The sequence below is a fragment of the Molossus molossus genome, unplaced genomic scaffold, assembly GCF_014108415.1.
Source record: "Molossus molossus isolate mMolMol1 unplaced genomic scaffold, mMolMol1.p scaffold_m16_p_5, whole genome shotgun sequence".
NCBI lineage: Eukaryota > Metazoa > Chordata > Mammalia > Chiroptera > Molossidae > Molossus > Molossus molossus.
In genome coordinates, this window is record NW_023425388.1 from 57,961,084 (window position 1) to 58,032,384 (window position 71,301).

A 71,301-nucleotide genomic window follows, 5' to 3' on the forward strand; every position below is an offset into this window, starting at 1 on the left:
GTGGTGTGGGCTCATAGACGGTGCTGCCACTTTCCCAACAAAATAAACACAACCTCACTTGTACCCTGGCTGGTTTGGCTCAGCGGTAGAGCATCGGCCACAGACCAATGATTCAGCCAAGGGCACGTACCTTGGTTGTGGTTCGTCCCGGCCCTGGTCCGGGTCGTGCGGGAGACAGCCAGTCGTTGCGTCTCTCTCACGTCAATGTTTCTCTCGCTCTCCCTTGCTCTCTCTCCCACTCTGTCTGAAGATAAATAGAAAAATATCCTCAGGTGAGGATTAAAAAAAAAACCAACCTCAGTTGTGACTTGTGCTTTCTGAGGATGGTGAGCTTCTCCAAAAGGTGAGGCAGGCCCCAGGTGCTGGCCCAGGCTTCTAGGAGACAGCCCGGTCCTCCTCCTGAGTCTTTGCACACAGACACAGAGCATGACTCTCACACAGGAGTATTCCCATTGTCTAGATAGAACCTTTCTGTCCTCCCAAGGTTGAACACAAACTTATGGAGAAGGTAGTCCAACCTTGGCCAGTTTGGCTCAGCGGTTAGAGTGTCGGCCCACAGACTGAAGGATTTGGAGTTCAATTCCTGGTCAAGGGCATGTACCTAGGTTGCAAGTTGGATCCCCGGCCCTGTATCTCTCACATCGAAGTTTCTCTGTCTCTCAGCCTCTCAGCTCTGTGGCCTGTGTGTCCGGGACCGACACTCTGGCTGCGCGGAATCCTCCCTGCCACTCTGCACCACTGGTTTCGCAGGAAGCCCATGTGGTATACCTTGCAGATGCTGAGGCCAACTTTAGCTCCCACCACTTGTCCCACCCCCTCCTCCCCAAACCTTTCTGACCCTTGGACCTCCAAGCAGTTTGAAATGTTAACTGCTTGAACATGATGTCTACTTTTGTAGAGTTTAGACTTCAAGATTATGGCCCAGTTAAAGGTCACTTAGCACAGGTTAATTTGATGTTTTTTTACTGGAATTTTTTGTTTAGAGCACGTACTGTCTACTTCATTGCCACTGGAAGATATTCCGGAAATTTGAGCCAAAGAGGAATTAACCTTGGTTTATTTATAAAAAATATCCTCTGAGGATATTTTTTTCCATTTATCTTCAGATAGAGTGTGAGGGAGGGAGGGAGAAAGAAAGAGAGAGAGAGATATCAGCATATCAATTGGTTGCCTCCTGCAGGAGGCCAACCAGGGCCAGGGACTGAACCAAAACCCAGGTATGTGCCCTTGACTGGAATTGAACCCACGACCCTTTGGTCCTCAGGCTGAGGCTCTAAATACTAAGCAAAACCGGCCAGGGCATAACCTTGGTTTAAATGGTTTATAATCCTAACTAACTCATTCCAACACCATGCCTGGTACCCCTCCATTAACCCATCAATGAGGCTGAGAAGAAAGATATCACATCTCTGGTCTAATGACAGCCTGGGGCCAATTGGCCATGAAAAACAAAACAAAACATTCCTTCCCTCAAAGACTAGGAGGGCCCAAAAAGCATGCTCAAGAGACTTTCTTCTTCGATCAGGAAATTTTCTTCTTTCATTGTTTCAGTCATTAAACTCCATCCTAGTCTGATATGTGATATTGCATTTTCATGTTCTGTAAGTTTGCTGTCCTCTGTACCCAGAAGTCCTTTAATTCTGACCTGCTTGAAGAATCCTGTTCCTTCTTCACACAATGAACCTTTTCTTACAGTTCTGGGTCTTTCTCAAGGCATTTAGTCCACTCTGTCTTGTTCATATACGTATCTCATTCATTAATTTAACAATTAAGCAGTGCCTATTTGTACCAGGCACCAAAGATACAAGGTGCTCTCTTAGAACCCACAAACCCCAAGTTGAGTGGACTTGACATCGTTCATTGGACTGGGAGCTTCTTGGAGACAGGAACTGGGTCTACAAGGGACTAGGTCAGGGACTGGCACCAAAAGGTATTCAGAAGTTAATTAATGCCAATGACTCTGAGAAAGCTGAGTAAGAGTTTTTTAAAAAAGTTAAAAGTTAGCAAAGGTAGAAGGCCAGAGAATTTCCAGAAGGGGCTACAGTGGTTCTGAAATCTGGCATGGAAGCCGGAGACATCCACGATGCCCCAGTGGAGTGGGCCTGTGGAGTGGACGTTGCACTGTCATCTCTAGAACAAACTTGGAAGTTTGATGCAGGATCATCTAGGTGTTTATCGCACATTCCAGCTAGAAGTTTTTTTTTTGCTTTGAGAAGCAAGCAGGTTGTTTCAAAGGCCCAGAAATGAGTTACTAGCCAAAGGTCAAACTGGTCAGATGATTAAAGCTACATTGTTTAGTTGGCACATAAGAAAAGCATGATTCATGTGATTATCATTCCCAGTGGAGGGTGGCCTGGCATTATTTGACACGCAAATAAAAAATGTCACTTGAATTTTTACTAGGAATTCTCATCCAAAATGTGTCAATGATGTAATAAAACTGAATGACTGGCCTGTCAAAGTAAACTGAGTTCTGGTCACACATTAGCTTTACTTGGAAACTGGAGATATCTCAGAAAATTGGGATACGTAATACTCTGAAACTTGACAGCAGCAGGGGGCGCTGCTGGGAGTTAGCAGCAGGTAGCTTCTTATTTATAGACTATATACCTACTATATTGTTCACTCCAATCTCACTATTACCAAGAAAGGCTCCAAGATAGTGAAAAACAAGTCTTGGTATTTTCTTTGCTCCTCTCTATTTTCTGTAGTAGAATAAAGTTCTGTAAAAAATAATATTAAACAGTACTCAGCCATTCTCAGAGTGCTGCCACGTAATGAAAGAACCACTATTTTCCTCAACCTTTTTGCATAGTAAATTATAGTATTAAAAATCCCACCTTCTACCACCTCCTCAAGTTTCGATGGAGACATTTATTCAGCGAGTTGCAATTCATCCTGGAGGTGGAGTGTCAGAATTCAATTTGCTTTTCCTAAGGGGTAACCTCGGTCTTGGTGATATCTGTAGATAAAAGAGATGCTGGTAAATTAGGGATGTAATTGCTGGATTAGACCTGTATCCCTCTTCCCTTGACCAATGGCTGTAACCAGGTCCCTTTAAGACACCAGGAACCTGCCGGGCGTCCAAACCCGAAATGGATAATCTCTGCTCCTCCCCTGTCCCGGCGCGGCGAATGGTTCGCGCCGGCCTATATTTACCCGAGATCTTGCTCGGGGACAGCAAGGATGTGAAGCTGGCGAGCTGGCGAGCTGACGAGCGCTCGCAGCATCGGAGGGGTCGCGCTGCAAAGGCGGGTAACGGACCGAGGGGAGCCCGGGAGCGGAGTTGGACATCCCCGGAGGGAAGAAATGAGGTAGCGACCATCCCCGGAGCCGACCATGCGCACGCCCTGCCTTTGGAGCCCCGCGCTGCCCTGGCCGAGCCAGCCGGGACTGTGAGCCGGCCGAGCCCAAGTCCCCTGCGTCCGGTCGGAGCCAAGATGCAGTGAGCTACGGCGGGACTGCTGCGCGGGGCCCGCCGCGGCCAGCCGGACCCACCATCTGACCGCACTTGGGGCAAGCAGCTGATTCTGGGACCAGCTCAGCGGAGTGGCAGTCTGCCTCCAGCACCCCTTGACGGTGGGGAGCACTGGTCCCGGGGCTCACTCCCTGTTGAGTTTCCGAGGTTTCCGGCCCCAGCCCTGGGAATTGTGTGTGTATGAGAGGGGCCCTTTACACATTCGCCGAGGAGTTCCTGCTATTTTCGCACTATCTCGGCTGTTTTTGCTTGGGGTCCTTCTATTTATTTGCAGACGTGCATCTTTTTTAAAAGATATTTTTCGCTCCACTCTCGTTCTTTTCCTCGTTTTGCTTGCCTAAGATCTTTGCCTCCGTGCTTGCCCAGGCTGGGGTAAATCCTGTGTGCGCTTTTTCCACACTCGTAAGTGATTATTTTCTTCCCTTAAAAAAAAAAATTCTACCCCTAACCCCCGCAGGGTTCCAGAGCACTACACCCCTCTCCCACCTCCCACTCCCTGCAACTGGGCCAGTCCCAGAGACTTTTATTTTTTGGTCTTGCCCGGACCGAGCCTGGCCTAGGCGGGTGGCTCAGCGGGGCTCGCACTCCGCGCTCCGCCACCACCGCCGCCGCCCAACTGCGCGGGGGCGCCCTCCGGAGATGCTGCCGTGGAAGAAACACAAGTTTGAGCTGCTGGCCGAGGCGCCGCCAAGGCAGGCGTCCAAGCCCAAGGGCTACGCGGTGAGCCTGCACTACTCAGCGCTCAGCTCGCTGGCGCGGGCGTGCCCCGAAGGTGCGCTTAGCCGGGTGGGCAGCATGTTCCGTTCCAAGCGCAAGAAGCTGCACATCACCAGCGAGGACCCCACTTACACCGTGCTGTACCTGGGCAATGCCACCACCATCCAAGCGCGCGGCGACGGCTGCACTGACCTAGCGGTGGGCAAGATCTGGAGCAAGAGCGAGGCGGGCCGTCAGGGTACCAAGATGAAGCTGACTGTGAGTGCGCAGGGTATCCGCATGGTGCACGCCGAAGAGCGCGCGTTGCGCCGGCCGGGCCACCTCTACCTGCTGCACCGCGTCACCTACTGCGTGGCGGACGCGCGGCTGCCCAAGGTCTTCGCCTGGGTGTACCGGCACGAGCTCAAGCACAAGGCGGTAATGCTGCGCTGTCACGCGGTGCTGGTGTCCAAGCCCGAGAAGGCGCAGGCTATGGCCCTACTGCTCTACCAAACGTCGGCCAACGCACTGGCGGAATTTAAACGGCTCAAGCGGCGGGACGACGCGCGTCACCAGCAGCAGGAGCTGGTGGGCGCACACACCATCCCGCTAGTGCCGCTGCGCAAGCTGCTCCTGCACGGACCTTGCTGCTACAAGCCGCCGGTGGAGCGCAGCCGCAGCGCTCCCAAGCTCGGCTCCATCACTGAGGACCTGGTCGGCGAACAGCAGGAGCAGGAGCTGCAGGAAGAGGAAGACGAGCACACCGAGGGCTACCTGGAGGAGGAGGTGGAGGAGGAGGAGGAGGAGGATCGTGCCCGGGAGGGGGACCCGGCAGAGGAAGAGGCCGAGGCTCAGCGGGCGCTGGTGGTGGCCATGCACTTCGAATGTGGAGACTTACTGGACACGTTGGAGAGTGGCCGGGAGGAGGCGCTGGGGGACAGTGGGGTCTCGCTGGGCCCCGGGGCTGGGCCGCCGCCTTTGCTGCTGGGCAGCTCCTCCGACGTAAAGGCCGAGCTGTCGCAGCTTATTAACGACCTGGGCGAGCTCAGCTTCGGCAACGACGTTCGAAGCCTGCAGGCCGACATGAGGGTGACGCGCCTGCTGTCTGGTGAGAGCACCGGCAGCGAGAGCTCCATAGAAGGCGGGGGCCCAGACGCCACCTCCACCACCGCCGGGGACCCGTCCGGCCCTACGGACCGCGCCAGCCCTGACGAGCCGCGCTCGGGCTGAGCTCCACTCAACCTGCGTCCGCCTTGGTGCCCCACCGTGACTCCCCACCAGTCTTCTCGACTGCTTCCTTACCTAACCCTGACCTCCGCTCGCACCCAGGAAAGGGCCAGTGGGACACGTGAAGCCCAGAGTTCCCCCTGCCCCTCTCCCTCGACACATTTGGCTGTGTTTTAAGTGGAGCTCAGGTTGCAGGTCGAGATGTGGGGGTGGGGTGGGGAAAGCCTACAAGGAGGAGAGACGCAGCCCCTTGGGGTCAGGGGTGAGGGAAATGCCGGCTGAAGTTAGTAAAGTCCCGCAGGCGTCAGGTGCCTGCCGGCCAGTTTCCTGTTTGTGGGGCAGCTGGGGCCTCAGAAGGAGGGGTTAACTTCCTCCCCACCCCTCTAACTGGGAGCAGCCTAGCATTGTCATTGGCAAGTCATTTAAAAGAAAAAGGAATTTACTCTCACAATGTTTGAGGCTTTGTGCCGCCTCCTTGCCCCCAAGTGTTTTGGTGTGAGAGCTCGGGTTGTTTACCTCAGACTAAGACCCTTGAAATTCTGCCAAATTCTTCGAATAATTGTTTGGAGGAGGGGGAAAGGGAAATGAAAGAAAGTTGCATTTTGTTTACAGTTAAAGACATGTAATATCTAAAAATAAAAAAACAGTTTTCTTTAGAAACACACACACACCTTCATCCTGCTCAAAAGATCTCACTCCATGATACTGTGTAAAATATTTTTGCACTGTTGTGAAGTATTTTTGACATCTTTTTTTGTACATAACTGTTCTCAGAGCTGGATGTTTATATCTTTTGCTGTGCAAAAGGGACATGTAAAATGTTGTCAAGTTGTATATACAGAAATATGTATAAAACATTTTGTTATTTTTGAAGAGGAGCACTGCTCTGGTTTTGTCTGCTGCCCAGTGGGGAGAAAATAAAGAGGAAAATTGAACAGAACAGGTGAGCGTCTGGAACCACTGTTGAGCATGCTTGGCGGTGGGGGTGGGAGAAGGTGTGTCCATGCCGGGATGGTGTGGTTAGACAGCAATGGCCTTTGCCTTGTTTGAAGGTGATTGAGGAAGGGAAACCCACTTTATGCGAAGTCTGGGGCCTCCCTGGCCTTTTGCCACTCTGGATACTGTGGCTGGGACATCCTTCTCAAGTATATCCCATATTCTTCATTAATTAACTTATGGGAATGTGGGTTTTCTCTGGTCTCTGAGTTAATTCTTGGAGATGCAGGGTGAGTTCTGTTCCTCACTCTCAGATCTGTGAGGTTATTTAGGGAGAAGTGACTTTCAACATCTTGTGAGGTTTTACCACCTCCTTCTGTGGTTCATGTTAATGATCAAATGTAAGAATACGATACAATCTTTTCCTTTACATAAACAGCTCAGGGAGCTTTAAAGACCAACTAGAAACCTAAAGAAAGTCTCCTTGGGGCTCTCTGAGGAGTGGGACCATCTTTGTTTTTTTCCTGGGAGGAAAATCAAGGCTAGAGGAAAATTGGTAAGTTCCAATGATGGCATGAGTGAGTAGAGATGCAGGGGGGCTGGGTGGGGAGGCAGGTGGAATACCCTTCCACAATCCAGCATGACCCAGAGGAGTCATGACCTAGAGACAAGCTGTTAGAGCTTGGTGTGTGTATGTGTGTTTTAGGGCTTGCATGCTTTCTGTGTGTTTGTTTCTGTTCTAAATTCCAAACAGATGTCTGTAATTTGGCTACACCCGGTCAGCTAGAAGTTATAATAAGATGCTGCCAAAATTGTGCCTTCTGCAAATTACTTTTTCCCCTTTCACCCTTTGGGCCCCCTTTTCTGTATTGCAGAAACGGATCGCACGCCTGGCCTTCCCTGGTGTCTGAGGCCACTTTGCTTTCTTTTCATCATAAATATGTTCTGAGCAGCTAGACCTGAGATTTTAAGGAATCTGGAATTCACTGGACCACAGAGGAATGGAGGACGAAAGGTTTTTCTTCCTAATTAACAGGAGTGGTTCGGGCATAAGACTATCTTTAGAAAAGCAAAGCAAAGGGTTGGGTGGGTGGGAAATAATTTTAAAATAATCACTTCTTGAAGGGCGTTAAGACAAGGTCCAGGCCTTTGAACCTATCATCTTTTGGTTTGGTTGAGAGTCCCTTTCCCTGAATACCTCAGATACACATTACTGAATGACATTTTAAAACCCCCAGCTAGAGAGGTCAGGAAAGTCAAATCCCATCCTACCTAGACACCCACATCGTGTACCTTCCACGTTGTTCTCACCTGGCTGGCAGACACCTGTGTGGGTCATCACTATCTTGCGGGACTAGATTTCACATTTCAAATTATTTCCACACATTGCCAAGTTCCTTTGCTATTTGAAACTGATGAGAACATTAAACAGGGTGACGATCATATGGCTAATACTTGGAGGTAGGGCCAGGTCTGCATGTCTTCATTCTTATCCAGTTTATGTGTCTAGTGAGAATACTGAGGTTGGTTTTTCATCTGTGACTGATGGGGGTATGGTGACTGATCAAAAAGTTCAGACAAATGACGTTTAAACCAACACCATCAATAAATATAAGGCAACTGTCTCTTTAAAGTCTGTTAATCTGATTTATAAATAAGGAAGGGGGCTTAGGGGTTGAAGAAGGAAGAAGAAAATAAACAGATTGCAAAAGAACCAGCTCCTTTCCTCCCCCCACCTGGTGCCCTCCTCGTCCCTCCTTTCTCCCCTTTGCTTTTGGCTTTTATCCTCACTGCACCCTAGGGCTCTGGCTGATGTAATTCTAGAAGAGATGTGAAGGTGATACATGATTCAGTCTTCTAATGTCTCAGTCCTCCAGGGATGATATCACTAGCGTAAGAAGATATGTTTTAAATGAAAGAAAACACACACACACACACACAAACTAAAAACCAATTTGCTCCTGACACTCGGAGGAAAAAGAGTGGCAGTACAAAAGCAAAACTCAGTGCAAGTGGACGAAATACCTGTGCCAGAAAGCACCTGAGTTCTGTCTGGTTCACTCATCAAATGTAGCTTTTCCTTCTTGCAAGGTGAGACTTGTGTTTCTCCTTTATGTAACCCGATGGTGCTTTAAATGCAGTGAGACACTCTCCATGTTTTCCCAGCCTAAGCGATCCTCCACGTCCAACAGTGCGGCACCGACGGCCTGAAAAACGGCGTGACTTCTGCAGCAAGAGACACTGTTGCAGGGTGGCTGTGTGAGTCCATCCATCAGCTTCTCTTGTTTGTTTGTACAATTTGTGGTGTGTTGAGGGGGAAGGAGGGAGGAGTAGGACAGTGTAAAATAAACGATAGTATTACCCTGCTCCACACACGCATGCTCCCCTTAAAAAAAAAAAATCTCTCTTACTGCCCTACAGTCAGCAGAACAGTAGATTTAAAACAAATTAGAAAGGCTCTGTTATACTAAGAAAGCATGGTTCCCTCCAAGGGACAGAGTTGCTTTGAAGGGTTCTGCTTGTGAAAGAGAGAACTGGCTGCGGAATCCATCCCTGGCACCACACTGGAGTTGAAAAAACCTCATGGGAGTCACCAAGGATCACGAGAAACATAAAAATTCTATTAGGAGCAAGTTGCCCTGTTTCTAACAGGATTTAGTAATTTAATAAGCAGAACTCTTTCCTCTGTGTGGTATGCATCAGTAGCCCCAGCATCTGCTAGTAAGTGATGCATGACAGAGCTAGAATGTGCGCCGACTGCTGGGGCCAGGAGCCATGTCTGACATGTGGGAAACTACTCAGGGCTCCGGGCGGCCGGCAGGCCAGAGCGGCTGTGCACTGTAGGTACCAGGTTTTTCTGCAACATGGCCATATCTGGATCTGGTTTTACTCTTAGCTGGGGCCTTTCCTGCTCCTGCTGGCTTATCCATCTTCACAGGCCACAGTGTGCTTTGGACCAACCCCCCGCCTCCCTCCAGCTTTTTAAGTGACCCAATTTGAGCAGTCTTGCCTCACCACCATTTTATTTTGGTGTTTTGAATGGCTAGGTGGCCCTGCAGGTTGGCACTCATTCCTTCCCCTCTCTAGGGCTGTTCAGTGGGTCCAGCAAAGGTCCTTGTTTCTAACCTCCACGGAGAGTGGCCCCTCTGACAGCTTCTACTGCATCTCCTCTTCATCTCTCTCCCAGCCCACTCCCTCCTGTAACACATCCTGCTTCTCTGGCTTTAATTCCCCAGCTTCCCACCCGATGCCGGCTTCACTTCTCTTCCCACAAACCTAGTCAGACCTTAGATCACCGAAAAGGAAAGAAAACCCAAACTTTAAGGGCAAAACAAACCGAGCACACGTTGATCAGGCAGCACCACTCTGGCAAGTCCACGGCGTGCTCGGGCCCCGCCCCAGCTTAGAGATGAACAAACCGGAGCAAAGAAGGATGTCTTGCCCAAGGTTACACCAAAGGGGTCAAAACCCTGAGGCCCAAACTCAAACCCATTCTCTTTTCATAGTCCTTCTGTTTTTATGGCTTACAACCAGATTTTTAGCTTTATGCTGGCCGAAACTGACACGGCACTGTGATGCCATTCATCAGCCTGCCACTCCCATCCCCAAGTGTGAATGAGTATCTACTAGCTGCACCATGCTAGAGTAGAGAAGTCAGGTGTCTGTCTTTCTGGGGAGAATGCTCTAGGTGGGTGGGTGGCAGCCCCCAGAGGAACACGGTCTTCTCTGGCTCCCACCCCTGAGATCTAGTCTGGCAGCTCCTCTCCCTAGAAGAGCAGGTCTAGTTTAAGGGTGGGGGAGCACTCCCCATTGCATCATGAATATTATTAGTCATCTCTGTCTTTCCTGGTTGGCTGAGATATCCAAGGACAGGCATGTGTTTTTAGGCATCTATGATTCACCCAACTTAGCACAGAGCCTGGCACTCAGCAGGTGCTCAGGAAATGCTAAGGAAGGAGTAAAGAAGTGATTCCACTTCAGGCTAAGAGAATAGGTTTGATAAAGCTCAAGGTCGTCACCCAGATGGAGGAGCCAAGATTTTAAGGGTCTGTGTTCAGAAAGCAGGGAAGATTAGGATTCAACTGATTCCCTAACTCCACATTAGGTAGATTCAGTTCCCAGAAATTTCCTTGACCTTCTGAGGGAGGGATGGTTTTGGTTTGGAGAAAAAAGGTTTATTTGGAATTGGCTTTGAACGGTATTGGAGTCCCATCCCTGCTCATTTCAGTTCCAAGATTATTGCCAAAACTGCCTAATTTGAGTCCATTGAAGGGAGCAAGCCTGCCGGAGAGCCTTGGTTCAAGGTCTCATAGTGACCTGGACTCCCTCTGCATTGACTCAGTCAAGCCACTTCCCTTCTCTAGCCTCAGGATTCTCATAGGTAAAATGTGTGGGTTGGATTAGCTAATAGTGAGACTTTCAGCACAAATGTTTTGAATCGAAGGAGTAAAGGTTAAGGTCAAGTATGTTTATGTCTTCTTCCATCTCTAGTGGGACAGAATAGAAGAAACCTCTGACCGTGCGCTAGAAACTGTCCAGGGCTCTGGGAACAGAGTTCATCTTTAGGACCCACTGTGGCCAGGACCCTCCCCAGAGTCTAATGTAGAGGTGACATTCCTTTGGCCAAGCCAGAGCAGTAGTTGCCTGTAAGGACCCCTTTCATTACCTCAAAACTTGGAGACCATGGTGGGTCTTAAAATGGGGACTGACAATGAAATTAAGGGACAGGTTAGGGCCCATAAAATGATCATTCAGCAAGTTGGGGCCAGAACTCAGGTCTCCTGGCTCCAAGTCCTACACTCTTTTTCTCGTATCTTTTGGGTTGGGATAAATTAATTTGAAAGCAATCCAGACACTATCCAAGGAAATGGGCAGAACCTTAGTGTCTGATCAAAGTCCATGTGGGTACCTGGCAGCAAGGTGTTTTGTTTTCCTAACAACAGAGACCAGAACCCACCTGCACCAAGTCTGGGAACAAGAGGGAGTTGATAATCTGAGCAAGCTTCCCCATCAACCCTTGCACTAGGCTCCTCTCTGGCCTGGAACCACTCTAGTTCTAGATTCTCCTCCTGGTAGAATTTGTTCTCAGCTGCCTGTCAGTGATTCTTCCTCCCCTCAGTTCTAGGATTAGCCAACAATGGCTCAAGAGGTCACCAGCTCACTCCAAGGTCTTCTACCCTGTCTCTCTCTCAGATTCCGAAAGCCAGATGCTCAGCGCTTCTCCAGGCCAGTCCCTTCTTTACCCAGATGGGGAAATTGAAGCCCAGAATTTACGTTTTTATAAGGACTCTTGCATATAAAAAGGCTTTGAGATATAAAAGCTGAGTAAAGAGGGTATTTCAAGCACCATGATGGGAGGAAGCTAGAGTGGCAAGAAGAAATCTTTTGTTGCAGGGAGTACCTCTCCTAACATTACAGATGTTCTCCTAGCATCACAATCCATATTCCTGAAGGTTCCACTCTTGCAGCTGAACTCTTTTTTTTTTTTTTTTCCACTGTTCAAGGTTTATTTGGCATTTTTGTTGGTATGACACTTGGATAGTTGGCTACATTATTTATATGTAGACTTTTCTTTTTACAGTATATGGCAATATACACTAATCTGATACATATAGTACACGGAATAAAATCCTTTAGAACAGTTATGCACAAGACATGCAATACTGGATTTATACATTGGATCCCAGGATGAAACTGATTGGAGAAAAAAAAGTTGGACTAAGCATGTTGGGTAAAGGAACCAGAAGTTACATAACACAGTGAACACACATCTAGTTTGAAGGGCAATTGTAGTGTGTGCAACACTGGCAGGGGTGCCTTTGAGGAGGTAGAACTATTTCACACTAGCTTGTTTAGGATTGCACAGGGTGAGTACCATCCAGCACCAGTATATAGCTGCAGGGTTTTATGAACCATTACTATTTCTATCTTTAGGAAACTGATGTTTTTAGTCACAAATCAGATAAAAAGGATAATATGCACAATCTCCAACTAAAATCCTGTGGTAGCCTAGACAGTTACATGAGGTGGTATGACATGAGAAGACTTTAAAACTGCAGCTCTTTCCGGATCCCCCAAAGTGTGTCTGCACTCTTCTTCAAACAGGCCTCTTCCTCAGCTGTCAGAACCACCTTCACAACATCCGAGATTCCACTCTGTCCCAAGATGCAAGGAAGACGTCGTCCTTTATTCCATAGAGACCCTTAATCATGGTGGAAATTGGATGCACCCACCTAAGATTCTTCATCATACTTTCTGCTAAATCTGCCACAGACAGTCCAATGGCCCAGGATGTGTAGCCTTTAAGTTTGATCACCTCATAAGCACTGTCAACCACCTGTTTGTGAACTTGTTTCCATTGTTCCTTATCTGTATCAGTGCCTAATTCAGGGTGCAGGGTCTTTAGGGTGACACCAGCAACATTCACTCCACTCCATACAGGCACACTAGAGTCTCCATGCTCCCCAAGGAGCCACCCATGACAGCTTAATGGGTGAACTCCCAGCCTCTCCCCCATTAGGTAATGGGACCGGGCTGAATCCAGATTGCAACCACTTCCAAGAACACGGTTTTTGGGAAAGCCACTTATCTTCCAAGCCACATAGGTCAAGATATCCACTGGATTGGAAACAACGAGCAATTTGCAGTTGGGACTATATTTGACAACATTAGGAATGATGAATTTAAAGATATTCACGTTACGCTGGACCAAATTAAGACAGCTTTCTCCCTCTTGTTGATGTGCCTCAGCTGTGATAATCACCAGCTTGGAGTTTGCAGTCACACTATAGTCCTTGCCAGAGGCAATTTTTGGTGTTTTAAGGAAAAGGCTGCCATGTTGGAGATCCATCATCTCTCCCTTTAATTTGTCTTCCATGACATCAACGAAAGCAAGTTCATCTGCCAAGTCCTTCATTAAGACACTGATGGCACAAGCCATGCCAACAGCACCAACTCCAATAACTGTGATTTTATTCTGGGGTCTTTGTTCCTCCTTAAGAAGATTCACAATCAGCTAATCCTTGAGCGTTGCCATACTGGACTGAGGAATCGAGAGTGCATGGCGGGCAGGCGTCGGTGGTGCGCGACATTGGATCCGGACTTGGCGGCAGCTGCTCCGGTACCTGCAGCTGAACTCTTACACAGAGAAAGAGAAAGTGATGTTTCCAAGGTCACATGAGTTCATGGGGATGGGGATGGGTGTGGGGTGGGTAGGGCCATTGGGTCCTTCACCAGTACTCTATCAGTTCTGTGTTGCAGTTCAGGTCTTGCAAATGATTCCCAGATAGCATCTACAGAGATACAAAACCATCATCAGTTCCTTACCTACAGCTGCTGTCTGTCCTCCTCCAAGGCTTTCTCTGCAGATAAACCTGTCTCAGCCTTTGCATGCAAACTTGCCCCCAGTGTCCTGGATTCCCAGGGTAAACTGCTCACCACCTGATTTCCAATAGAGAAGCTTATCTCTGCATGGACCAAACCACATCGCCTATCTGAATGAGATTTGTAGACACACCAAGGTGTGTGGGGCCTTTCCTCTTATATATATATAGCAGCTGTTACAGATGAAGGAAGCTCGCCAAGTCCATGGCTGGTCAGACCTTTTTGGATGTGTTCACACTGATGGAGTCAAAACAGGCTTCAATTCCATTGACCCAGGTGTTAGCAAATTACCGACATTAATGAACAAATGTGGGATTGGGGGGCTAGGTTGGAGTGGAGAGCAGTATTCTCGTGGGTGAGGCTGCAAAGTATTGCGGAAAGAGAACTGGACTTGAGACCCGGGTCTAGCCCTGGTTTTCTCATACATTCCCTCTTTGATGTTGGGCAAGTTTCCTTTGGGGGCTAGTTCTTCCTGTGAAATGGAGATACTGCAGTAATATTTAACCAAACTACCTCTCAGGTGGTTTGGAGGCTCAAAATCTAAATATTGGATGAGTAAGTGCTTTGTAAAGTGCAGTACAGGAAAGGAGTGGTTGCTGCTGGAATATTCAGACTGAAATAACATAGTCGGGAGGAGGGAGCCTCCAGGCTCCTCCACAGGGCGAATGTGTACATGGGCAGGGACATTTTCCATGAAACATGGACCAGGGTTTACGGAGGGAAAACAGCAAAAACGGGGAAGTAATCTATTAAATATAGGAAGCAGTAGGTGGGTATGTAAACGGAAGGCTTTATGTGGAGAGATACGGACTAATTTTCCGTCTGAAGTTCTAGATACCGACACGTGCTGCGTGGCTCCATCTCCAGCCCGATGTCTCCTACCCACTGTGGCAGGAGAGCACGGCAGCTGCCTGTGCTCTCTGGCTAGAGTTTTATTTGTTCCTTATAATGGGATTCATTTTGTCAGTATGTGATTATCAGCCCAGACCAATGTTTCTAGTGTGATTAGTATTCTATACTCACACACACACACACACACACACACACACTCCTTCCCAATACTTTCCATACATATTTGTAATCGTGATTTCATTTCCTTCTCGAATAGATTGTTCCTGAAATGGACACGCCCCTCCTAAAGCTAATCCTTTAGACCAGTAGTTCTCAACCTTCCTAATGCCGTGACCCTTTAATACAGTTCCTCATATTGTGGTGACCCCCAACCATAAAATCATTTTTGTTGCTACTTCATAACTGGAATTTTGCTACTGTTAGGAATCGCCATCGGAAATAAGTGTTTTCCGATGGTCTTCGGTGACCCCCTGTGAAAGGGTCGTTTGACCCCCAAAGGGGTCGCGACCCACAGGTTGAGAACCGCTGCTTTAGACTGTTTTCTAGAATGTGGAGGTTCTGAGGTTTTCCTTGGAGACATTCTATATAGAGTACATACAAGAATACCTAGGACCCTCTTACCCTGATGAAACTGTGGTGTGTGTGTTACTGTGGGTATGGCTAGGACTGTGCTCAAGGGTGCGTATGAGCCGTATGTAAACTCAAGTTGTTGTGGTTGGCATCAGTGTGAAATGATCAGTGAAAACTCATAGCGCAAAGAGAGAACTATGCTGATCCTCCCAGATTTCTGCCAAGGAAAACTTCAAATCACATCACCCTTTCCTTTCTATTATACCCTTAGTTTTCTCTTTTGTTTGTTTTTAATCTTAAAAGGTTCTTAAACTAATGGAAATCACCAGTTTCCTCTAGGAATGCTTTATACTGCTGGAGACCGTGATTCAAAGAGGCCCCGTGCTAGGATGACCATAGATTCTGGTTTGCTCAGGGCAGTTCTGTTTATGCCTGATGTCCTCACATAATTATAGTCACTTAATGATGGGGATATGTTCTGAGAAATGCGTCACTAGGTGATTCCATTGTCATGTGAACATCACAGAGTGCACTTGTGCAAATCTAGATGGTAGAGCCTGCTACACACCTAGGCCATGTGGTATAGCCTGTTGCTCCTATGCTACAGCCTGTACAGCATGTTCCTGTACTGAATACTGCAGGGTAATGTGTTGTGCTAAATATGACAATGGCTACGATGTCACTAGGGTCACTAGGCAATAGGAATTTTTTAGCCCCATTCTAATGGTTTTAGGACCACCATTGTATATGTGGTCCATCCTTCATCAAAATGTTCTGTGAAAGTATGGGCACATGACTGTGTAGTAGAGCCACCTCTCACTCCCAAAATGTCTTAGTTTGGATGATAAATGATATAGTTTCCTTACCTATGAGCTAAGTGATTTTGACCTTAATTTGTGCATGTCTTCATTCATTCATTTCTCTTCTCCTTTACTGAGGCAACACCTGTAATACATCTATTGTGTGCCAAGCCCTGTGCTAGCTCTGGGGGTGAAGTGAGGGATAGGGGTGGGAAATGAGAACAAGAAGTAGTCTTTGTTCTCATGGAGCTCATAATCCAGTGGAAAAGACCAAAACATGTAACACCTACCCTACAGGAAAAGAGGTTTGGTCAGTTGATGTGTACAGTATTGGGGGAATACAGAGGAGGGGCAGCCAACTCCCCCCAACTCCCCAAGGAAGGGAGGGGTGGTCATAGAGGGCTTCACAAAAGAGATAATCATCCTCTTTAACCATCACAGTGGTCTCCTCAAAGGCTCTGGCTGAGTCATAAAATCTTGCTTGATCTAGGTTCTAAAGGAAGCATAGTCCTCTACAGCTTTTTTGGGTTGTGGGAGTTGGGGTGGAGGGGATGTTTTTTATAACTCCTATTGGCTGTAGCTTCTCTCCAGCCCTGTACTTCTAAGGGCCCTTTCAGAATTATATGTGGGGTTTCTTTCTCATTGGTACAATTCCTGACCCATGAACTTGGCAACCAGAGGAATAAAATTTGGTTGGTAATTAAATAGGGTAAAGAATGCTAGCTGCTTTAACAAATCCCATACCCTCACTGGCTCGACATAATAAGACTTTATTTCCACCCAGGCTCCTTGTATATTGTGGCTCCACCATCTTATAGAGCAGGAGTTATGGGCCAAATTGGGCCTGATGGCTGTTTTTGTATATGAAGTTTTATTGGAACACAACCATGCTCATTCATTTACCTATTGTCTATGCCTGCTTTGCACTACAATAGCAGAGCTGAGTAGTTGCAACAAAGACTGTAGCCTGCAAGCCTAAAATATTTACTATTTGGCCCTTTACAGAAAATGTTTGCTGCCCCTTGCCTTAGTGCAGCGGTTCGCAACCTGTGGGTCGCAACCCCTTTGGGGGTTGAACAACCCTTTCACAGGGGTTGCCTAAGACCATTGGAAAACACGTATTTCTGATGGCGATTCATAACAGTAGCAAAATTACAATTATGAAGTAGCAACAAAAAATAATTTTATGGTTGGGGATCACCACGACATGAGGAACTGTATTAAAGTGTCGTGGCATTAGGAAGGTTAAGAACCACTGCCTTAGTGCCTCTGAATTTTCTCTGGGTCATAGGCTTCTGGCCAGAGAATGTCCTCCAGTGAACAGAGTGTGTAAGGTCATTTGAAAGTTTTAATGGGTATGCCTAAAAGTGATACATACAACTTCTGCCCACATTCCATTGGCCAGAACTCAGTTCCTGGCAACGTGTAACTTCAAGTGTAGCTGGGAAATGTAGTCTAGCTGTGTGCTCAGAAGACGAGGGAAGTGGGCTTGGCGAAGAGGCATACAGTCTCTGCAACAGAGACTCTGACCACTGGCCCAGGTTTATCTGAGCTAAGGCTTCAGGAGGATCAGGGGGAGATTATTTATAAGAGTTTGTGAAGGCATTCTTCTCCAACACACCAGGCAGATCAAAAGCTCTGCCAGGAGAGTCATTCTGTTCCTTGTCCTGGGTTGGACCAGCCACCTGAGGGTCTGTGTCCTTCTCTCTCACAGAGGCGTCAGCTCTTCCCATTAGGGAGCCTAGACACCTGGGGAGAGGGATGGCTCTGCTTTCCAAGTAAGAGGGAGGCCTGGACAGCTGTGTGAGTGGTCACTGCCTGCTCTGTGAAGGCTCTGAATGAATTCCACCCTCCGCCCAGAGGTCTGATAGAGGTCCACTGTCCCCTGCCAGCTAACTAGCATACTGGCTCAGAGTGTGGGCAGAATAAGGGGACTTTTACTTTATACTATACCCTACTGGTTGGATTTTTAATTTTCTTAGCACGTTACATTTATAATAAGCTAATATAATTAAAAATAAAAAAACCATATAATGTATTTTAGAAATATTTTAATTCAAAATGAAAATTTTAAAAGGCTTATGGAAACTAACAGGATTATTTGGAAAATTTACTGGTGTTAATGAATTATGGCATTACCTTATTCATTACTACTATTTGATACGTTTAGGGATAAATCTGCAAATAGTTTAAATAAATGTATCATTGTAAGAAAAAAGGGGAAGGAAGGAAGGAAGGAAGGAAGGAAGGAAGGAAGGAAGGAAGGAAGGAAGGAAGGAAAGAGGGAAGAAGGGAAGGAAGGGAGGAAGGAAGGAAGGAAGGAAGGAAGGAAGGAAGGAAGGAAGGAAGGAAAGAGGGAAGAAGGGAAGGAAGGGAGGAAGGAAGGATGGAAGGAAAGAAGGAAGGGAGGGAGGGAGGGAGGGAGGGAAGAGGAAAGGAGGGAAGGAGGGAAGGAGAGAAGACAACGTCAATGAGTTATGTTTCTTCTGGAAGTAATGGCACTTGGGGAGAAGAGCAGCATTCCAGCTCAGAGGCCTGAGTTTGCACCTCACTCTGGGTTTATACTCCACTCTGGGTTTGCACCCCATTCTTGAGTTTGCATCCTGTTCCTAGGTTTACACCCCCATTCTATAAGGCTCCCTGTCTGACATTGCACAAAGAGGTGCAATTCTCCAAGGTCCTCATTTGTAAAAAGAGATCATTATGCTCCCTTGTGGCTTTGTGCAATTCAGAGGATATCATGAACTTAAGCCACTTTTATGGAGGAACCTGGAGGGCAGCTGGGGTTGGATCTCAGGACAGATTCTGGACACACAGTGGTTGAGCCTACTCTGTTCTTCTCTAGTTGCTTCCTGGGGGTCTTGCTTCCCATAAAAATTCTTGAGGATGGAGACCCAGTATTTCCTTAGGGCCTCATTCCTGAGGAGCAGACCTAGACTGGGGTGGCCCTACCAAGGAACTGTTCCCTTGGTAGGCACCTACCGTATGCAAGGCAAAGTGCTGGGCATGTCAAGTGCAGGTATCTCATGGTGATGGAATAAGTAGTGGGCAGATCAAGGACTGTGGTCTATGTCTCCAGATTCTGAGTGCTCTAGGGTGACATAGGGCAGAGGGATATGGACATTGGATACTGGGTGATGAGTGGGTAGACAGGTGAGAGTAACAGGGAGGGGCAGGGAGTGGAGGAGGGGAAGTTGGCAGCTGGTAAGTATGACGCTGTGGGTGGGGTTGGGGCCATAGCTCCCAATTTGTGGCTGTCATCAAAGTACCCAAATAAATAAAGGTTTACAATTACTAGGAGATGTGGGTTTGGGAATCTCCCAGCAGCAAGGCCTAGATGTTAATTAAGCCTAAAATAGGTTATTATCTCTCTCCATTAGATTGAACAGAGGGGAGTTGATGCAGATGGCAGGTTGGGGACTTTCCCATATGGCTGTTACATGTTATTATTTCTGGCTTTTAAGAGGCACCCAACCTGGAGCTTTGGGGCACAGCTGAGGGGATGGAGTCCACCTTTAAGGGCTGGTCACTGAGGACATTTCCCACCCCGCCCTCACAGTTAAAGAAGGGCCTGAACAGGCACTCAGCGTTTGCCTTGTGCCTTTCTGGAGCTACCTGACAGGTGTTCCCACACTGGGGCAGCCACAGAGCCAGAGAGAACAGTGTGGAATACAGAGTGCCAGGAGCCTGCAGGCTTTTCCATCCTGAACTCCTCAGAGCAGATAGGCAGGGGAGGTATTAAGATATTTAATGCCCAGCATGGCATGTTCACCCACTGTCCGAATGGACATTGGTCATAGCACTAAACCTAGCGTAGGTCCTGGGAGCCTCTGTTTGGCCAGGTGTTAACTCTTTGATTGCTGGGTCTTGGACAGGTGTGTGTGTGTGTGTGTGTGTGTGTGTGTGTGTGTGTGTAGGTAGGGGGTTGTGAGTTTCCAGAGGAAGGGCCTGGGTAGTCAGAGAGACACCAGAAGTATCCCTGCAAGGAGGCTTGTGTCAGTGGCTATTTACCAACAGATATGGAAATAATTCAAATGTTTTATCCATCAGTATGGCTACACTAGCAGAATATCAAGCGTGAGAAAAGAGAAAAGTACTTTTTCAATCTGTAAAATAATTTACCAGTATCAAAGATTTTATAATAATAATGATATGATGTGATTGATAATGATATGTAGTCCTTTCACAAAAGCACCATTGCATTAGGCTCTCATGCCTCTTCTCTAATGGGCTGCTGCCTCTCTGATACCAAGGGGATGTTTCTGATTTGCTAGTCAGCGGACTGGGGGCCTTGGCCAGCTCTTGCTTTTGGGGTAGTGGGAGAAGTGTCATTCTTTCTCACTCAGCATCTTCCATCGGCAGGGGCTTTTACATTCACGCAAGATAGATGGTCACCTGTGGATAGGCTGTCTGGCCATCTGCGTCTGTCCACCTTTGTAGATCAAGTATCGAGTACATTGGTGAAAAAGTGAGTTGCTAAGGATTCGACCTTTTATTCTAAATATCGATTAGAATGACTGAAACAGAAACTGCGTTCCCAGTATCAGGTGGTGGCTCCAGAGGGAGGCCTGAGCGGCCAGGGGGACACATGCAGGCATATGGCAGGGAGGCTTGGGGCAGTGGCTGTTTACGAACAGGAGCCTCTCTGTTCATCTACAAAGCGACATTAAAGGAAGCGCCACTCTTTGGCAGCTTGGGGTAGCGGTTAGCAATTACTTTCAGGCAGAAGCTGTGGAGTGACATGGGCTCCTCAGGCTGCCTCCTGCCTTCAGTCACGCCAGCAGTACCAGTTCTCACGGACTCTGCAACCGTGTCCTAATTGGACTTTATTGTGCTTGGAGACATGGGGATGAAGGCTTCTGGGCAGAGTGTGGCCATGCTCTTGAAGATCAAAGTGAGACCTGGCTTACTTCTGAATTTTGACCTTTTTTTGAAGGACTGAATACTAGATAGATAGATAAATAAATAAATAAATAAATAAATAAATAAATAAATAATAAAAAAATATATATGGTAATGATGATGGAAAGAAGAAATTTGAAATACTATAGTGACCTAGTTACGTTCTACCTGGGAAAGGTGAACAGGCATGAATTACTTTAATTCTCTTCAGCATATTTGTTAAAAGGCTGACTGAACATTCAAAAACAAGCATGCCTGGATTCTAAGGGCCAATCCTTTGTGTAGGTCTTGGGGAATAAAAGAGCAATAATGAAAATGACTGATACAGGCCTGGCCTGCAGTGTCTGTCCGCTGCTCACCCAGTAGATGTCTGATCTCTGAGTTTACCCAACCATGTGAGGGCCCTCACTTAGGAGGACTTGCTGTAATGTACTCTTGCTCTTCTCTTAAGTTAGCATTCACCATGATGACTACAATAATGTTAAAATCTATTTAAATCACTGAGGAATGTTCTGAAGAGTTTCAGCACACTTAATTAGATTTCATAAGTAATAACTAATATGTTAGAGTATAGCTTACAATGGTATTTTTATATTCATTATCTCATTTGATCTTAAACAGCCCTCTGAGATGGTTAGATATTGTTTTTCTTATTTTATAGACGAGGAAATTAAGACACAGAGAGGGGATATTGGCTTAGAATCATAGTGTTAGAAATATTAGTGATATTTGATCACTAATTTCCTTTTTCAGATAGAAAAAAACAGCTGGAGCAAAGAGACTTGCTGAGGTCTCTTTGTAATTGGAGCAGAACTAACATCCAAGGTGTTTTCTTGCAATTATTTTAAGAAAATTACCTGAAATTCAAGACATTGTCCATTTGATCCATGACTTAAGTTTGCATGTTTTGGGGAAAAGGGGGGTGGCTGCCCTCCACCCTTCGGACCAGGGCCTGAACTAGAGCCTTCAACATGTGGTCAAGTGGTTGTTTTGAGCCCTTAATTACTCATTTTAAAGTAACATAAAAGACACAGAACCTAAGAGATGGGTTTTAAGTATGGACAGTGGGCATTCAACCCAGGGAGAAGGATAGAGAACACTGGTGTGAGTGGGGTCCTGGGAGCCTCAGCCTCTATAGAGAGTCTTGGAAGGGCTTCTGTTCCTCAACACCCACCCTCCATACCCCCTGCCTCAGCAATCTGTACCCCTGTCTACCAGGAGCCTTCTTAGGACTTGGGGTGGAGGAGGTCCTTTGCTCTGCCAAATCCTACTGCTTCACCCCATTCACCTCCCAGCACCATCCCTCCCCTATCCAGACCCAGATAAGCTCTCCCATCAGGACAGGACATGGTGCCAGACACTGAAGAATGGGAGACTCACTGGAGGGTTCTGCCCTCAAGGAGTGTATGGCTTTGGGAGGGCAGAGAAAGGAGAGGTACACAGAACCAGCCATGATTCCCCATGGTAAGTTTTCCAGTTGCGTTCTCAATAAAATGCCATGGAAATGTGAAGACAAGAGGGTCTGAGGAAGAGGACAATGCCTCTGGGCCCAGAGGAAGGAGTGGGACTTGTGACTGGGGAGATGGCATTTTAGGCTGTAGGAATATCAAGGGAGCATGAAGGGTACCATGGTTCATCAGAGAAGAGCCTTAGGGTCAGTGTGTGAGGTATGTGTGTGAAGGTGGAGTGAGGGGTAGGGGTCAGGATGTAAAGAGCTTGTATATCCAACAGCTTTGACCTTTCCATTGAAAAGCCATGGGTCTGAAGGATTTTAAGAATGGACAGTGTTGCTCAGTGGTTGAGCATAGACTCATGCACCAAGAGGTTGCTGGTTCCATTCCTGGTCAGGGCACATGCCCAGGTTGTGGGCCAAATTCCCAGTGGGGGGCATGCAGGAGGTGGCCAATTGATGTTCTCTCTCATCAATGTTTCTATCTCTCCCTCTGCCTTCCTCTCTCTCTAAAGTCAATAAAGGAAAAAAAAAAAAAAAGGAATGGGCAGTGTGGTACCATGAGATGACAGCGTAACAGTGCTCACCCCCTGGTGGTGGGAGGAGGGATGGGAGTGAGGAGGACCTAGAGGTGGAGAGAACAGGAAAGAGGCTTTCACAATATTCCAGGTAGGAGATAAGAAAGGCTGGGCTGAGGAAGAGATTCTGGGGATGGGAGAAGGAGAGAGGTCCTGGGACATTTCAAAATAACCAAGAGGACAGTCAGAGAGTGAGGCATCCCAAATGCAGGGGTGTGGTGGAGCAGCTGGTACTGGCTCAGGGGACTATGTATATCTTTTCCCAGCTCTGCACTTAGGGACATCACGTCGGAGCTTTAATTCAGCCTTTGGAGAAGTATTAACATCACAGAAAACAATAAAGATTAAAAATCAGGACCTTTTTCCTCAAGAGAGCTAGTTTTTATTTACTTTTTTAAAAAAAAATTTCTTTTCTTTATTGATTTTTAGAGAGAGGGGAAGGGAAAGGGAGAGAGAGATAGAAACATTGATGCGAGAACATTGATTGGCCGCCTGTCACACATCCCCCACTGGGGATCGGGCCCACAACCCGGGCATGTGCCCTGACCGGGAATTGAACAGGTGACCTCTTGGTGCGTGGGTCGACGCTCAACCACTGAGTCACACCGGCGAGGCAAGAGAGCTAGGTTTTAAACACTTACCAACACACCATTGCCAGACTAGAGGGCAGGGTCAGATGAAGTGGACTCAGGAGGTTTCAGAGGCATTTGAGATGGGCCTTGGGCAAGGGATGGGTTGGTGGTAGGAGGGGGTAAGGGAAGGCATTTTTGGTGAACTACACAGTGTGATCAAAGGCCCACTTTCTTCTGGGTATCTCGGCACAGAGTAGGGCACTTGAGAGAGGCTCAGTGACGATTTGTGGACTATTGCTAATAGTCTTAAATCAGGTCTTTATGAGTTGATAGATCAGATGCACAACTGAAATGCGCATTACTAACAGGTGCACGGTGCAGGTTTGCCACGAACTGTCCTGTTGGTACCGGGAATTCACCTTTACAGAGCTGTCCCTGAGTCCAGTTGTAATGGTTCATTAGTTACCTTAAGAATGACTCAGACGTTTTTCTAAATTATTGTTGAGTGCGGGAGGAAACTGAGTCCCAGAGAGTGCTTCAAAGGCCTTCTCGAGATCACAGCTGGTTTGTGACCTTCATCAGGGTCAGAACTTTGGAGTTGGAACTCGTGTTAGTTACCTATAGCTGCAAAACAAATTTCCTCAAAGCTTTAAAAGAAAGTTTAAAAACTGGCTTTAAAACAACAATAAGTGCAGTATCTCACAGTCTCACAGTTATTGTAAGTCGGGCATTTGGGAGCGACAGAGCTGGGTGAATTTGGTTTGGGGTCTAGATTAGTCAGGGCTTTCCAGAGAAACAGAACCAATAGTGTGTATACAAATAGTTTATTATGAGGAATTGGAGAGCCGGGGGTATCACTCAGTCTGAGTCCAGAGGCCCTAGAACCAGGGAGCCAATGATGTGAGTCCCAGTCTGAGGGCAAGAGAGACGATGAGATGAGATGACTCAGCTGAAGCAGCGAGGCAGGAAAAAGTGGGGGCAAGTTCCTTGTTCCTCTGCCTTTTGTTTCATTCAGGCCCTCCAGGGATTGGGTGATGCCCACCTGCACTCAGGAGGGCAATCTACTGAGTCCCCCAATTCAAATGCTGGTCTCACCCAGGAACACTCTCTCAGGCACACCCAGAAATGTTTAATCTGGGCACCCCATGGCCAGTCAAATTGGCACATCGAATTAACCATCACAGAGCATGTCATGGAACTGCAGTCAACATGTCAGCTGAGGCTGCAGTCATCCCCTGGGGCTGGAGGACCTGCTTCCGTGGGGGCTGGTGGGCACGCTGGCACATTCCTGCGCTGTGGGCGGGAGACTTCAGTTCCTCACAGGGCGCCTCTCCGTGGGGCTGCAGGAACATCCTCACAGCGCAGCGGCTGGCTTCCTCCTGAACCAGGATCCAGAGAGATCAAGCCAGAGGTTCCAGCATCTTTTATGACGTAGCTTCAGAGGTTATTGTCATTTCCACAATATCCTAGTGGTTCCACAAGTAAGTCTTATTCATGTGGGGCAGGGATCACTGGGGACCCTCTTGGATGCTGGCTACCGCAGAACCCAGCACAGGAAACGAGGTAAAACCATGAGACTCGTGAAGTCAGAAGACACGGTTCTGCCATGTGGTAGGTGGGGATCCTGTTAAAGGCTCAGCTTCCTTATCTATAAAGTGGAACTATAGCTTCTGCCTGGTTTACTGTAATGGGTTGTGATGAGGACCCAACTGCAAAGAACAGTAAGTTACGGTGATTACTCCTATGCCACCTGTGGTTAAAAAGTCAATATAGAGAACCCCAATTCCCTGCTCACTGATGGCTGTGCAGCAAAGCACAGGTGTCTTGGGCCTCCTGGGAAGGCAGTTGCAGTGTGGTTAGTGTGGGCTCTGGAATGAGGCTTTCTGGGCTCCAAGCTCAGCCCCACCACTCACCAACCGTGGGATCTTGGGTCACATGCCGAATCCCTTGGTGCCTCAGTTTCCTCACCTATCCCCGTGGAAAAGATGGCAATATCTACTTCATAGGGTGGCTGCAAGAATTAAATTAGCTAATTCAAGTGAAGCATTTAGAACAACGCCTCCTGACAGTTAGTGACTGTCCCATACAAATAACAGCTTTGGCTACAGAGTGACCACAAAGTCTGGAAACGTAGATATGATTTTATCCTGCATTATTATGTAATATCAAACACCACTTATTATGTAGTTGCCTGTGTTGCCAGACTTGATGGCCAACCTATGTTGTGCCCTCTGATTCTCATTGTCCTGGCGGCTTACTCTGTCCTTTAGTTGTGCCTATAATCCAGCTGACTGATCTGTTGTAAGAGTCTAATCTCTCATTAGAGAGGCAAAGGCCTTCATTACACTTATTAATGTCGGCCCTGCCTCCAAGCTTCCCCAGATGCGGGTGCTGTTAACACCGCTCTCAAGTGTGTTGCTCACTGCAGTGGGGCCTTTTATTACATGAGCGCACTGGTAGAACATTTATCCTGTGCTATTAAGTTGGTTTTGCAAACCACATTGGCCAGCCACATAATGACATAAAGATACACCTTCCCTCAAAGGGGACATCACACGAAAAGGGTGCTGAACAACCTGTGACAATGCCCTGGGAGAGGGATGATCCAGAGAAGGAAGGTTGGAGTTGCAGGATGCACCCTATGTTAAGAAGATTCAATGTACCAAACTCTGAGCCTAGACTCTGGTAGCTTTGATGGTGTTTAACCTGTGTTATAAAACGCCTCTTTGCAAATAAATTACCAGTGTTTGTAAATATCTAGCTCTCTGGTCTGTTTAAATTTTTGTTTTGCTTTGTGTTAAGGGTTTGAGCCACATCTTCCTGGAGAACATCTGTGACCTAGACGGGCTTTTTTCAAAACATGTTCTTAGAATACCAATCTGGGGTATTACTGGATATTACATTAAAAAACTTTCAGTTATCAAATGAGCTTGAAGAAACACTGGATTAAACATCATTAAATAGGTGTTTGTTTTTGTTTTTTTAAAACAGGAGTCCTCAGAGTGTGTATGCTAATATGCCTTATGAATCTCTATGAAGGTGATAAAATCTATAGTTTCCCCCACATTTTTTGGGGGTGAAATATATTTCAGAAAATCTATTCAGTTGATATGGATATAGGAAAATAGTGACCTAGTAATTGGAAGCCTACTATTTTATCTGTCTGACACATTCGCTTATTTCTGGTAATACCAGTCCCCTTTGCTGAGAATTGCTCCCAACCCCATTCACAAGGCTCCCCAGAGAGCTGTGTTTTCTTAGGTGCCTACCTTTGACCACGTGTAACACATCTCCCGGCCATAGACCTGAACACCAGACCTGGGCAGGGCCACTAGGTCCCTTCTCTGGAATCTTTGGATTCGGGACCAATAAGTCTTTCTCTGGTGGCTGAGGATATAAGATATAAAACGTAAAGAGCTGTTCGTTGTTTTGTTTTCTGCTATCTGGAGAAAGCAATTTTGCAATAAGGTTTTATAGTACCAACAGGCAGAGAGTGAAATATATGGGAGATGAAGAGTCTACTCCATTTGACGACTTGGATCTAGTTATTCTGGACTTCTCATTCCATTCCCCCTTCCAGGCCGTTTGGATCATCCTTGTCGGTGCCACTCAACGTGTACTCGGAGTGTGGTTTGTGGCCCACTCCTACTTCCCAAACTATGCATTACCTGTCCATATGAGGTGCATGCAGAAATGGAATGTTTTGTCACTTTTTTTTTATCCTCACCTGAGGACTTTTTTCCACTTTTGTTTAGATAGAGTGGGAAAAGGAGGGAGGAGGAGGAGGAAGAAGAAGAAGAAGAAGAAGAAGAAGAAGAAGAAGAAGAAGAAGAAGAAGAAGAAGAAGAAGAAGAAGAAGAAGGAGAAGAAGAAGAAGAAGAAGAAGAAGAAGAAGAAGAAGAAGAAGAAGAAGAAGAAGAAGAAAGAGAGAGAGAGAGAGAGAGAGAGAGAGAAATATTGACGTGAAAGGGATACATCGAGTGGCCACCTCCCTCATGACCCCAAACAGGGCCGGGGATGAATTGCAATCGAGCTATGTGCCCTTGGTCAGAATCGAACCTGAGACTCATTGGTCCATAGGCGGACACTGACCACTGAGCCAAACCGGCCAGGGCTGTTTTGTCACTTTTATAGTATTTGACATTGCTGAGACATCAAGTGGCATTTCATTTTTCTAGTAATTCATATTTATTTAATTTACCAAAGTGTTGATCTACAATGGATTTTTAATCACAGTAATTTTTAAAACCTGGTCCTTCAGCCCAGACAGTTTGAGAAACATTTGTTGTGTGAACCCAGCGGCTGCTGCGTGGTGCTAGGCAGTGCCGCCCAGCTGTAGGGCGTGCCGTTCACATGATGACGACGGGAGCGGCTCCCCACTGCCTGCGTACAGTGCACAGCCTGCCCAGAGGTAGGCACAGCCCTTTCACCCCAGTGGCCGCCCAACAAATCCCTTTTTGTTTTCCTTAAATTACCCAGAGTCTTTTTGTTTTCGTTGTTCAACCTAAAGACATTTAAATAATACATCTACTGTCCCAGTGGCCTATTTCAACTGTCTACTATATATGAGAGACCTGGTTCTGAAGTCCGACTTTCCCACAGTGTGATTCATCCATTCTGCTGTCTTGGTAGTGCTCATGGAAGGAAGCAGCTTAATACACACTGCTTGGGAGGATGCCAAACATTTTTCTCCACCAAACCCAACATTCTATGGGTAGGCACGCCAACACTGAAAGGTTCCTCCTCTTTCACATCTAGGTCCCAGTGTGAAGAGATCTTGCAATGAGCTGACTGGGTGAAGGTAGACCAGCTGGACATTCTAAACACTCAGTCAGTAACATGGTTGTCTTTTTAGAACAGTTTGGTAATGCCTATCAAAAGGTTTAAAAATGCCCCTTGCCCTTCTGAGAATTACACTTCTAAGATCCTCTCTTAAGAATCTAAAAAGCCATTCCAAGATATAGCCCAAAAGATGCCCATTGTGGTTTTTTTGGAAGGGGGGGTTGAAAAAGTTTTATTAAACATTTTTGGATGTTGCTTCTTACTTTTTTAAAAATAAAAAAGGTATTTCAATAAAAAACAAAACTATATACTAAAGTCATTTTCCTTTGAAGAAATACGAATGAACTGTACTTTAACATTTAAAAGCAAAGTAGTTCACTGTCAAAACTTGAAATATCTCAAGAGCACAGCAAATTCTAAACACACCAAGATCACGCGGCAACTTCACCAGGTGGGGGTGGGGGCTGCTAGCCTGCCTAGGCTTAGGGTCTGAGTCCATACTGGTTTCCTGGGCTTCTCCACTCTGAGAGCTTTCTGTCATTTTCCAGTGTTTGCTGAAGTTCGTGGATGGCACTAAGAAGAACATGAAACTGTTTCCGTCTCAATTCCAGCTGGTCTTCAACACTTTCCTTAATATGTGAAAGATGCTCTAATTCTTTGCCCAGAGCCTCTAGTTCTTTTAATGTCTCATGCCTGTCTGGATGATGCTGAATCACTTTTGCCAAAGCATCATATCCTTGGCGATTTTTTCGTATTTGTTTTGCTTGAAGAATTTGCTTTTTGCACTCAGCAATTTTTCATGTGCTCCAACAATGCTACATTCTATTTCTCTGTATATTTTTTCATAATTTTCCATTTCTCTGAGATTCATATCATATACCAGCAAAGGTTTGTCCATTGAAAATTCACACTGAGACAGTGTGCTCAGCATACGTTGGTACTGGCTATATCCCTCTTCTTGGGATCCAGAGTTGCAGCATTTAATGAAACTTTTCACTAGCAGATTAATTCCTCGATTATCCCCAGCACCATCTCCATCAGTTAGGAGACGCTTCCGTATGACTTCGTCCTCAGTCACGGCTCCCATGGTGTGCGCGGTGGCGGTGGCTGCGGTGCAGGCTGAGACAGTGGTTGGCGGTGGCGGAGGCCCACTGTGTTTTAATTGTGGAAATAGAAATTAAGAACAACCTAAATCTCCAACATATAGGAATAATTAAGTAGATAATAGAAAACTAAGTAAAAGATAGACTAATCTGAATTTTTTAAAATTATAGTGTTTTTAACAATATGGACAATTACACAATGTTAGGTTAAAAATCAGAATACAATAGACCAGGTATATAAGAGACAAAAGCTAAGAAAAAAGACTAAAGAGAAACAGACTAAAATGTTAATAGTGAATATCTCTGAAAGGAGTGATATTTTGGGTGATTAACATAAAAATATTTTTCTAAAATTTATGCCAAGAGCACGTTACTTTGATAGGGGAAAATAAAGTTAAATATTTAAACAGAAAAAAATAAGATAGGATAGCTGTCTGATTTAGGTTGAGCCCCCAAAATATAGCTGGTGAGGTCACTGTAGGCTTAGATCTAGTCTTTAGGCCTCAGTTCAGCAGTTTGATTTCCACAGCTCTCTGAGATCACCCGTGTCACACTGACCAGCACACACACCCTAGCTCAGAGTGGGCACTTGCATATGGGCCGAGTGCTTCTGGCTAGCAGTTTCTGTTTCAGTGGGTGGCATTTCCTGATCTTCTTCTCAGTTCCAGGAGTGCCCATGTCTGGGAAAATACTCGTGATGGCCAGGAATGGTCAAAGAGATTGAAAAGAGACTGAGACATAAGGTGAAGGATATGCATTTCCCAAACTAGCAACTTCATGCCTAGGTATATAGCCTGGATGAACTCACACATGTGCACAAATACTCATTATGCCATTGTCTGCAATATTAGACAATTGGAACATTGGAAACAAGGTGGAAAAATTGCCTGTCCATCAAAAGGAGAATGGATATGCGAATTATATTATTTTCATACAATGAGATACTGTACAACATCAAAATAAATGAGTTAGCATTAACATAGATGAATACCAAACTGAGAATGTCAGCAAGCACAAAGCGAGCAGCAGTTGATTCCATCTATGCTAGAATCATATTTAATTTGTTTACCATCACATTTCATAGATTACCTAGTGTTTATATTATATAAAATGTACTATTATAATTTATCAATATTATATTACTCTAAATTAAGTTAACAGTATGATTTCATTAAAATTAAGTTAAAATGTGTGAAAATATCATTGATTATTTATGTCCCCATGCGGTAAAAGGAAAAAGTCACGCGTGGGCGGAATAAACTTCAAATTCCAGACAGTGGTTTCCCCTGGGAACAGAAGAAGGGAAAAGAAATCAGGGAGGCTTCAAAGGTATCTGTGCAGCTTTGTCTTAAAACAATTTATCTGAAGCAAATATGGAAATGAATGTGAGGATTTGACAAAGCTTGGTGGTGGGCGCAAGTTATGTTATTCTCTATACTGTCTTTTGGGAATATGTCATAATAAAAAATAAGTAAAGTAACGAACAGAAAGTAGGGCAGCCTCCCAGGATGCTCTGAGCATGAGACAAGCAGGGGTTGACGGGGGAGAGACAGGATGGCGAGCCCTGGACAGGGAGTCTGGATGTGGTAACACGGCCCCACCCTGTGTGGTGTACACTCCCAGCCCTGCCCACCAACACATGCAGCGCCTCCTTCCTCCCCTTCCTGTGTCCCGTCTGGCAGCTCCTTTCAGACATGCTGTGTGCTGGGAATTGCAAGTCTTCGCAGTGAGGTTCAGCCCCGACTCTCTTCACGCAGTGTACTACCTGCCTGCTTGCACCTTCTTGGGTGGCTCCAGCCTTTGTGCTTCTGGGGCTTGTGTAAGAACAGCACAAGTTCACACCCACCTCCTGCCAGGGAACAGGGAAGCGTGGAGGCCTGGGAATCTTTATTATTTTCTCTCCCTCAGGCTTTCCCAAGTGCTCAGACAGTGCACAGGTCTCCACTGTCCTGGTTGTGTTAATCTGTCTGTCTCGTCTTTATTCTTTATAGGAATGAGTCCAGTGCAGGTCACTGCCAACATTCCAAGAAACTCCAGACAGAGCCTCCTCACCGGGGCTCCTGTCCAGTCTCAGAACCAGGAAACCTGCCCTGGAATCCCAGCTCAGCCAGCAAGCAGATGAATAACTTCAGGCAAACCATTGTCACCTCCCTTCTTTCCTCTGGGAAATGGGGCATGTATGCTTGCCTCACCAGCTTGGCATGACATCATGATTGCATAATTTCTCACTTGTCAATGTTCCAAGTCCAGTGTCTGCACAAGACACAATAATGCAACTTTTCCTAAGGTCACATTTAGCAATGTTGGCAAGCCCTTCTGGTTCCGATCATTTCTTTCTTCCCACCAAGCTATTTCCCCCCTCCCTCCCTCTTCCTCTCATCTCCTCAGATCATTTGTGTAGTCTGCTGGGTTGACTGACTTCAGCTCAAAGCAATCTACATGCCAAATTGGCACATTCTGGGAGACTTTCTCTGAACCCCTTCACCAGGTGTAGACGATACAGCAAGACGGCGAGGCTCTGGCTCTCCCTCAGGCTGCTTCTCCCGGCTCCAGGCACGGACTTCAGACTAACGGGAGGTCTGTAGCCCAGAGAATGGAAATGACTTACTCACGGTCACAGCTGTGGCCACAGCAGTTGAAAATGGTGTAGTTGGTGGGGCCGTGCTTGAAATTGTTGGCTTTGGCTCCTACTTGTCCAGAGGGTTGGGCTGGGCTGTTGCACCTGGAGCTACCTACTTACATGAGCAGCCTTTAGCTTTGACTGAGCAGCATGGTTAACGTCTAGCTTCTGGTTGACCGAGGTGGTGACAGTCTTGTCTCCATAGGCTCTGGCTAGGAACTGGTTGTGAAAGGTAAGGTGGAGGCTCATTTACCCCCCAGTACTCATCGCAGGATGGAGATAGACAGAGGGAGACAGAGAAGCACCAAGGAGGGTTGGCCAAAATTCAGGGGAAAGACCAAAAGGTTGAATATAGCTGACTATACTTTTTTGGATATTTGGTTAGGCTCTTGATAGGTAGGTGGAATTTCATATTTTACTCCCCTACTCCTGTAGAAAAGCTTTATGTAGAGCATGTTTTTATGCCATATGCCACTTGAGCCTCACAACACCCCGAATGAGATTATCATCTTTGTGTTATGACTCAGGGAGCCGAGGACCAGGGAGGGGCTGGTACAGGCTGAGTTGTTGGGGAGCTGGGACCAGCCGTGGCCCCTTCCTTGACAGCCTTCTGCCTCCAGTTGTTCAGCATTAGCCCATCAGTTTTCCAGGTTTTTCTTCACCATCGCATCTGAACCCAGTCAGTTTCAAAGCAAGGACTTACCTGCTAGTAAGACTCTACTTACTCCGGGTGATGGCCTGACTCACAAAAGAGAGAGAATCAAAAACCATGCTGGGGAGAGACATTTTGTCTCAGTCTCTGAACCCACTTGAATTCCCATTTTCCCTCCTCCTGCCTATATCACTATAGTAAGAAGCACAAACCAAGTCATCATTTCACTACACATATGCTGAGTACCTCCCCTGTGGAGGGTCCTAAAAAGAGGCCATGGGAAGACAGAGATGAATCAGACATGCTTCCTGTAGGAATGGCTAATGTGTGGCTCAGGTAGACTCATCTCCTTTTCTACACCCAGGGCAGACATCACTAATCGATCATGGTTTTTCCTCCTGCCCGAGGCCTGAACATGACCTCTCAAATTACTGATCCAGCATCCAGGAACATGCAGTAGAGCGGGCACTCAAGTTAATGAGAGCTAGCCCTTGCTAAGTGCTTCTATGTGCTGGGCACTACGCTACACTGTATCACATTGCTTCCACACAACTCCACGAAGCGGGCGCTGTTGTTAACCCCCTTTTACAGACAAGCAATCAGGCTTAGAGAAGTTAACTACCTTGCTCCCCCCAAAAAGTGGATCTAAGACTTGAACTCAGGCAGTCTAACTTCAGTGCCTGCCTGTATCCTTGTGGTTTGAGTCTTTATTGATATCTGTTTTCCATCCCTGATCTGCTACTGCCTACTGCCTTTCTGAGCATAGAGCCAGTGTGACTTGTGGGTGAGAATAAGTTAACATCTCCTGGCTGCTCCTCCGGCTCCCCTGATGTTTCATAGCCAATGATCATGGACTTCATTTCACAGAAGGCAGCACATATGGGTTGTGACATCTCCAAGGTGACAGCTCAAATGACAGGAAGAAATGGGAGTGGGAATAATGAGTTCCCAAACCCAGACCTGTAGGTCAGCCCAGGAACCTCAGGGCCTTTTGGGCTTTTATAAATGCTTCTTCTTGTTCTTCAAAGCCTAACAAGGTTTAATTTTGCAACTACTCCTGGGGCATGGGGCTGAAGAGAAATATAAACAATAGATTGGGATATAACTTGCCCCAGATTTTGTAAAAGAAAGTTGCTGATGAAGTTGAAGAAACTGATGTTAAATGATTTTAAATGATTATTTCATAGAAATTTCTTCATAGGTTGACCATCAGCCTGGGCTCCCCTTTGAACTTCCTGGGGACATATAAATGAATTGTTACGTTAAATTTGAACAATAAAAGGAGTTTTCAGTTCACTTCGTGTGTGTGTGTGTGTGTGTGTGTGTGTGTGTGTGTTATAGTTTATTAAGCTTAAAAAAAGTGAGAGATCAAACTGGATGAGGGCGGGTCATAAATCCAATGACTGGTGTCCTTATAAGGAGAGAGAGACAGACACACAGGGGAGAAGATGGCCACGTGACGACGGAGGCAGGGGCTGGAGTGATGCACCTGCAAACCAAGGATGCCAGCTACCTGCAGAGGTCGAGGAGGCGAGGAAGGATTCTTCCCTAGAGCCTTCGGAGGGCCCATGACCCTGCGGACACCTTGATTTTGGATGTTAGCATCCACATTGTGAGAGAATAGATTTCTGTTTAAGCCACCCAGTGTACAGTATGTTGTTACAGCAACACTGTGAAAGTAATAAATAAGGGAATTCAGGATAGAATTTAGACTGACATTCCAAACTTTCTTTCTCAGAGACCCTTAGACTGAGCCTTTGATGTGTGTGAAGTGGCCAGAGAAAGAAATCTAAACAGTGTGGCAGTTTCTGAAAATCAAGAATAGGCAAAACTCACAAAGGCTTCTTTCTTGTTATCTGATTATCATATTAACTGATAAATGGAAACCAGAGTCCACTTTTTTTTTTTTTAATCCTCATCTGAGGACATATTTGCATTTATTTTCAGACAGAGCTGGAGGGAGAGGGAGAGAAACATAGACATGAGAGAGACACACGGAATGGTTCCCACCCACATGACCCCAACCGGGGCCGGGGACAAACTGCAACCGAGGTATGTGCCCTTAGCGGGAACCGAACCCGGGACTCTCTGGTCTGCGGGTCGATGCTCTAACCGCTGAACCAAACTGGCCAGGGCCAGAGTCCACTTTTATTTGGGGGAAAGAAAAGATGCTCTTCTAGAGAACTGAGGTGACTAACCCAATAGCTTTGGGAGGGAGGTCTGCTTCAGGCACGGACAAGTATTTATTTAGTGGCAATGAGGGACCCCTACCTGCTCTCATTTAGGGGAGATAATTGAACCTGGTGTTCAATCTGGGCACACTGGAAGCACCTGGGAGCTTTAAAAACTGCTGATGCCTACGTCTCACCCCAAAGATTCTGATTTAATTAATCTGGGTTGCTGCCAGGCCTCGGGGTATTTGAAAGGTCCCCTGGGTGATCCTGATGTGCAAGTTAGAGCTGAGAAACACGGGGAGAAGCACCTGCAGATTCCAGGCCACGTGGGAGACGTTTTAAATGAAGATGGTAAATCAAGAAAAATAATTAAAAACCTTAAAATATATAATAACAAGAGAAAGTAAGATAAACTAAAAGGTGACCCCTGGGATGCAATCGAGCTCTGTAGTGAGGGCTTCACGTAGTTAAGTAAGGCAACAGCTATGGGGGAAGAGTGGTCCCACCAGCGCAGCTCTGAGGTCAGCGGGATGAGTCTGATCTTTTTCCGTGTCAGAGCCCTTAGCCAATGCCTCCCACAGACCAGGCCTCGAGAAACATTGGTCAATGTCGTCTCTTCAGGAAAAAGAGAAAGCCGTGGTTCCGATTTCCCTTGGCAGCTGCTTTTCTTCCCCAGAGAAATCTGGATCATCCAAATTATCCTCCAAAGCCTTCCTAAGAAGGCCAACCCAATTATTTAAATTAAAAGTTAATTACCTTTTACTGATGTTCCCATATTCATGTTAGATGGATTAAAGTGGTGATTCAGGAGAGTTGGGCGCTCTTATGTGGTACCTGAGTACTTTATAAACACTGACTAATCCCTATATAGAGTATTCTTAGGCCTATTTTAAGGAACTTTAAAGTTTTACTCTAATTAGTCATAAGAGGCAATTGTTGGATAACTTTGCATGACCTATTGTTGATCACCCTTGTATTTTTTTGTAGTTGTTGCAAAGTTCTTAATCAGGAACACAAACTCCAATTACTCTATTGTTATTATAAAAAAATATAATCCACCTATAATTTGATTTTCAGGGATATAACTTGGTAGAAGGTGGGAAGTATTAGGTGCTATGTAGTCAGTGTAAGGGAGCTATGAGCGTGGGGTGGAAATGCTCTTCACACTCGAGGCAGATGGATTTTAAGCCCACGTTCACTGTGTGGTTTTTGAGTATGTATTTGTGGCTATACAAAGGCCTGGCAAGGACTGAATAAGGGAGGTCAGTTAGGTTTTAAACCTGTTTGCTAAAGCTCATAGATCAATTGGTAGTGACTGCTTGGACTACTGAGTTGCAAACTGTTCTGAAACCAAATCCATGCTCAGCAGGAAAGAGTACCAGTATTAATTAGCAACGTCTTAGATCATACAAGAGAAAGAAATAGAAGCATGAATCCAAGCATTTGCTATGATCATCTTAAATACCTCTCCCCATCCCCACCCCCACCCCCCTTTTTTAAACAAGAAAAGAACACTTAGTAAGCCAATAGACCTTACACTAGTCACAGAAAGTGCTGATTATTTTCTAAGCAACTATATGTCATGCTGGAAATTCAGTGTACGGTGCAAAGCTGGGTGATTTTTGGCAAAGAGCTCCAGTTGAGAGGTTCCCTAATTCGGTGAAACATTTAGTTTGAGACCAACTAAGGTCTGCACAATCCGTTCCTTCTAAGGCCAAACAATTGCTCTCTACTACCAGTTATTCTACTTTTATTCATTCATAATAAGGAAATTTGCTGTTTAAAAGGTGTTTAAGAACATAGTACAAGAGGCCACACTGCTTCAAAGAACAATGATCAATGTTCAACCTTCATGTTCAGGCTTATGCTCCGCAGACCTTTTAAAGCTGCACATGACATTACTGCTCCATCCCTTCTTATTTCCCACCATGCAGCAGCATTTTGCTGACAGATTGGATGAATCGTATGAGAGAAGAGTCAGGATGACCATTTTAACCTGAGGACCTGGAAGGATGGGTTTGCCATTCCAGAGATGAGAATGACTGTGGGCGGAGCAGGTTTCAGGGGCAGATCACCGGTTTTAGATATGTAAATTCAATATCCAAGTGGAGATGTCAGTGGGGTAGTTAAATATATGTGTCTAATCAGAGGGGAAATAGGGATCATAGATATAAACTTGGGAGTCATCAGCTATTGGTAGAATTTAAAAGCACGAAACTGAATGAGATCACCAGGATAATGAGTATAAATAGAGAAGAAGTCCAAAGACTGAGCTTTGGGATAATTTCAAGATAAAGAGGTACAGCAATGAGGAGGAACCAGCAAAGACCGAGAAAGAACAGAGTGTAAGGTAGGAGAAAGCCAGCAGAGTGCCCTGGTAGCCAAGGAAAGACAATGCTTTGAGAAGAAAGAGGCATTAACTAGGTCAAATGGTGCTGATAGGTCAAATAAGGTGAAGAAGTCTGGAGGATTGATCACTGGGTGTAGTAATGTGGAGGCCACTGTTTTGATGGAGTGCTAGGGGTGAAGACTCAGGTGAAGTGCGTTTAATGGGAGGGTAGAAAGCGGAAGCTGCCGCATTCATAATGTTTTTAGGAGTTTTTCCATGAAGAAGTGAAGTGGTAGCTGGAAGGGGAAATGAGGTTGAGAGTTTTTTTGTTTTTTGTTTAGGATGAGAGAAATAATTGCACATTTGTGTGCTAGTGTCAAAGGCCTAATAGAGAGAAAGTAGATGATGCAGGAGAGAGAGGGGACATTGGGGGGGCCGTGTTCTTGAGTAGGTGAGAGGGGAAGGGGCCGAGTGTGGGTATGGAGGTACTAGTCTTATGAGAGCACAGTTCATCCATAAGACTGGAAGATAAAAGTAAGTAGGTTGTTGTGATGGAAGGTGCTTTAGGAAGGTCTCAACTACTTCAGGGTCCTTCAGTGGCTCCCTATTATGCCCTAACCATAGAGTCCATTAAGCTCAGCCTGGGATACAAGGAAGTAAAATATAAACACCCTGGTTATATCTTCTTCCTCATCAACTCTTGACCTTCCTTAACCCCGCTCCCCACATGGATTTACACATGTGGCCTCTCTGCCTGAGTGCTCTTCATGACCCAGTTCAAATGTTATCTCCTCTGTCCTTCTGGGTTCCCATGTCTATTGGCTCAAGTCTATACTGTAGCCCTTTATCACACTGCAATTTTTTTGTTTACCCATCTGTCTTCTCTCAACGCGGTGATCTCCTTGATGGTAAATGCTTTGTCTTCTCCTTCGCCTCTGTATGCACCGTTGCCTCTGCCCATCCCTCTCCAGGGCAGTCTGAGGCACAGAGAAGGAAATGAAAACTGGAGACCCTGGAAACCAAAGATGGTTCTATGCATACTTTTTTTTCCTTCTAAATAAATTTAAATTTTATTTTCCAGTTATAGTTACATTTAACATTATTTTGTATTACTTTCAGGTGCACAGCATGGTGGTTAAACAATCATGTACTTTACAAAGTGTTCCCCCTGAGATTTCCAGTACCCACCTGGCACTGCCCATAGTTATTGCAATATTATTGACTGTATTCATACAGATGGGAGCTGAGAAGTTGTTCATGTCAACTCCTGTTTGACAACAATTACCTGAAAGTGGTTTGAGGGTAACAAACTCGAAACATTCTACCTAGTGATGAAGAAAACAGTAAATATGGTAAATAGCCTCTACCTAATATGTTTACACTTGATAATTTCTTTTTTTAAAAATTTAATTAATTAATTTGTTTTTGTTACAGATGTTTCTCCTTTTCCCCCCACTGATACCCCCCTTCCCCACCCTCCCTGCCCTGTCCCCAGCTTTGTTGTCCATGTCCATTGGTCATGCATACATGCATATAAGTTCTGTGGTTTATCTCCCCCTACCCCCTCTTCTGGGGATTGTCAGCCTGTACCCCACTTCCATGTCTCTGGGACTACCCTGTTCCTCAGACTGTTATGTTCATTATATTCCACAAATAAGTGAGATCATATAATACTTGTCTTTCTCTGCTTGGTTTGTTTCATTTAGGATAATATTCTCCAGGTCCCTCTATGTTATCTCAAAGGATAAGAGATCTTTCTTTCTTACAGCTGCATAGTACTCCATTGTGTATATGTACCACTGCTTTGTTATCCATTCGTCTACTGATGGACACTTGGGCTGTTTCCAGATCTTAGCTATTGTAAATAGTGCTGCTACAAACATAGGGGTACATATATTCTTTCTGATTGGTGTTTCAGGCTTCTTAGGGTATATTTCTAGAAGTGGGATCACTGGGTCAAATGGAAGATCAATTTTTAATTTTTTGAGGTAACACCATATTGTTTTCCATAATGGCTGCACCAGTCTGCATTCCCACCAGCAGTGTACTAGAGTCCCCTTTTCTCCACACTCTCGCCAACTTGTTGTTTGATGATTTGTTGATGGTGGCCATTCTGACAGGTATGAGGTGATACCTCATTGTTGTTTCAATTTGCATCTCTCTGATGATTAGTGATGTTGAGCATTTCTTCATATGCCTCTTAGCCATTTGTATGTCCTGTTTGCAGAGGTGTCTATTCAGCTCCTCTGCCCATTTTTTAATTGGGTTCTTTGTCTTCCTTTTGTTGAGTTGTATGAGCACTTCATATATATTGGAAATTAACCCCTTATCTGATATATCATTGGCAATTATGCTCTCCCATAGAATGGATTGCCTTTTCATTTTGGTGGTTGTTTTTTTTGCTGTGCAGAAGCTTTTGAGTTTGATGTAGTCTCATGTGTTCATTTTCTCCTTTGTTTCTGTTGCCTTAGGTGATGTATCAGTGAAAATTCTGTTTGTATGATGTCTGAAATTTTGTTGTCTACATTTTCTTCTAGGATTTTTATGGATTCATGAGTCACATTTAAGTCTTTTATCCATTTTGAGTTTATTCTTGTGTATGGTGTAAGTTGATGGTCTAGTTTCATTTTTTTGCATGTAGCTGTCCAATTTTCCCAACACCATTTATGAAAGAGACTGTCTTTACTCCACTGTATGCTCTTGCCTCCTTTGTCAAATATTAATTGAGCATAATGTGTTGGGTTGATTTCTGGGTTCTCTATTCTGTTCCATTGATCTGCCTGTTCTTGTGCCAGTACCAGGCTGTTTTGATTACAGTGGCTTTGTAGTATAACCTGAAATCTGGTAATGGTGATCCCTCCAACTTTGTTCTTCTTTTTCAAGATTCTATGCATACTTTTTATGTAAACTTTGTATTGAACTATAACATATATACATATATTATCAATATAAATGTATAGCTCTATGTGTTTTCAAAGTGAACACACCTGCATCAATAAACAGCACCCCAAAAACTTCCCTCAACCCCCTTCATTCATTATCCAAAGGTAACCACTTTCTTTAATTCTAACAATCATTAATTAGTTTTTCCTGTTTTCGAATTTCATATTAATGGAATCAAGCTACATGTACTCTTTTATGTTTAACTTCTTTCACTCAAAATGTTATTCCTGGGTTCCATCTATCTTGTAGTATGTAACAATAGTTCATTCTCATTGCTGTGTAATGTTCCATTGTGTGAATATATCCCAATTTATGTAACTGTTCTACCAATGTTGGACATTTGTGTTTTTTCTGGTTTTCAGCTTTTACAAAGAGCACTGCCAGGAATGTCCTTGCACACACTGTTGAACGTGTGGCCACTTTTCTGCTGCATATACACATGAGACTGGGTCATATATTCAAGAGCTATATACACTTTTGGTCATGTTATTGTTACTCAACAAACCTAGGAGCATAATTCTAGACACCAGAACCACACAACCCAAATCTTTGAGCTCTCTGGCCTCTGCAATGATTTGTCCAGCCCCTTCATTCTTATTAGAGGAGCCTGAGGTGCAGGCTGGGAAAGTGACCTGTGCAAGAGGTCAGCATGAATCAACACTGACATTGGTCAAACACCTCCAAGTAGTAACGTGAGGAAACTCTTCCTTCCTATCTGGCCCAGGAATGCTGACATGCCATTCCAGTTTGTAACAAACCTATTGTTTGTTAAGTATCTGAAAAGTGCTTGGCACATTGTGTCATATGTTTACATGTGTCATGGATTTGCATTATATATTTAATCCTTACAACAATCCTTCAAGACAGGTAGTATTTGCTCTACTTTTCAGACGGAAACATGAACTCTGAGAGGATGAGGAACTGGCTCAGGTTTCCACAGGAAGTGTCAGGGCTGGGATTTGAACTCTGCTTGAAACTACTAGGGAGACAGAGGAGTGAACTCCTTCTTATGAAGCAAAACATTCTATTTCCCTCAGACCCTCGGGCTTCTCCCACATATAGAGGATCCAGTTTTCCATCTTAGACCTTGTGAATAGAAGAAGACAATCCCACATGGCAAGCACTTAATAAACGTGTGGCTTTCTCTATACGGACTGACACGGAAAGTGACTCCTTATAGCCATTGTGATGATACAAGTTCCTTTTGGAAAGTTACAGAAGTAGTGAACACTTGCTCCTCAGACTCTCCCCAGAAGCCTCTAGGACAGCAAAGCTTGATGTTCAGAAATGGATTGGACCCATTCAGAGGAGCTTGGACATAGGTTTCATTATTCCAAGAATCTTTACAGATGTCCACCTCCTGCCCCTGTCCCATATCCTATATGATATCTCAGAAAAGAGATACATTATACTCCTTAACATGTAGTAGGTACTTACATTGTGCCATGTACTGACTACCATGTACATACATGCTCTTGTATGAATGATCTCGTTTAGTTCTCCCAAAAACATTTTGATGTAGGCACTATTATTATTCCCATTTTATAGATAAGGAAATTGGGGCTTAGATGAAGTAACTTGGCCAACAGCACACAGTAGTAATGAATGAGCTGGAGCTTCTCTCGGGACCTGTATAGTTTCTATGCTCTATTCTTGTTGCCTGTTTTGATGTACAGGTGCACACACACACACACACACACACACACACACAATGCTTATTTACCAAGTGATACCTCTCTTAGTTAAGGTGTTTTATTTTTTAAATCCTCACCAGAGGACATTTTTGCATTTATCTTCAGATAGAGCAGGAGGGAGAAAGGGAGGAAGAGAGACAGAGAAACATCGATGTGAGAGAGACACATCGAGTTGTTGCCACCCACATGACCCCGACCAGAGCCGGGGACAAACTGCAATCCAGGTAGGTGTCCTTAGCGGGAACCGAACCTGGGACTCTCTGGTCCGCAGGCTGACACTCTAACCACTGAGCCAAACTGGCCAGGGCTCGTTTTTTTGTTTTTTTGTTTTTTTTTTAAATCATTCATTCGGGTCCCTGACTGGTTTGGCTCAACGGTTGGAGTGTCAGCCCAGGGACCAAAGAGTTGTGGGTTTGATTCTGGTCAGGGGCACGTACCTTGGTTGTGGTTCGATCCCCGGCCCTGTTCAGGGTCATGTGGGAGGCAACCAATTGATGTGTCTCTCTCACATTACTGTTTCTCTCTCTCTCTCTCCCTCCCTCATTCCCACTCTATCTGAAAACCAATGGAAAAATATCCTGGGGTGAGGAATAAAAATAAATAAATGAATCATTCATCCGGGAATATTCACAGTCATCACAACCACCACAAGCTAACAAAGTGAGTCCTGTATTTGTGAGGACAGTTCTCCCCTACCTTCCACCTTTGAAAGAGGAAGGATTTTTTTTTCTTGCTGAATCAGTTTAAATAATCTACTTTAAAAAGAGACAGGTGGCGCTCTGGCTGGTTCCTCAGTGGTTAGAGCATTGGCCCACGAACTGAAGGGTCGCGGGTTCAATTCCAATCAAGGGCACATACCTAGGTTGCAGGTTCGATCCCTGGCCCTGGTCAGAACCGTGCAGGAGGCAACGAGTGGATGTGTCTCCCTCACATCAATGTTTCTCTCTCTCTCTCTCAATTGATAGAAAAATATCCTCAGGTAAGGAAGAACAAAAAAGTAAATAATAAATACAAAACTAAAAAGAGACAGGTGGGAAGGAGAGTAATTCAGGGAGAATCTGGGTGCTGGAGATGGGAGAGCAGACAGTACGAAGCAGCTGTGGGGCGTGGCTTAGCTTCCAGCTGGCCTCCGTTCATCTTTGTTGACCGACCTTCCCAGCTTCTTGTCCACTAGTGAAAGGGTTTCATGGAAGCAGGAGTGTGGGGTTAGTGTGGCTGTGGACTAGTCTGTTTAGGGTTTCTGGAACACATTGGAAGGACATTTGCTATTTTGAAATTACTTAAGCTATTAGGGCAAAGCTTTTTATGTTTCTGCTTTATTATTTTATAAAAAGAACACTTATGGTTTTAAATGTTCGACTTCTCCACTTTGCAGATGGAAACTCAGTGTATCACCAAGTGATTCATCTCTGTGGGAATACAGGTCACCTGTTTATTTTAGCCCCTCTGCATTTTGCATTAACTAAAGAGCTCCTGCTAGATAGTAGCATTAGCAGGTGACTCTCTGGGGACATATGCTGACATAAACAACAGTTTTTCTTAAATTCATGGAAAGAGAAACGTAAAAGGCACCTAAAAATCTGATGGCTTATCTCTTGTCTCCCAAACTCCTGCTAACTGAATTATCATGTGTATGTGGGGAGACAGAGGGGAAGGAGGAGGAGGAGGAGGAGGAGGAGGAGGAGGAGGAGGGTGAGGAGGAGGAGGAAAGGAAGAGGAAAAAGGAAGAAAACAGAAGAGGAGAAAGGAACTAGAAAGGAGGAGGAGGAGGAGAAGAAGAAAAAAAGGAAGAAGAAGAAGGAGGAGGAGGAAGAAGGAGGAGGAGGAAGAAGAAGGAAGAAGAAGAAGGAAGAAGAAGGAAGAAGGAAGAAAAGAAGAAGAAGAAGAAGAAGAAGAAGAAGAAGAAGAAGAAGAAAGGAAGAAGGAAGGAAGGAAGGAAGGAAGGAAGGAAGGAAGGAAGGAAGGAAGGAAGAAGGAAGAAGAAGAAGAAGAAGAAGAAGAAGAAGAAGAAGAAGAAGAAGAAGAAGAAGAAGAAGAAGAAAAGGGAGGAGGAAGCGGATGAGAGGGGGGAGGGGGGAGGAGAAGAGAGGGGAAGGGAGGGGGAGATTGAGATATACTGACTGGCGCTTTCTGTTTCAAGGTGGCCTAACACACAGCCAAGATCTTCCAGCCTTTAAAAACGACCTCTGATCCTTGCCAATACTAGGAACGGTAGAAGTATGAAAATAAAAATCTCTAGGTTAAAAAAGTTCTGACTAAACCATTTTCCAAAGCCACTTTCAAAGAGAATAAGCCTGGGAACAAACATTTGAACTTTAAAAATATATATTTTCTGCTTCTTTTCTCTCAATAAACTTGGTAAGGGAGTAACCTCAGATAGCAGCTAAGAGTTGGTACACTAATGAACTGCATGGCCTAAGACATGTTACTTAACCTGCCTGTATCTTAGTGTTCACCCGTGTCAAAGCTATTTGTATACTGTGAAGAACCATTCCGACTGGAGAGATGAAGGTTGTTCATGTTTAGGTGTGTGTTGGCAGGAGACCAGGTATTGAAGTGTCATAGATTTACTGTCTTCCCCACAGTTATCCTGTAGACAATTTACAACAGAGATTTTCCAACCTGTTTGGATGAGAAATTATTCTCAGGTTTTAGTCTAGTGCACAGTGGAGATGTTAAGATTTTTTTTTCATAGAACAAAACTGATTTCTCAGTTTTTATTTTATTATTTTAAAAAAATCTTTATTATTGAATGTATTACAGATGTTCCTCATTTTCTCCCCATTGACCCCCTCCTCCCCACTCCCACCCCCCTCCTGCCTTTTCCCACATTATTGTTTGTGTCCATTGGTTATGTATATAAGTTCTTTGGTTTATTTATACCCCCCCCCCAACTCCTTTCCCTTTGAGGTTTGTCAGTCTAGCAATGAATTTGTACTTCTTAATCCCTTCACCTTTTTCACCCATTCTCCCAACCCCCCTCCCATCTGGCAACCAACTAAATGTTCTCTGTATCTATGAGAATGTTTCTGTTCTGCCTGTTCATTTTGTTTGTAGATTCCATTGTCGATAGATATGTATTCATTGCCATTTTGTTTGTTCATATATTTTATCTTTTTCTTCAAAAAGACCCTTTATCATTTCATATAATAACGGTTTGGTGGTGATGAACTCCTTTAACTTTTTCTTGTCTGGGATACTCTTTTTATGGCCATCGATTCTAAATGACAGCTTTGCAGGATAGAGTAATCTTGGTTGTAGGTTCTTGCTTTTCATCACTCTGAATATTTCTTGCCACTCCCTTCTGGCCTGCAAAGTTTCTTTTGAGAAATCAGCTGACAGCCTTATGGGAACCCCCTTGTAGGTAACTAACTGCTTTTCTCTTGCTGCTTTTAAGATTCTCTCTTTGTCTTGAACCTTTTGCATTTTGATGATGATGTGTCTTGATGTGGGCCTCTTGGGGTTCATCTTGTTTGGGACTGTCTGTGCTTCCTGGACTTGTATGTCTGTTTCCTTCACCAAGTTAGGAAAGTTTTCTGCCATTATTGTTTCAAACAGGCTTTCAATTTCTTGTTCTCACTCTTCTCCTTCTGGCACCCCCCAGATGCGAATGTTGGCACTTTTGAAGTTGTCCCAGAGGCTCCTTACACTATCCTCATTTTTTTGGATTCTTTTTTCTGTTTGCTGTTCTGATTGGGTATTTTTTGCTTCTTTATATTCCAAATCAATGGTTTGCTTCTTGGATTTATGTACTTCACTATTAAATCTGTGTAAATTATTCTTTATTTCAGTTAATGCCTCTTTCATTTCTGACTGTGCATCCATCATTTCTGACTGGTCCTTTTTTATGCTCTTGAGGCCCTCATTAAGTTCACTGACGTTCTCACTAAGTTCATTGAGCATCCTTATAAGCAGTATTTTGAACTCAGCATCTGTTAGGTTGCTTATCTCCATTTCGCTTAGTTCTTTCTTAGGGTTTTGTTTTGTTTTTTCATTTGGGACCTGTTTCTTTGTCTCCTCATTTTGGCTGCCTCTCTGTGTTTGTGTCTGTGTGTTACTTAATGAGAGGTATGGGGCTAGCTGAGACCAGATGCTGCTTTTTGAAAAAATTTAGGAAAACCTGAAGCAGGATCCAAGACAGGCCAGTCCTACGGTTAAGCAAGTGGTAACAGCTTGGGTGGGCCTGAAAGTTGGGTGGGGCAGGGCCACCAGTGTGAGCCAGGTTGCTGGAGTCCCAGATATGGCGACTCTCTGCCGCCCGAGGGAAGGGCTCACCAAGGGAACAAAGGCCTCTGACAGCACATTTGTCCCGGAGAAAGCCCCCTCTCCAGCCCTCGCTCCAGTGCTGAACAGCTCAGTTCTTCCCTGTATGTCTCTGGTGCCCCTGGAGCTGCCTCCCCTCCAAGCTTAGAGGGAGAGAGTCCGATAAGTCCGTGCGCGGGCCCTTCAAGAGGAGCTGCCTGGGGCTCCAGCAGCGTCAGCTTCCCTGAGCCTCAGTTCCTGCTGGTTTTTCCAGCCAGAAGTTATGGGGATTCTCTTCCTGGCACTGGAACCCTGAGCGGGGCACCTGGTGTGGGACAGGGACCCCTCAGTCCTCAGGGAGGACCTTCCCAGCCGAGGTGTCCTCCTGATTTTTATCCTCCACATGTGGGTGTGGGACCAGCCCATCCGCCTCCGCCCCTCTTACCAGTCTGGATGTGGCTGCTGCTTTAATTCCGTAGTTGTAGGACTTCCATTCAGCTTGATTTCAGGCAGTTTTGAATGATGGTTGTTCTGTAGTTTAGTTGTAACTTTGATGTGGTTGTGGGAGGACGCGACACTGCGTTTACCTACACCGCCATCTTGATCGGAAGCCCGAGACATTAAGCATTTTAGTCCTCTGATTAAAATGTAAATGGCGCCCTGGCCGGTTTGGCTCAGCGGTTAGAGCGTCGGCCTGCGGTCCAGAGAGACCCGGGTTCGGTTCCCGCTAAGGGCGCGTACCTCAGTTGCAGTTTGTCCCCGGCCCTGGTCGGTTGTGTGGGTGGCAGCCACTCGATGTGTTCCTTTCGCGTCGATGTTTCTCTCTCTCTCTGTTCCTCTCTCTCCCTCCCACTCTACCTAAACAAAAAATGGAAAAATGTCCTCGGGTGAGGATAAAAAAAAAAATGTAAATGGCTATCAGTTTCACCATAATGTCCAAATATTTTTTAGCTTGTCCAACAAGGGATGGAGGACACCACCACTTTGGGGCATATTTTAATTTCCTTTTGTGCTCACATTTCCTGTACAAGTTACCTGGAGCTAATTGACTGAACTCGAAGAGCCTGAGTGAAAAGGGCTCCTCTTTTGCCTGAGGATTATCTGGATAGGGGCTGATCGCTGAAATGCGGATTATTACGTGGCAGGTACTGTGTTAAATTCTTGCCCTCAAGGATGCTCATGAGTAGGACTGGGCCAGGGAGCTATGATCTTACTCTCAAGCTTATTTGATGCACACAGATGCAAAAGAGGTGCCCTTGAAGTCATAGTGGGGTGATTTCACTAGAAGAGCTCATCGTTCACATGTACCTTGCCGGGCACTGCAGTGACTTCTCATGTTGTGCTCACAGCAAGCAAAGGGAACTTTTTAAAAAGGACACTGCTCAGATTTCCAGTCCTTAAAAAGTCCCAGACCCTGAGTGTCAGCCCCAGAGGCTGGGGTCCCTGACAGTCTGGCAGGCTTCTTGAAGGGTAGTTTCAACAAGAGTGAATGCATATACAATTAATTCCCAACAAAGAGACTGTTCCACAGGCACATAAAACATGTTGCATGGGAAAGTGTAAATTTCAAGAGCCTCTGAATTGTGGAGAGAAAATGCCTTGTTCATGGAATGGAGGGAATGGAATCAAGTTCCTATCTGATCCTCTTGAATGACTCTCTTTTCTCTCCATTGCATTGAAATGACATTTGGAAATAAAGTGTGCAAATATGAGACACGAACTGCTCCTGTGGAAACAAAATGGAAATAACTATCACTGTGTGTTCTGAGCAAAAGAAGTCTAGACATTCTAATTCTAGAGATCTAAGAATGGAAGTTAGAAGAAATGAAAGTTAAATGGGGAAGAAATATATCCTAGGACAGAAAGGAGATCCCCAAAGCTAATGTGCCAAGAAGTCCATATTTAATCTTCAATACAACATCAACCATTATAAACCATTTATTTTTAAAGAATTGCCTTGTTAAATTGTTGATAGACTATAATGCGTTTGGAATACGCGGTGGTGCGGTTTGCCTACTTTCTTGCTGTCTCGAGAGGAAATGGAAAGTTTAAAGTCATGGGTTTAAGTAATGGAACCAAGAATTAAACTGCGGGTGACAAAGTATATCCCCTGGCCCTGGCTGTGAAAGTCACTTTCAAGTACAAATGTTCTGACAACAAGGAATCAGGAGAATCCATTTCTTTAGGGATATTTGTTCTCACCTCCACCTCTACCATGTCACTGCTGGTACCAGTGTCTGTTTGGGGAGGAAGAATCTGAAGTCAGTACACTCAGCAACAGAAAACCCTCGGCCAAGCTGGGAGGTCCCTGAGAGACCAAGAACCCAAACTCCTTAGAACCATTCTAAGAATTCCTAGTCCCAAGAGAAGAGACTTGCCTGAGGTCGTAGCGCTGATTTGAAGAGAGTGGCTGAAATGCAGATCTCTGGACACCCACTCCTGTGCTCTTTTCATTATGCTAAGTGCTTCCTAATTTCCTGGATACTTAGAAAATGAATGCATTAACTTACTCGACAGATATTTATCGCCGGGCTGCTGCTGCAGGGCGGGAGAGGCGGAGGAGAGGTGGAATGCAGTGGTATATAAAACACGTAGTCCCCACGCTGCCAGTTTACAACCCCTGAAATGAAGAATCACTCAAATAAATATACAAATATAAGCTGTGAGGAGTGGTATGAAAGAAACATGGGGTGTCAGGAGCACTTAGAACCTGGAGACCTGATCCAGTCTAGGTCAGAGGAGACAGAGCACGTCCCTTACGAGGTGACTCGAGTTGTGATTGGAAGTGTATTGTAGGGGTGGTGAGAAAGGGGAATGTTCCAGATAGAGAGAACGTCTGTGCAAAGTCCCTGAGACTGGGAGGAGCTTGGTAAGCTTAAGAACCTGAAAGAGAGCCTGGATGGGCTGGAGTACGGGGGATGGGCAAGAGGAGAGGCTGGGGGTGGAGGAGGGGGTGGGAGGCATCAGTCAGACCACGTGGAGCTGCCTGTGAGAGCCCAGCAGGACATGTGACATGAAAAGTCACAGATTTTACTATAATTGCAAAACTGGGAACAACACAGGTGGATACAAGGTAATTGGTGGTGGTGATTTCATGCAAAGTAAATAGGACTCAACGACAAGACTGGTTTGAGAAAATGGTCCCAGTCCCTCTTACTGCCCCTGTTGAAGGACAAAAGCCCCCTCATCCCTGAAACACCTTCACCTTTGACCTGCTCAGAATATATATTTTTGCTGCTGATTCAGTTTTAATATGCTTTTTCTAATCAGTCAATTAGTAGGCATTTATTATGAGCTTCCTTTAATAATATAATAACTAGGAGTCGTGGAGCACTTGTTATCTACCAGGTACTGCTCTAAGCGTTTGCATATAGATGGGAGGGAGGGCCCACCTTACAGATGATGAGACTGAAGTTCAGAGAGGTGATCCGGCTGCTAAGCCAAGTGCTCCAAGCACCAGTGTGCTGCCTGCAAATACCTGCTCTCTGTGCCCAGCACTTGCTGGATGCTATGGAGAGAAACGTATCACCAGGCATTTTCTGATGAATGTTCACCTGACTGCGGAAGCTTTCTTGCATTTGGCAAGGCTGAGGAATTTCCTTCCAGTCCTTTTCTGATCACCTCTGGTTTCCCCGTTTACCCCATCTTTTGTCACCACTTAGCATTTCCCCTGTGACAGACCCCATCACTGCTTGGAACTCCCCAACTTTCCTCATCCCAACTCTCTCTCTCTCTCTCTCTCACACACTCTCACACACACACACACACACACACACACACACACACACACAGATGTGGGTGCAGGACCCTTCCTCTGGGCTCACCCTAGCGGTGGGGTTTGGGGAGAAGGGGAAGTGCCAAGTCCGTACAGATGCTGCCTCATCAGATGATGGCTCTGCCGCGTTGGCGTGTTGCCATGAGTTTTCAGGAGGGGGCATCTTCATAGGCTCTGGCTGGGGCAGTGCCCAGGGAATGAGTGCTGGGGTTCTTGGGGGTGAAGACAGGAGGCCTGAGGGCCCCCACCCTCTCCTGGATTTGTACAGGGCCTGGGATTCTCTGTTCGGGGCCTGACTCATTTACTCTGGGCCAGTCTTTGCTCAAAGAGCAGCTCTAGGAAGCCTGGCTCTTGAGAGGTATGGAGGGAGTGTCTGCCCTGCGATGGGCTGGTACCCTCGCTAGGCTGGGAGGCCTCTCTGAAGCCCGGCTGGCTTCCTGGAAGGAGCAACCAGAGGGTATCGGCCAGCCTTGGTCCCTCTCCTCCCCCACCTCGTCCTCCGGTGTCTGCAGGCATCTGCTCCCCAGCACTCCGAGCCCCCCCGGTCTCCTCGCAGGCACTAGGCAGTGAGACACAGCCAGCAGCAAGGTTGTTCCGTGACCTCCATGTCATCAGCCTCTCGACTGGAGAGGAATTATTTCACAGGCAGGGTTTGGCAGGATCCCCACTCCAATGCATGCTCTCCTCAGCTGTAGGTGTGAGTGTGTGATCCAGGCCTCCAGCCCGGCCGGGTCGAGAGCCTTGGGCACACACCTCTCCTTGGAGGGGAGCCCTTCTTCCCCACCCCAGTTCCACCTACTAAATTCCACCTCCACCTGCTAACTCTGACCCAAATCTTGCCCCTTTCTAAAGCCTCTCTGATGTTTCTTCATTTCCCAAATTCTGGTTCTGAGCCTTCTCGGCCCCTCTTCTGACCATGAGCTCTGCCCTGCCCCAGGCTATGTGCTCATGGATAGCGGGACCGAGTTGAGTTGCGGGGACCGAGTTGCCTTTGCCACTGCTCAGTCCACATTCCTTCATTCTTGTGTTTTGCCTCGGGGCTATTTTTGTGCTTGGCCCCCAACCTCATCTTTATGGCCTAAACTATTAGGATTGCAGGCTTATCTCACGGGTTCATCTGTCTCTTTATCTCTAGGAGAGAACTGGGGTTCAGAGAGCAGACAGCACATGGGCAGCTGGCCAGCCTGCCGCCCTTCTTCCTTACCCTTGTGGACACCCCGCCTCTGTCTGGGCGCTGCTGCTCTGCTCCTGCTTTGGCTCCCGTGTATATTTCAGCCTCTGCTGCTTCTGCTTCTGCTTCTGCTCTTTCTGCTCCTGTTTCTGTTTCTACTGCTTTGGCTTCAGCTTCTCCTGCTTTGCCTTCCCCAGCTACTTTTTTCCTGTTGCCACGTCTCCTCCTTCCTCTTCTACAACGTCCGCTCTTTTCTCCTGATTCTTGCTCCTGCTTCCTCAACTTCTTCCTCCGCCATCCTTTTCTTCTTCTTCCTCCGCCATCCTTTTCTTCTTCTTCTTCCTTCTTCATTTTCTTCCTCCTTCCTCTTCTTCTTCCTCCTTCATCTTCTTCCTTTCTTCCTCATCTTCTTCATCCTTCTTCCTCTTCTTTCTCCTCCACTGCTGCTGCTTCTTCTTCCTCTGCTTTTTCAGTTTCCTCTTCCTGCTCTTCTGCTTCTGTTTTTCTGCTGATTTAGCTTCTGCTGCTTCTACTTCTTCCGCTTCTGCTTTTTCTCTTCCTCCTGTTGTTTCTCCTTCCATGGCTACTCTGTCTCCTCCTTCTCTTCCTCCTCCCTCATCTTCTTCCTCTTCCTCCGATTCTGTTACTTCTGCTTTTCCTGCTCTGCTTTGGTGGCGGCTGCTGTTTCTTCCACATCTACCCCTGCTCTTCCTCCTCCTCCTCTTTCTTCCTCTTTGCTTCTGATTTTTCTGCTCCTTCTACTTCTCTGTTCTTTTTCTTCCCCCAGCTCCTTCTCCTCCACCTTTTTCTCCTACTTAGCTCTGAGCGTGCTAGTCTGCAGAGCCTGTAAGACATCTGCCCATCTTTCTCGAGGGCTTTCCTGAGAGCTTCAAAGATCCTGCCACCTTGGGACGGGCTGTACCTTTAGCACAGTGTCTTTAATAAGTGACAAATATTATTAACAAGAAGCCCTCCCAGAGGGACAGTGCTCTGTAATGAACTCAGTGTTAAGAAACCATTAGCGTGGTTCTCATAGTAGCCACAGTGGGTAGAAGAGGGGTCATGAGACTCAGCGAAGTTTCTGTACTTCCCAAAGCCACCCAGGAAGAAGCAGAGCTTTTATTACAACTCAGGGCTTTGCAACCTGCCCAGGGTTCACTGCAGGGCCTAAAGTGTGTGTGTGCTTGTTTTTCAATCAACTTTATTTTTTAGGTCAGTTTTAGCTTCCCAGTAAAATTAAGTGGGAAGTCCAGAGAGTTTTCAGAGGGCCATAGATTTTTACAGAGCTTAAAATGTCCCTTTGCAAGTCTTAATTTTACCTGTTCAAAAAACATTCAGAGAAAATATCAGCCCAGAGAGGGAAGGAATTCGGCCATGGCCACACAGCAGGGCAGTGACATCTGACTAGGGTGAAGGCCCCTAGCTCCTGTCTAAGAGCTCTGAGCGGGCCAGTGCCATTCAGAAAGGCAGTGAGGCATTGCGTGGGAGGGGTGCGCACCGGACCAGCTTTTCCCTACTGTCAGTCCCTCGCACTCAGGCCTGGCACAGGAGAGATGTCCAGATCTGGTACTCTGAGCTCTTTCATCCTTAAGAAAAGTTCTAGTGAACCAAATCCAGGGCAGAAAACCAATAAACACAGGTGTTGCTCTTAAAGAGAAGCTCAATTTTAAAAAACATAAAAGAGCCTCAGCCCTTGTGACTCACAAGTTGGTTGAGTGTGGCCTCATGAACAAAAAGGTCACCATTTTAATTGCCAGCCAGGGCACAGGCCCAGGTTGCAGGCTCCATCCCCAATAGGGGGCGTGCAGGCAGCAGTGATGGATTGATGTTTCTCTCTCACATTGATGCTTCTCTCTCTCTCCCTCTCCCTCTAAAAAAAAAAAAAATCAATAAAAACATTTATAAAGAAATAAAAGGAAAACAATTGATAGGCTGAAAGTGCCACGAAGCCACAGGACAATTAGCACGTGCTGGGCTCCCAGCTCTGAGCAGATGCCATCCTGGTTGGGAGCCAAGCCTGGGAATAGCAGCGCCGGCCCTGCTGCTGCAGCCCTGCCAGGGCCTCACTAGGCAGCTGGTCTCTAGCCAGCTGCTCCTTTGCTGCCAACACTGCACAGGCCCCAGGAAAATGGAAATGGAATTTGGCAAAATTCAATTTTGCATATTTGGAGAGTGGGTGGGAGTGGCCCCCTTGTGTGGGAAGTAGTAGATGATCAATCAGCCCCTTGAGGGCAGGCCTATCCTGCTTTACTAACCATCACATGCTAGTAAAGAAAAAAAATTATTCAATCACACCTGCTAAAGAATGACAAGGCAGACTTTATTCAGAGGGACCACTGTGACAGGTATAGGGACCACATTGTGCCGTAGGGGAGAGAGGTTGGGCTCAACTCTGAATACGGCAGAGAAGAGTGGGAATTTATGCCAAGGAGGGGGGGTAAGGGTGGAGTCAGTAGAATAAAAAATTGCTAAGAGAAGACATCAGAGATAAGTGGGAATTCTATCTAAACTGACTTAACATGATTCTTGCTGAAGGCAGACCAGGGTGATCGACATCACTTAGGGGTTGGTGGAGGGTGAGGAACCCACTTAGATATCAAGAACAATCAGATATAGAGGATGGGAAATTATGGCTAAAATGACTTAGTAAGATTCTTGCTAAAATTGGACAGTGCAGAGATGAACAAAGAAGACAAGGAGAGAATCTTTGTCCAGGGCTAAAATCAGTACTGAGCATATAATAGGTACCAAAAATACATGTTCCCTGACTGTGCACCTGCTGAAGGTGGGGAAGGGAGCCCTCACTACTTCTTGAAGTTTCCAAATGCAGGATCTTTATGTTCGTAGGACTCTTGGCCTGGTGTCTGGGGTGGGTGGGGTGTGTGCCAGGAGTAACAGTTTAATGGCTTCCACAGTCAGGTGAAATTTTAGAGGAAACTCAGAGGATAAAGGGGCTGAGGTGGTTTTACAGGGGACAGGTAAGCTGGCCACACCTTAGGGCTTGCAGGGAGGAAGGACTGGGGATCCCAGAGAGCTGTCTTGGGTATGGGAAGAGGGCCAAAGATGTAAGGGCTCCTTAAATTTCATGGAAGCAATTTTGTCATTTAGCCATTCATCAAATACCTGTGTGCCTCTCCTTTGTGATGAGTTTCCTGGAAACTGTCTGTGTCCTTCCTTTTTCCTTTTTATATTTTTGACTTTGAGTGGAGAGGATTGAGTTAACCACACTCTTCAGTTCATGACACATTATCATCACTGGTCCCTACCAGTTCCTTCTCTTGTTTTACGTATTCACTGCCATTTCCCCATCCGTAGGCAACACAACCTAATATACTTGACAACTGTCTTTTTGTTTGTACATTTTCTTGTATAGGTGCATTATTGTTTAGTTGCTAAGAATGTGTGTTGTTCTAATGTACATAAATGATTTTCTCTACCTCATTCTGCTTCTGATGTTTTATTTGGTACTGTGGTTTTAAGATCCATTCATACTGCCGTGGGTGCAACTAGACGATGCCTTCTGACAGCTGCATGTACTTCGTGAAGTACTCCACTACCTTTTGCCTATCCATCTCCCAGGGGTGGACGGCCACGTTGCCCACAAAGGGCTCCTTAGCATAGGAGTGCCATGTTAACAGCTACCTTTGGACAGGCTGGTGGCCCCACAGGTCTGACACGTGCTCATTAGTCAATAAGAATCTCGTGAGTTCAGTTTGGATGTGTCTGGCCAGAGCAGAAGTGGCTGTGACTTCACACGCTTGAGAAATTTGCAGGGTTGCTTACCAGCAGTCCACATTCTTGGTCATTGTGTAATGGGGCAATGCATGGGACAAATACTAGGTCTCAGTCCTGGCTTTGAAAGGACAATGTGTTCTTTATGCATAATAGGAAGTTTAGGAAGCATATGCAGGATGTCTGTTTTCCCGGAGGTTTGCCTGTGAATAAACATGGTCTTTGGTTTGGTCTGATGCAGGGACAGGGTTGGGGGAGGGGCAGCACATACCTACAACAATCAAGACCTAATAGAATGAAACTGGTGTGTGTGTGTGTGTGTGTGTGTGTGTGTGTAGGGGTGTCTAGGCCAGAAGGGAGGATAGAGAAGGTAAGAGCACAGTTTTTTCCCTTGCCAGGCATAACTTGAAGATAACCTGTTGCTGGTCCCAGTTAAAGCTTCTAACTAAAGAGCATGCAACGTAAGCTGTTATTCTTAATTTAAGGAGTTGGCTCTTGTTTGTGCTTCCTGCATTTCAGGAGGATTTGTTTTCTATTTCAGGAAACTCACTTTCATGAAGAGTCTAGCAGGTCTACTCCCTTGTCAGTGTGTCTGTGCATCTGAATAGGTAAAGAAGATGTTGCAGTGACTTTGGCAACCAGGGATGCTGTTTTGCTTCTTGACATCCTTTGAGGCTGGCCAGTGTGGCTCTGACGTAAGAGGTAAGAGGGAGTTGGGCAGTCACTGAATTCCAGGAAGCTCCTCCAGTTCCGGTATCTAAAAGCAAAGGCTAAGAGAGACGGGCCAGGTTGCAGATTGAATCCAACAGAGGTCCTAGGAATCCCACATTCTCCTCGCTTAGTCCTTTTTGCACATGCCACACTCCTCAGACAACCCTGTCAGAAATAGGATTAGAGTGGTTCACCATGTCCTTGATTTAGAGGGCAAGGGCAACAGTAGCATCGCACATCAGAGGTTCAGGAGGCTTGGGGATGACCACCTGGGAAGGGCGGGGCATGGCTGTACTACAGCATCTAGTACAGTGCCTGGCACAGCCTCTACAGATATAAATTAAATAAAAATGTGATGGATAAATGAAATTAAATGACAGGGACCAGAGGAGACATCTAATTTATCTTCAAGGAAAACGAGGTTAACAGAGTGGAAGCCACTTTGTCAAGTTAATTATCAGAAGTTCCTAGAAAATTATTTGATATAATGCTTAGACAGGGCACACTTAATTCATGGGTAGCTTTGATTACTAGAATGTTCTTTAGAAGCAAGTAAACAATTCTTGGAGGACTACCCGCTGGATGCCCAGCCCTGGTGGGGGCTTTAGGACTACAGAGCTAATGGTGTTGAGCATCTGGTCTGAGCTGGGCACCGTGTTAGATGCTCCATGTGTTTTAATTTTCATTACAGTCCTTTAAAGTGACTCCACTGGGCAGAAAGGGAATCTCAGGTTCAGAGAGGCAAACTGCTTGACCCAAAGTCAACAGGACAACCAGGGAAGCTGCTGGGAGGCTGCCTGCATTTAGTGGAGAATGGGAGGTGGCCTTCATTTTTATCTCGGTCTCACCCTTTACAAGAGATTTAAATTTTATTCTTGGTGTGTTTCTGAAGGTCCAAAGTATTTTTAAATTTAGTATAATTAAAAATAATTAGTATAATTAAAAAATAAATGAAGGTATCGTACAAATAACACGGAATTTTAAACAGAAAGCTGGATTGGATGTTTTGCAATGAATTTGCCATTTGGATACTGACACAGAATTCATGCTAATATAATTAATGACAGCATCTGAAAGCAATTCCGGTCTACTGACAGATGGAGAGAGTGGGGAGAGCTACGCAGTGATGCACAAGGTCGCTACGTCTAGGCTTCAGAGGGAGCGGAGGTGTATCTTTGCCTTTAAGATTACCTAGGTAACAAATACAACTTAGAAACAAATGTCATCGTCTTTCAGGCACCTTCAGGTGATGTGAAGGGCATCAAGCTTTGCTAGGTCTCCCTTAGCTGGCCCAGGCTTTCTCTTACCCTCCCTATTAACCTGCAAGGCCTTACACCTTCTGGTCCCTTCCATTTTCTCCATTGCTCAAGATGCTTTAGTTTAACTGACCTTTCTGTTCCTCTGACATGACCAGCCTATTCCTGTCTCAGGGCCTTTGTACCTGCTGTACTCTATTCCTGGGACTTTTCTTCCCCGTCATCAGCTCTAGCTTCACCTTCTCAGGAAGCCCTCCTTGACAACCCTAGTTAAGAGCCCCTCTTTACCTCCCTGCCCTGACTGCCCCGGCCATTCTCTATCCCATTACTCTGTTTTATTTTCTTTATAGCCTTTGTTATTATGTCAAATTCTCTTCTTTATATAATTGTTTAGGTATTCATTGCCATCTCTCCCTCTGGACCACACACTCGATGACGGTGGGACTTTGCCTGGCTCTCCACTGTGCTGCAGTTGCCTCTGCCATGCCGTGTATAAAATGTGTGCAATAAGCATTTGTGAAATCAACCAGTGGATGAATCATTGAATGAGTGAGCGAGCCAGCTGACCTGGAGGCAGTGTAGCAGAGAAGAATCGGGACTGGGGAATGAAAAAACTTAGCACAAAGTTCTTGCTCCCTACATGCGAGCTGTTGGTTTCACAAAAGCCGCTTAATCTCTTTGAGCCTCAGTTTCCTCAGCTGTAAAATGGGGACAACAAAACCTTCCCTCTGTGCCTCACAGGCTGTGAGTGAGGAACGGATGCAAAAGCTCCTTGTGAAGTGTATAACTCTGCCCACTGTTAGTTGCTTCTGCTGTGCTCCGGGGGACTTGCATCTCCAGCTGGAACGTAGAGAAACTGCATAGTTTGGCTGCCTTGTGTGTTTCTATTTTTCTATCGAGCAACCACTGAGTGTTTCCTGAGCACGATGAGATGCCAAGAACTCCTAGGGACTGGGGTCTGCATAAGAGGCAGGGGCCTGGTCCCTGGTTTAATTGGAGAGCAATTAGTGAGCAATGTTGTCCAAGACCTTTATTTAGTCATAAGGCTAATGAGCTGAACTGGGGCAAGGCTGAAAAAACTCATTAAATATAAATACATTTACACGTCTTTTGTCAGCCACACCATTTGTTTTTAAAGCAAGCTGACTTTAATTTATTACAGTCATTATTTCTGTCTGGAAGAGATAAAGAACCTGAATTTCATAAGTATGCATGCAATGATTATAGTTGAAGGGGACGTGCCCATGCTTGGTAGATATTTTTCAGAAGCAATTATTTTCAGCATTGTAGAAATTTTACTCATTTTAAGAAAGAGACAATAAAGGAGACCCCAGAAACTATGTTTTACTAAGAGGCTTCCTTTCTTGTCTTAACTGTTACTCAAATACACCTGGAACCTGCATCCTTTGGGAAATAGGTCTTGAATAATCAGAAAGAGGAAAGTGAGGTATGAGCTGAACAGGGTCCGAGCCTCATAGGCTGGGAAGAGCATAGCATATTCTGGGTGCAGTGAGGAGGTTGGCCTCCCTGGAGTAGGGGTTTGCGCTCAGAGGTAGCAGGAGGAACTACTGGGAGCTCATGGTGGAGGCTTTGAATGCCAAGGTAAGGAATGTTTGATCGATTGTGTTTTTCAGAGATTGTTACAATAGGTCTATCCTACATGCTTTTCTTAAAACGTAACGTTGGCATCCCCCCTCCCCCCCACACTGAGCGGTAGGATCTTTACCCCCTCCCCTGAACCTGGACAGAATTGTGCCTCGATCTCTGGAGTACGACTGAAGAAGCACCATGTGAGTTCTAAGGCTAGGTCCCACAATGCCATGCCTTTCTATTTTTCTCTTTTGGGATACTTTCTCTTACAACCTAGTCGCCATTCCACAAAGAAGCCCAAGGTCGTCTCGGTGGAGAGATCACGGAGAGAGGCCATGTGTAGGTGTTGTGGCAACTGCCCAGCTGAAGGTTCCACTGACGGCCAGCATCTATTATTAGACACATAGGTGAAGATAACTCCAGGTACATCCAGCCCAAAGCTGTTGAGTCATCCCCAGTGTTCATGTCTTTTTAGATAAGGCCCAGATATAATGGAGCCAGGGAAGCCATCCTTGCTGAGCCTTGTTTAAATTCCTAACTCTCAATATCTCAAAAAAGGGTTGTTTTATGCCACTCCCCCAGTGATCGTCTCGTGGAGGGGGTTTGTTAAGCAGCAAGAGGAACCGGAACAAACATGCGCTTCAGTGTGAGGCACTGAAGGATGGGAGCAGAAAGACACGTGTTCAGAGCAATGCCAGGGCACCCTGAGTGGCTGGGCGCAGTGACAACCACAGCAGTCGCGTTTGTTTCTCCCGGGTGGAGTTTTTCAGAGGGTTTTTATGGATGAACATTAGGCAGGGGGGTGCAGAGATTGCCATCCCTCTTTACAGATGAGGAAGTTGAGACTCAATGAGACTCAGTGAGACTAGCTAGCCCAAGGCCCTACAACGAGAAAGTGGCAGCAGACCTAGCTAACACCCCTAACACCCAGCGAAACACCATCTAATCCCTCGTCTTGCACCTCCTCAGCACCCTCCCTGTCTCCTGCCCTTCCCTAACAGATGAAGAAACTGCCAGTAAGTCTTGATGCTTTGCTCAAGGTCCCTGGAACCAATGAAAAATATCCAGTGACCGAGAACTCATCCTGCTCCATCACCCATGACCATGGTCATGTCATAGCTTCTCTAGACTAACTCAGTATACCTATGGGCAAGCCCAGAGCCTGGTCATTCTTTAAGGCCCATTCTACTTGCTATCTCCTCAATAAAGCTTTCACTAATGTCCCACCATTGATAATTAACAGCTCTGTCCTCGAGCTCCAATATTTTTTTCAGAACTCTATCGTAGTGTATTACATGGAGGTATCTCCACTTAATGTCTAGTGATTAATGGTGACTGTCAACTGAGTCTTACTGGACTGTTGCTAGAACACTACACATGGCCTCTCTATGTAGTCTCTTCCCATTAGCAGTAATAAATAAACACTTGTGAACTAGAAATATACCTGCAGGTCCAACCAGCAGTGGGCGAATGTGTCTGAGGAAAGAGAAGCAGGGTATGTGTGTGTGTTTGGGGGTGAGGAGGGAGGGAGGAGAGTGGGCACTAAAACTAGATGACCCTTTAATTTCCTTCCCAGCCCTGAGAGTCTGGTTTTCTTTCTGGAAGGCTTTCCGTGACCCACCCTGGTAGTAGGCTCTCTGCCAACACACCCTGATAGAAAGTTGATGATCGAGGCTAAGGCAGCCAGAACAGAGCTATAAAGGCTGGCTAGTGAATGTTGACTGAGCACCAGCTGTGTACCCAGCACTGTGCCAGCTCAGGGCTGTATACAGGCCTGACCGGGGCCAGGCATATAAAGGATGGCCTACAGGGGCTAGACTGGCCTGTGTTCATGGTTCCAACACTGGGCTGGAAGTCAGAGGGCCTGGGGCAGGTCTCAGCTTGGCTACTCCCTTTAGTGAGCATTTGATGACCATGTACCATGTGCTGTCACTGGTCTGAGCCCCCAGCAGGGCACACAAGAACGAGACCCAATCCCCCTATAGGAGTTTGTATATAACTTGGAAATTTGTGTAACTTCTCTTTGCTTACTTCATTTGTATGTAAACACTGAGCAAATGTGAAAACATTTAGCATGGTGGGCACATGGCACTCCATGTGTTCTGGTTGAAACCAAATGCCCTCAGCCATTCCCCTCAGATCCTCACTCCACAGACTCCTCTTTCTCAGTAGGACAGTCAAACGGACCATCAGAGCTTCAGGAAATCAAGAATTGTTGGGACAATCCACAGGCCCGGCTGGCAACATCGAAAGAACTAAAAACAAGTGAGCTACCAGAATTAAGGAATTAAGAAGAAAAGGAGACCTGAATTCAGAGGTCTGCAATGAAGGAAAAAATTTACTTGAGGAAGGGAAAGGAATAAATAATAATAACTAGTCAGATGCTTCTGTAAACTGTTGTTTAACTTATTTTTTTCGGAAGAAGCTCAAATCACTGGCCAGCTCCTTCGGGGTGGCTTCTCCCTGCCTCTGTGAGGGGCACTGGTGAGACAGGCGCAGGGTGAGGGAGACTCGGCAGCAGCAGGGGCTCCATGGTCAGCGGAAAGAACTCTGGAGTCGGAGGCCCCTGTTGGAGACCCGTCTCTGGGGAAGTTACTTCTCTCAGAGTCTCAGTGTTCTTGTCGCCTGTGTAACGCGAAGGGCCGGCTGCAGTGGTCACCTTGGCCCTGATCCCTACCACTGCCTCTGACCCTGCCGTCTACTGCTCTCCCCTCCCACTCCCAGGCCTCCACTGGACACCCCTCCCTCCCCGCTCTGGTTTCCCCTCCGCTCCCTTTCCCCGAACAGGGCCTCATTGTGAGTCACTCCTCTTCTCTGGCCCCAACTGACTCTCCCTCTCCGGAAAAAAATGCTTCTTCCTCCAGCTCTCAGCAAGCCCCCCTTCGGGAGTGTCCCAAACGCCGGAGCCCAGAGGCACATCGGGGAGACTTCAGATCAGTCCTCTCAGCCCTGGCTGCCCATCAGCCCACTGGGCTCTTTTCAATAGTTGAGCCTGGGCTCCCCTCAAGCCAACTCAGCCGCTATCCAGCGTGTTCTGAAATCTCCCCCGGTGGCTCAGAGGGGCCTCCAGGGCTGAGAACCAAAGGTAGCTCCAACCTCTCCGTCCCTTGTGGGTTCGAGTTACCTCCGCCCCTTATAAAAACAAACTCCCGGCCCTTCCAAAGCTACTCTTAGCAACATCTCCTGACTTGGGTTTGCTTCAGTCTCTTGTTCTTCTTAAAAATTTGGACCTCAAGTCCAGAGGGCCGAGTTAGTGCTGTTTCTCAGTTCACGATACATCTCATAACTGACCCCGGCAAGGCCCCTTTCTTTGTGGACAAAGGCGATCATCCGACGCCCTCCATCATTCCCTTCCTTTACCCACAGATCACCGTTTTAATGTGTTTACGTTTATCTTTTTATTGAAATAGGTTCTTGTAAAAAGTGTCTTCTTTTGTGTACATGTGCTTTTACTTATATAAATGACATGTTACGTGGCATGTTCAGCGTCAGCGACTTGGCTTCCGGACACTCCACGGGCGCCTGTCCACACAGACTAGCCAGTCCTCCTGCTTTTCTTCCCTAACTCGCATTCCCCTTGTGGGGAGAGATGCGACATCTCCCACCAGAGGGGCAAACATTTTTCAGGCTCAGAGATATTGTGGACGACGTCCTCTCCTCCATTAGCCCCGTGCTGACAGTCAGACCGAGATGCTGGTGCAGGAGCTCCCGTTTCCCTACGCACAGAACAGGGAACTTATCTCCGACTCCTGGGAATGGTGGTCTTTGCGTCAGCATCCGACAAACAGCTGCCCTACCACCTTGTCCAGTTGATCACAGTTTCACAACTGCTGATGTGGTGTCTCAAGTTCTGGGTCACTTGGCAAAACACCACAGAGCACCATTCTCTCTGGCCCGAGAACCCTGGGCTGCTGCCCATTAGCGCACTTGTGCTCACCCAGGGACAGGCAGTAGCCCAGCGCCCAGGGCTGCTGGTGCAGGTGCCCAGGGCCAGGATGATATGATCTCTTTGCAGCGCTGATGGTGCAGCCTGGTGCAAAGATGTAGCACTGAGCCTGTTTCCAACCATCTGACTTGATCTTGAAAGGACTGCGTTCCCCTGCCACTTGCTGGCAGGTTCGGCTTGGGACATGTTTTCTGCAACTGGCTGTTTTATTAACCCCAACCTGCTGACTTTGGGATTCAGTCGGATCTGTTGTATGGCCAAAGAAGCAAACAGTTACCTGGAACTGAAGCAAATGAATTGTCTTTGGTCTGTTTGTGCAAAAACAAAAACAAAATGTTTCTGTTTTTGCTTTGGTAGTGAGGCCTCTGGGCAGATGAACAGTCCAAGCTCCTCATCTTACAGAGTTGAAGCTGAGGTCAAAGAGACTTGCTCAGGGTGACAGAGTTAGCAGAGGAGCCCCAGCAGAACCCAGGTGTCCCGGACTCCAGGCTAATCTTCCTGTGCACCAGCCTTGGTTCCATGTTCGATCACCCCCAGGGCTGTCTGTCCTCATCACTGCGAATTACAGCTGCTCTACCGGGCAGCAGCCTGTCTGTGATCTGCTGTGCTGCTAAGCACGGGCCACAGAACACATGATGTCTTGCCCTCTGTTTTATCCTGGACTTCCTGAAGATTAGCTGTGTAGACTAGGAACAATTATTTCAATTTTTGAGTTTTAGTTTTCCAACTCAGATAACAATATCTACAACATGCATGAAGAGTCTTAAAATATTTATACCCTTTACCCAGTGATCTGACTTCTGGGCAGTTATCTTGTAAAAGTAATTCAAAATGCATAAAAAGCTCATTGCCTACACCAGGTAGTTGTAACACATTATGTTTAAGAAGACTTTTTGATAACATGGAAAGATGCTTATGCTATGTTGAGTTAAAGAAAAAAAAAAGCAAGACCCTGGAACAGCATTCAAAATCTTAAATAGAGCATGATCTCAACTATCAAAAACAATTGTTAAAAAGTGAAGAAGGAACTAAACCAAATATGACCATAATTTTTGCTATATGACTTTTATAAGTGGGAAGAGAAATTCTTAAATTTTATAACATCAAAAATGAAAGAAACATTTTAACACTTAGTCTTCTAAGCGTTTTCTTCAACATCTGTTATCAGACTTGAAAACAGCACCCCCAGATTAAATACAGCCTTGGACTCTACTTACAAATCAGAGTGCTGATGCAAGGGAGGTGAAGGGACTGTTCCTACTCATGAGCACAGGGGCCAGCGAGGGACTCAGGCTCCTGGTCAGTGACGGAGCTCCTGCCATCAATGTCCTGCCCCTCGGAGCCTTGGAGTAAGACTAACCAAGGATGGAGCAGGAAGAATTGGTAGGCACCGTGAGACGTATCTTAGTGGGGCAGATGGCTCCCACTGGAGGCAGAGGGGAAGCCTGGGGTTCTTGACCCCTTTCCTCCAGCTAAGGCAGAGGAAGAGTAGACAGGGGAAGCACCTGCAGAGATGCTGCCTGGTGCCTGGACCACCTGGCCTGGGGTTTCTTAAAGCAGGGCTTGGTTGCTGAGCTCATAGGAGGGAGCTCAGTGGCGTCCACTGGGAGGGCAGGGTGAGGTGGGGAGGGGCTCATGGGTGCCGAGCCAGAGTACTTGACAGGGACTCTCAGTGGGAGATGCCTCAGAATCACCTGGGAACTTGTTTAAAATGCTTATTACAGCCCCCGTCCCTGAGATCCTATTAAAGGTCTGGAGTGGTACCAAGGAATCAGCATTTTAATAAGTTTCCCAGGTGATTCTGATGCAGGTGGTCCACCGACTTGCCTGTAGCCAAATGTAAGTACTCAGGGTCCAGAATGTGTGGTTGGACATACGCTATCTCTGGCCCAGCTGAGGCCTCTCTCCTACCCACACCAAGCAGGCTTTCCCTTCCCTCCTCCAGGTGCAACCAAGAGGTCTTACAGAGCATTTCTTCAGGTCCCCATCCAAAGCATTTTATATCTCATCTGTGCTCTGTTTTGAGGGAGCAGAGCCTACGTAAATGCTTCCTGCTATGGGTTCTCTGGAGCTGTAGTGTCCATGGTCCTGCAAAGACATCCTTGAACTATTTCCAAAAACTCTTACCTGTAGTAAGGCTGTAGAACCAACCAAAACCTGCACTTTCTTCGGTTTGGGTGCAAAGTAGATCCACTCAGCACGGTGACACGAAGCTGAATTCACGGCAGCAAACATGTATTGAGTACACCCACTGTGTGTTGGGTGAGGCTGAGCTGAAGTTTAAATGGCATCGATTCATTAGTACATGGACAAGCAAGTTATTACTTAGCTAGTGTTCCAAGAAGGCAACAATGTTCAAAAGGCACACTCCATAAGGGGGCACAAAACGATGACACTTAAAAGAAGAGGATTGAAACCCTGGTCTGGAGATCTAGCCCCTTGGATGTGACCAGGAAAGGCTTGTTAAAGAAAAGAGAATTTTTTTACTCACCCTTTCCCGTTCTTTGCTAGGAGAGATAACTTGCAGCCTCCCAGAGAACAGCCTGTTCCCTGGACAGGTTTCAGAAATGTTCCTTTTATTCCGTCGGGGCTGCAGCGAAAAGGACTGTTCCTCAGAGAAAGTGTCCGCTTTTACAGCTGCATCTGCGGAGGGCTGGGGGTTGTCACCTGCTGCCCTCTGGCTCCTCTCATGACTGCTTTATGGCCAGGCACACGTGCAGCTGCTGGGATCTCTAATTATGTCTGATATATGAGAAGCTTAAGTGGCTACATTTAAGGCTTCAAATACCAGCAGAGGACTCTTGAACGGTCCAAGCACCGAGTGATTCATGTATTTCATGTGCTGGCGTGTGCCAGTAGTGGAAAGCTCATTAGAGTTGAATTAAGTACATTTTTTTACTGACAGGAAGGACAGACTTCTGGTGCTCAGTAGCAAGATGCTTTGGGGTTGATTCTGATTCTGTTGTAATCCTTCCTAGGTGACTTTAAATGGCTCCAGAGCTCCTGAGCCTCAGGCTGTATAACCTTCTGCCTTCTGGGCACCTCCACCTGGGACGTCTAACAGGCATCGCAGACTCCAAATAGACGAGGCTCGGGAGTCACTTCACCAGCTGCATTCAACTCACTCCATTCATTCTTTCTTCCAAAACGCATCGCAGGTCTATCATCCCCTGTAAGGAATAGCCCGCCTTTTGTACACAAAGCCTAGCTTCCCTGGAAGAGGAAGTCACTTCTTGGATTTACTGGCTTCCCTTCTTGAGACTTTCTTTCTAACTGTCACGCCCATCCCCTGGCGACCTGCAAGGGCCTGTTATTCTCCCTGTGTGAACACGTGCCCCTGCCTTTCCCTTCCTCTAGCAGAGACAAAGCAGGGCTATTTGACAAGACTAGTCCCACTAGAGACTCAGTGCTAATAAAAAGGAAGTGAGCACAGGGCATCATGGGACACAAGATCCCTGGTATTCAGAGTGGACTCCTGTCTTTGAAGCCTACAGAGCCTGCTTCACCCTGGCCCCCTTTCTGGATCCCTAGGGTGGGCATTTTCTAAGCACCTGCCAGGCAGAGTATGTACTCAGTTCCCTTGACCCCTCAGGTCTCCACCTGGACAGCCTTAGGTTCTCCTCCTATCCACAGGCTCTGTTTCTGCTTCTGTCAGGGCACCCGTCTCTTTCTCAAATAACGGGCGTTGGAAATGACCGCACCCTTGAGGGGAGGCCATGTCTACTCCAGGGCCACAGTCTTGTAGACCTCAGGATTGCAATCAAACCAAAGCGTGGCACAGTGACTCCAGTCCTCCCCATGACATGCATCCCTCCTCTGGCCAGCCCTGTGCCACTGCCTCCGCCTGGCCTTCACCAGCTCCCCCAGGGGCAGCTCCCATTCGTGACCCCTCCCACTGCTGCAAGTCCCCAATCCTAGAACTACAGAATTCCATAATTGAGGGGTTCTCAAACGACTGGGTCCCTTTTCCACGGTTAAAAATTACTGAGGACCTCAAAGAGATGTTGCTTGTGTGAATTATAGCTGTCAATTTTTACTGTGTTAGAAATTAAAACAGAGGGATTTAAAAATATTTATTTACTAATTCATTTAAAAATAGTAATATAAACATGTCAATATAAGTAACACATATTTTTAAATGTTTTTGTTGATATTTTTAGAGAGAGAGGAAGGGCCTTGGCCGGTTTGACTCAGCGGTTAGAGCGTCGGACTACAGACCAATGAGTCCCGGGTTCGATTCCGGTCAAGGGCACAGGCCTCGGCTGCAATTTGTTCCTGGCCCTGGTTGGGGTTGTGTGGGAGGCAGCCACTCGATGTGTCCCTTTCAGGTCAATGTTTCTCCCCCCCACCCCATTCTATCTGAACAAAAAAATGGAGGAATGTCCTTGTGTGAAGATAAAAAAAAAAAGAGAGGAAGGGAGACAGAGATAGAAGCATCAATCTGCTGCCTTCTCCAAGCTCCCCACTGGGGATTGAGCCTGCAACCTGGGCATGTGCCCTGACCGGGAATCAAACCAGGACTCCTCAGTCCATGGGGTGACACTCAATCCACTGAGCCACACCGGCCAGGCATTAGTAACATATTTTTATATAAAAAGTTACTACCTTTCCCAAGACAAAAATATTTACCGAGGAGAGTGGCACTGTTTCATATTCTTGCAAGGTGCTTTAATGTTTGGCTTAAAAGTTTAAGCTGGAGTCTCAACGTTGCTGTTCCTGCCTTTAATCCATTGTGCTATGTTGTTTGGTTGAAGTACATGAGAAAAATCTGGCTTTACACATATATGTAGTTGACAAAGGAGGAGTATTTTAATAGTGTTCTTAGATAATTATGGATGTTCTTTTTTGATACTACACCCCCTAGACTCAAGAAGTGGTAGTTTCTTAAGGTTAGTTACATTGTGGAAATCATATCAATTAACTTTTTGTATTCTCTCACAGTAAAGTCTATTCCTTTATCTTGCACTTTGAATGTATCTTTTCTCACACTATGCATTGTATTTTGAAACGTATTGGTTCACTGAGTTATATATATCTTTTCTAAATTCCAATGGATTTTATTATCCAATATTTAAAAATTACATTCATTAATATCACCATTGGCATATCACTGGAAAAGTCATCAAGTGTAAGAAAGCTGTCAAGCTCACAGTGGCAGACACACTTTTCCTAAAATTCTAATTCTCACTTAAAAGCTTGGCTTTTGTCATTGGCAACAAACACTGTTGTTTGAGGGAGCCTTAAAGTGACAGCCTCAAATGATTCATGTTTGAGAAAATATCTGCCAAAACCCAAGTCTGATAACCAGAGTTGGTCTGTCAGTTGTTTTTTTACAGTAAAAACATGTTTTCTGAAAAAGTGACTCGTCCAGCTTACTGCTCAAACAGTTGCACAGGCGATTTTTCCTTGAGGCAACCAGTTCTTCCACAGGCAACAGCAACTTACTTCACACTGGGTATTAAAACAGCGTGTTACTCAAGGGCTGAGATTCAGTAAAGGTAATGACGTCACTGTTTCAGCCATGCCCATCTTAAGTAAAACTGGTACTGTAAAAACATTATTATTATTTTTTCTTTTACCATGAGTGCACGATAGTGAAGAATACAATGACTACCAGTACAGGGTAATGTCGCTGTCATGACTTGAGCTAAGGGGCCAGTAGTTTTATTCCCTGTTGCTTTTGTACCATTATTGTAAAGGAAGAAGAAAAGGCAAATAATGTCTTTGTAACATTATGAAAATAGTTTTGACTTCATGGAACCTCTGAAAAAGTTTTGGCGACCCCAGGGACCCCATAATACACACGTTGAGAACTGCTGTACTAATAATTCATAAACTCTCTAGTTACCTCTTCCTATAGGCTAAGTCTGCTCACAGCAGAAGTAGCATTTCATGAACTCAGTCTTCCTCCCATTCTTCTGCAGGCTCTGTCCACAAAGATTTGATTCCTGAGGAAGAGCAGCAGCAAGCTCAAGAGTGCTGTCTGTGGCAAGAACTTCATGAGTTGCCAGCAAGCCAAGTTGTGATGGGCGCGTCTCCGGATCTCCGGGAGGCTACCGGTGGGAAGGTTGACACCGGCTGGGCAGCAGCCGCTCCCCGGGCACCGGAGGCTTATGGAGCTTTTGCGGGAAGCCTGGTATGCTTTGCTTGAAATCCAAGGCTGTGAGAGTTGCCAGTTCCAGCAGTGATCTCATTACAGCTGAGTGATTGAACGAGGTAGGCATCCTCTAAGGAGATCACTGGATTTAGAGCGACTGTCTAATTAAACGGCACCGCAGCAACCTGCAGCTGGTGGGGAGGAAGTGTGCTTTGGTTTGTGCCGATGAGGAAATGGCATTTAGAGAGGTAAAGTGAACTGGCGACAGTGTGGCGTGAACCAGCATCATAGATTCAGAGACTCAGGGCTGGCAGAGAAGTTAGAGGTCAGCCAGGCAAGTTGAGTTGGAAGGAGTGGAAAGAGGACTCTTCCAGCTCACCTGCTGCGGGACATGAATCTACTAGGCAGCCAAGTCCATCTCTGTCTTACCACGAAAGGTGGTTCCAGGCCCCTTTCTCGCATCTTTTAGTGGGACAGCCTCCCAGAAAGGAAGCCAGCTACTCAGTGTATCTGTGGTCTAGTGACAGTGTTTTTGCTTAGATTGCCAGGAAGGCTCTAAGTCATAGACTATTAGTCAGGTGACCTGGTGGGTGGTCTCAGCAGCTGGAGGAGGTACAAGATTAGGTTCTTGGACATTGTAAGTCACTTTTCTAGGGCCAGCACATGACCTGGATTGGGAAAGATTCCAAATGGCTGAGGTGTAACTCCTCACACACATCTACCTTTCTCAGGGGACAAATATGCTCCTTTAATGTCTGTGATCTCATCTGATCCAGGCAACAACCTTGTGAGGCAGGCAGGGCACCAGGTTTTATCTCCATTTTATAGATGAGGACGATGAGTTCCAGAAAAGGTTCATGACTTTCCAAGATCAAGTTAGTACATAGCAGAGTGGGGGCTTGAACTCAGGTTTCCAGGCTTACAATCTCGGGCTCTCTCCAAGAGCCTGGGTCCCTTCCTCAGCACTGCTCAGTGGACTGTGCTACTCACGGATGCGTTATATCTTAGCAACACACACGCTGTGCCTTTCTCAGCCTGCTTGGCCAATCTGGCACGATTTCCTTATAAACACAGCAAAGCACTAACACACTGGGAGCTGCTCCAGGACTGGGATCCGATGGCAGCAGTGGGGCTACCTTGTCTGGAGGTTCATCACTTGTGATTAACAACCATGGATGCTGTTGACTTTTCCAGTGGGGTGCTGTGGCGGGAAGAGTGCTGCGTTTGCAGACCGGAGAGCAGAGTCTTCGTCCCCCTGGTGTTTGATAGCTGGTTGACTTTCTGTGAAGCCATCTGACCTCCCTCAGCCTCACTTTCCTCATCTGTGACATGAGCATCACATGTATTATCTGCCTGAGCTAGCTCACTGGGTTGCTTTTGAGCATCGAATGACATGGTTTTTGTAAAGATGCCTTGTATACCGTGAATCTCTATAAAAGGTAGGGGTCACATTCCCAGGCAATTAACCATGCCCGCAGTATTAGGCGGGCTCTGTGAGGAAGGGTACCAAGGTGCTGGCATTCTAGCGCGGTTTCATGCATTGGTGAGGAGGCATTTGGTGGCCGCTGGGTCCTGACCTCCCTAGGGCAGTGTTGTGTTGCTGTGTCATATGAAGGGAGCACAGAGCACGTGGTCAGGAGCATGAGCTCTGAAGCCAGACTGCTTGAGTTAGAATCCTGCCCTTGTATGTACCTCTCTGTGCCTTCTGATTTTTTACTCTCAAAACAGGGATGATAACAGTACTGTCTAAATCTGTTTGGGCTACTCTAACAAGATACTGTAGACTGGGTGGCTTATAAACACTCGTAATTTACTTTTCACAGTTCTAATATTGAGGAAGTCTAAGGTCGGGATGCTAGCCACGTGGTTCTGCGCCTGGTGAGGATCTGTTTCCTGGTTCATGGACGCTGTCTTCCCACTGTGTCCTCGTGCGGCAGAGGGATGAGAGAACTCTCTGGGGTCTGTTTTAGAAGGGCAATAATCCCAATCATGAGGATTCCACCCTCATGATCTAATCACCTTCCAAAGCCCCAACTCCTAAGACCATTTCCTTGGGAGTTGGGATTTCAACATATGAAAATGGGAGGGACACAGACATTCAGACCATAGCAAGTACCTACTTCACAGCATTGTCATGAGACACAATGAGTCTAAGTGTGTATAAAAGGAGTCAGAACAGTGATTGGCACATATACAGACCTCGGTATATACTTTCTGTTCACAGAATCATCATTTGTAAGAGTTGGAAGGATCTTGGATAGTTCCAGTTTGCAGTTGGAGACATTGAGGTCCTGAGAGGAAAAGCAATTTACTTACCGTCACACAGCTGCTAGCCTGGACTACAACCCTGGTCTTCTGATTTCAGCTCCGAGTGCTTTTCTGTGATTCCCTTTTTCTGCCCTTTCCACTGTTTGTCAATCCCATAGCCATTGATCCAGGTCTGATACCCAAGGCATTGGTACATGAAAGCAGATGTCTGACCACAAAGCAGACTGAGGACCTTTCTTATGTGCGACGTAACCATGGCTTTGTTTTCTGCCAGCCCTGATTCACAGTTTAGGAAGGAGACTCGACTTGGGGTGGTGAACACGGCAGGAGCGTCTCAGCTCTCAGACTACCGTGCACGTTCTGTGCTGCCCAGGGAGTTCCTGTTTCTAAGAGCAGCCTTTTCTGTCTTCAACAGCGTGTCGGTGGGTGCCCTTTGGGAGCTTTAGCCTGGCGCTTTCTTCCATGTTCTAATCATTTATTTACAGTATGTTCACCTATCTCAAAAACACCCTGTCCTCATTTATAAGTATCTTGCTACATTATTTGTTTTTTTCTGGCTCAACTTCCAGGCCCCTTATTCTCTGTCTCTGCACCTCCATTTGATGGAGGGTTAAAGTTCAAACTTAACCTCAGGCTTGTCCTATAGGCCGCCACAGGAGTTTTTCAGGATGGAAAGCAGATCACTGTTAGAAACTCATTTTCTAGGAGCTGCCCGTGAAAAGGTCATCTCTCTCTCTCCCCCTCTGGCTGTCTCCCCAATCCATTCAATCTC

The 71,301-nt window shown here is 46.1% G+C and overlaps 2 protein-coding genes and 1 pseudogene across 2 annotated transcripts; 1 reads left to right on the forward strand and 2 right to left on the reverse strand.

Moving 5' to 3' along the window:
- Positions 1 to 3,202: 3,202 nt before the first annotated feature.
- Positions 3,203 to 6,347, forward strand: FAM43A (family with sequence similarity 43 member A). The gene has a single exon (XM_036243935.1). It carries the CDS (start codon positions 4,118 to 4,120, stop codon positions 5,402 to 5,404), a length of 1,287 nt encoding a protein of 428 aa, XP_036099828.1. The 5' UTR covers positions 3,203 to 4,117; the 3' UTR covers positions 5,405 to 6,347.
- A 5,999-nt stretch (positions 6,348 to 12,346) lies between these two features.
- On the reverse strand, positions 12,347 to 13,277 carry LOC118617516 (L-lactate dehydrogenase A chain-like). Its single transcript, XM_036243498.1, has 2 exons — positions 12,687 to 13,277; positions 12,347 to 12,427 (listed from the first exon to the last, which is right to left on the reverse strand). The coding sequence occupies exons 1-2, from the start codon at positions 13,275 to 13,277 to the stop codon at positions 12,347 to 12,349; spliced, it is 672 nt and encodes a 223-aa protein (XP_036099391.1).
- Positions 13,278 to 28,578: 15,301 nt separating this feature from the next.
- LOC118616946 lies at positions 28,579 to 29,313 on the reverse strand (annotated as a pseudogene).
- Positions 29,314 to 71,301: the final 41,988 nt, after the last annotated feature.

Coding starts and splice junctions, on each gene's coding strand:
- FAM43A (XM_036243935.1), top strand. CDS start 4,118: ATGCTGCCGTGGAAGAAACACAAGTTTGAGCTGCTGGCCGAGGCGCCG.
- LOC118617516 (XM_036243498.1), bottom strand. CDS start 13,277: ATGGCTTGTGCCATCAGTGTCTTAATGAAGGACTTGGCAGATGAACTT. Junction 12,428..12,686: donor ATAAGGAACAATGGAAACAA/GTTCACAAACAG, acceptor TTTGAAGAAGAG/TGCAGACACACTTTGGGGGA.